The 72,089-nt window shown below is 44.1% G+C and overlaps 1 long non-coding RNA gene and 1 pseudogene across 1 annotated transcript; one reads left to right on the top strand and one right to left on the bottom strand.

Annotated features, from left to right (window-relative positions):
* Nucleotides 1–20,444: 20,444 nt before the first annotated feature.
* On the bottom strand, nt 20,445–20,876 carry LOC148477550 (Y-box-binding protein 1 pseudogene; annotated as a pseudogene).
* Nucleotides 20,877–39,768: 18,892 nt separating this feature from the next.
* Nucleotides 39,769–43,165, top strand: LOC148477549 (uncharacterized). Its single transcript, XR_015872498.1, has 2 exons — nt 39,769–39,964; nt 42,425–43,165. It is a non-coding gene; the product is annotated as an uncharacterized LOC148477549 (long non-coding RNA).
* The last annotated feature ends 28,924 nt before the right edge of the window (nt 43,166–72,089 follow it).

Genomic DNA, 72,089 nt, shown 5'->3' with positions numbered 1-72,089 from the left:
GTGATTTTGCTGGGGGGGTTCTCTGGTGGGTCCTTGTCTCTCTGCACAGCGACTAAGGGATTCCAGGAGTGGAGCGTGGTCCAAAAGCTGATGGAAGGTCGGGACCAATTACAAATACAGAAGGAAGTAGGTACGACACATACACCGCTCATCAATGCTCACCCCTTAGGCTGCTATTACAACTTGGCGTTCGCGAACAGGATCGAAGCAAACTACAATAGACAAGATGTCAGAACCCCAATCTCCTATATCAACGTCAGGCCGAAGATTGAAGCAAACTACACTCGACCAGATGTCAGGACCCCAATCTTCTATATCAACGTCAGGCCGAAGATTTTTACCTGCAATAATGCCTCACCCAACAGAAGGAGGTTACCAATGACAGAGACTTCACCTATTACCATGCCATATTATTTTGGGGCCCCATGGCTACCGATGTACTCAGGAGATGCACGTACACCAGGTACGAGTACTTTCAAAGAATTTAAAGACAAAATGCAGTCTATGTTTCGGCTATATCCACTGAGCGACATGCAAAAAGTAGAGGTCTTGCTTGGACAACTGAAAGGGCCTACACGACATGAGGTCAAAGCGTGGTCTGATGCACAACGTGAAACAGTGGAAGCCATATTTAAAAAATTAGCCAGCATCTTTGACTCATGCTCCCTTTCAGAACTTAAGGGCCGTCTTTATGCTAGAAAACAAAAACCTCAGGATTCATTAAGGGAGTTTGCCCTGGGCCTACAGGAAGCCATGCGTACTATTCAAGCCTTAGAACCACGAGAGGCAGAACAAGAAGATGAAACCCTCATCAACTTATTTATTGAAGGGTTGCAAGGAGAAGCGACACGTTACCAATTGAGAATGTGGAGACATCAGAATCCGGAATGCTCATTCTCTGAGTTTAAGGAGGAGGTGTTGCAGATCTTTGGTCTAAACCAGAATGCCGACCCTGAAGATCACAAATCTTTAGAACATTTAGAAAATGAGAACTTGGATGAGGTCAGTCAAATCCTGAGACCTGAGCTCCTAACGCCTAAGGGGACGGCCACACAACAAGTACAGTCCGGTCACGATCTGATCGGAGTACTTACAAGTAAAATCACAAAATATGTCAGAGCTGGGTCGAGAGGTGAAAGAGATCCAACAGGAACAAACTGGAGCCAGGCACAGAGAATGGCGCGAAGACCGTGGCGGGAGAAACCGATCAAACTGGCACATCCCACGAGATTCAGGTCGACGCTCAATGGATCAATTTGATTCCCAAGGAAGACCTATATGTAGGCGGTGTAAACAGAGCGGCCACATCGAAAGAAATTGCATCAGTGAAGCTTTAAACGACGAGATCCCAAGGCGAGGTACCGACCCTCGGGAGGAGTCACGTCAGTAGGTCCATCATCGCAGGAGTGGTGGCCTCGGTATGTTGGAGAGTGCCCCCACTTGAAGATCCTGATTAACGGCATAGAGGAGCCGGCTCTACTGGATACCGGCTCACAAGTTACCACTATCAGATTCACAGAGTTCCTACGGTATTGGGATGAACAAGAAATAGTGACCCCACCGACTACTTGGCTGCAGCTACTTGCTAGCAATGGGCAACAAATCAATTATCGTGGCTATTGGGAAGCTGACTTGAATATCGGCAAGGCTGAGCTCACGAGGCAAGGGTGTTTGGTCACTCAAAAATTGTCCCGACGAATTGGTGGAGGCTCTCAAGATGGAGATGCGTTCCGCCGCCTCAATGGAGCAAAAGACAATGCAGCAGATCGTGTGACTGCTTGAGGGGCAGAAGAAATTTGCTAATGCTCGTTGAGAAGTGGGAAAAGCCAGAATTGCTCACCGTTGGCCTATTCTGTTGAGACCCAATTTGGAACATGTTGTTTGGTGCAAGGCTAGGATTGGACCAGGTGATCAATATTACAAGGTCATACTCGAATCCTGCGACTCTGATGGACAATACCCCTTTGCCATAGCTAGGACCTTGGCGAAAGTAGAACGTGGAAGAGTACCAGTCCGGATAATGAATCCACACAGCTATCCAATAATGCTTTTTAAAAATTGCCCGGTGGCACGGCTTATCCAGGTTGACTTTCAAGATGTGTTTGGGGAGAGTGTGCCAGTGGCCCACCAAAGAATAGTGACTGGACAGCTGCTGACAGTGAGACTCCCTGGTGGAGTGAGATACAAATCGGGGATTCAGACACCCCAGAAAAGAGGCGTGAGGGAGTGCTCCAAGTGGTACAAGAAAACTTGGAGGCATTTAGTCAACATCTCTCCGAATTTGGGAAAGCAGAAGGTGTTCATCATCACATCCCCACAGGGACTAACCCACCGATCAAGGAAAGGCATAGGCCCCTACCACTGGCCATACATCAACCAGTGCAGAGTATGCTCGGCGAGATGAAAGAAGCTGGCATAATCCGGGAGAGCCACAGCCCATGGGCAGCACCACTTGTGATTTTGAGGAAGAAGGATGGCAGCTTTGATTCTGCGTAGATTATCGGAAGCTGAATGCAGTGACGCACAAGAATGCCTATCCGCTGCGTAGAATCGAGGAATCTTTAACAGCGCTGAAGACCGCAACATATTTCTCCACTGTAGACTTAACGAGTGGATATTGGCAGATCCCGATGGCCCCGGAGGACCGGGAGAAGACTGCCTTCACCACACCAATGGGTCTCTTCGAGTTCTAACGGATGCCGTTTGGACTCTGCAATGCCCCAGCCACCTTCCAAACAGTCATGGAACATTGCCTTGGACATTGCAATTTCGATATGATCCTTTTGTATTTAGACGACGTCATCATTTCTCCAAAACTTATGAAGAGCACCTGAAACACCTGGACGAGGTACTTAAACAGCTGATCAAGGGTGGTTTGAAGCTAAAGCCATCAAAGTGTCACTTGCTGAAACCGAAAGTACAGTACCTTGGACACATCGTCAGTGCTGAAGGGGTGAAGCCAGATCCTGAGAAGATTCAAGTGGTGCGAGACTGGCCTATACCCAGAACGGTGAACGATGTCCATAGCTTCCTAGGTTTTGTCGGCTACTACAGGCAATTTATTGAGAACTTTGCAAGGATGGCCGCACCATTACATGAGCTTCTGCGAGGCAAGTCTGGTCAAGAGAGGCAAAGCACTTCCCCGGTCGCATAGACCGAAGACCAACAAAACTCCTTTGAGCAACTAAAGTTGTCCCTGATCGAGGCCCCTCTACTGGCATACCCAGACTATGAGAAGCTCTTCTGAGTCTACACAGATGCTAGTCACTGCGGGTTGGGAGCCGTGTTGTCCCAGATGCAGGGTGGACGTGAAAGAGTCATCGTTTATGCCAGCCGAGGCCTGCGAAAGACCGAAAGAAACAGCGAGAATTATAGCACCTTCAAACTAGATCTTCTTGCCCTCATCTGGGCCATCACTGAAAAGTTTAAAAACTACCTGGCTGCCACACCATTTGTCATTGTGACTGACAACAACCCGCTAGCACACCTGTCTACCGCCCACCTGGGAGTCCTAGAGCAAAGGTGGATGTCACGCCTGGCCAACTTTCGTTATACCGTGACCTACCGAAGTGGGAAATCTAATGGCAACGCCGATGCTCTGTCCCACCTGCCTACTGCAGACGTCACAGAGGAAGATAGAGACTGGGCTGAAGATGTGGAGATGCCATTATTCAAGCCTCCAAAAACTAAGCAATGCATCGTAACCTCCGATCCTGTGTCTGCCACAACAGATCCGAGGCCAGATAACCCTCACACAGACACCCTTGGATTTGACTGGGAAAAGATTCAGAAAGAGAGCCCTATGCTATGAGAATTAATGGATATCATTTGTCGGAAGAGCCGTCTAACTAAGCTACAGAAGGCTGATGCTGACCCAGAGTTGATGAAACTGCTTAGACACAGAGATCGCATTAAGCCCAAACGGGCTAATCGTTCGAGCCAGCCTTGACCCCGGAACACATCAAAACATTGTTCAAATAGTTGTGCCCAGACAACAGGCAGAGTTCCTGCTCAAAGCTTATCATGACCAATCTGGACATTTTGGAACACAGAAGACAGAAGCTGTGCTAAGAAAGAGATTCTTTTGGGTAGGAATGAGAGAGGACGTTGAAAAGTGGTGTCGAAACTGCATAGCCTGTTGCCTCAAGAGGACCCCTGTGGCTAGTCAGAAAGACCCACTACATCCGATAAAGAGCCAGCATCTACTGGAAATCGTTGCCCTCGACCACGTTAAACTTGAGCCCAGTCCAAGCGGGTTTCAATATGCATTGACCATCACCGACCACTACAGCAAGTTCCTGGTAGTTGCCCCAGTACGTGATCTGACCACAAAGACTATCTCCGAACTCTTCCTCAAGAACTTTGCCCGGCCATATGGGTACCCCATCAGATCCTGACAGACCAAGGCCCGGCATTTGAATCACAGTTGTTTCAAGAGCTCTGTACCTTGTATGGATGTAAGAAGGTGCGGACAACTGCCTATCATCCTCAGTGTTAATGGTCTGTGTGAAAGGGCCACCCAGACTATCATTGGAATGTTAAGAAGTCTCTCTGCGGAAAAACGATCCCAGTGGCCTATCCTCTTGCCAGAGCTTGCATACTTGTATAATAACACTGAACACTGCTCCACAGGTTTCACACCTTTCTACCTGATGTTCGGAAGGCAGGGCAAGCTGCCCATTGACTTAGAGCTGACTCCTGAAGTGGCTGAACATGCGGCTACCAAACATGGTGTGGGTTCGCGAACACAAGCACCGGATAGAGACAGCCAGAGAAATTGTGATGAAGAAAATGGGGACTGCGCAACACCGTCAAGAGAGAAATTCTAATTCCGATGCCAGAGCCATGCCCTTACAAATAGGGGATAAAGTCTGGAAGAAGAAAAATCACCGTCCCAGCAAGTTGGATGCCATGTGGGAAAGTGTCCCCTACACAGTGGCTGGCATTCTGGGTGACGGCCTATATGCCTACCAGATCAGAAGGGAGAGAGATGGACAAGTCAGCACAGTGTCTAGAGAGCAGCTGAAGTTGTGCACTGTGGAAGTTCCAGCATTACCACCAGAGGATGTGTTCAGGGCAGAGAGACGGGGATCTCCTGGGGGCCCTCTTTTCAAAGATCCCATAGAATTGCTAATGTTTATGTGTGGCCCGGTTATGCTAAATACCGTAGGGGGTGTAACCCCAGAGCCATTGGCAATTCAGCCCATAGAAAGTGAAACTGATTCCTTTCCTGTCATTGACCAGGTTGAGAAGGATAGACCTGCCACAGAGGTCAGGAGGTCAGAGCATAGCACGGAAGGTGCTCGATCCATAGAAAGTGAAGCTGACCCCTTTCCTGCCACTGACCAGGTTGAGAATAATAGGCCTGCCACAGAGGTCAGGAGGTCAGAGCGTGGCATGAAAGGGGTTCGACCTTTGAGATACCGATTATAAGTGGTCAGAGGACATTTATATATATATATATATATACTTACTTTTTGTTGTAAAGTTAAATGACAAATTATTATCTGCCTGGAGTGTGAAGGAGTGTTGATAAGGACTTTTTGTGTTACTAATGAGATTGCGTGAGGGCACGCAAAGTTCTAGCAGGGGAGTATGTGATGCCCCAACACAGAGTGTCTGGCCCTAATGGACGGTCTTGTTTATGTGAAAGAACACTGGCATTGAGGGGTTAATCATTCCCCTCACATTGTGACATCAGTGGGTAGCAGGAGGGCTTTAGGACCCAGGGGACTCAAACAGAGTGAGTGAGGAGCAGGAAGAGCCCTGAGAGAAAAGAGCAGCCTGACCTGTGAACTGAGGAGGCGGAGCCTGTTAAGAGGGAAAACAGAGCTGTGAGGAGAGCTGGGCTGACAAGAGCAGGCACGGAGCTTGTCAGGATCCAGTGTAAGCTGCAAGAAACAGCAAAGAGCAGAGGCTGCAGGGGCTGCTGAGTGAGAGCCACGCTGCAGGTGTCAGTCGCTCAGATAAGGAGAGCGGGCAGCGAACGAACATACGACGGGCAGGAGCTGTGCCTGTGATACTGCCACGGGTCTGGGACTGACGGCAGGGGCCAGGACACCAGTTTTAACCAGGAGCCGCAGATATCCGAGACAGCTGATCCTCCAAGTAAGCCACAGGGGAGACCAGCTGAAACAGAGATAGCACAAATGGACAGGTCAAGAGCCCTCAGTGCTCATCACTAATTGTCAGCCCACTAGTTTGTTCCTCACTGAGGAGTGATCCAGCCAACCCTGCACCCAAGGAAAGGACTTTCAATAGCTAGGCAGCCAGTATTCAGCCTACCCACTATAAGGAAGTGAAAATTGAACTGATACTCACTACCATAATCTACAGGGAGATCTGTATAACCTGCTGCAGTAATTCTACAGGGAGATTGCCATAACTTGCTACCCTAATTCTACAAAGAGATTTGCATAACTTGCTATTCTAGTGCTACAAGGAAAACAGCAATAATTGCTACCACATACTTTGAGAACTGTGTTGTCTGCTACCAATACTAGCAGGGAGGACTGCTAATTTATAGTCACTGTCCAAACGAGTAGTGACTTTGCTGGGGGGTTCTCTGGTGGGTCCTTGTCTCTCTGCACACCGACTAAGGGATTCCAGTAGTGGAGCGTGGTCCAAAAGCTAATGGAAGGTCGGGACCAATTACAAATACAGAAGGAAGTAGGTACGACACATACATCGCTCATCAACGCTCACCCCTTAGGCTGCTATTACACATGGGCAGATTCAAAGGGGATAATTCAAATGTTTATTTGACAATGATATTTGCATATCGCCCGACACTTTAGACAGGGCAATATGCAAATGTTTGTTCCGGCGCCGGACTCTCATTTTTTGTGCTAATCAGTAAGGGGTGAGCAGAATTAATAGGCGTCCGTGGCATGCATGGCTGATTGGAGCAACAATTGCATTGCTGCGCAGGGCCTTCAAAAAACATTTGAATCATCCCAAACTCATTTACTGACTTTAGACTGTTATTTCAACAGCTTTGGTCTACCAGTGGGAACTCTGGCAACCCAAATAAGCATTACCCGAGAACATTAATTGACACAGAATACATTATTGTACACTATTGCTCTGTTCCTGGACATTGCACTCTACTCAGATACCAGTACTGCTAGCCTAACAACATCTCTGTAATACATATACTGCATATACAACCTAATATATATGTCACAGGAGCCCCATAAACACACAGACCTCTGATCTCCAAAACACAGTGAGACCATAAATGTATCCATGCAGTACATTGTGTCACGTAAAGTATAGACATTGCATTCATTTCCGCAAACGCCACACTAAAGGATCCCTCCCTTACCCACACAAACATATACATAACACACACATACATCACATACATAACACACACACACACATAACATATATACATAACACACACACCTATATACATAACATATATACATAACACACATATATATATATATTTATATACAAAACACACACATATACATAACACACACACATATATACATAACACACACATTTATACACAACACACACACATAACACATACTTACATAACACACACATACATAACATATATACATAACATACACACGTATATACATAACAAACATTTATACATAACACACACACACACATAACATATATACATAGCACATATACATAACACACACATAACACATACCTACATAACACACACATACATAACACACACACATAACATATATACATAACACATATATACATAACATATATATATATATATATATACACAAAACACACACATATATACACAACACGCACATTTATACATAACACACACACACCCATGCAAAAAAAACCTAAACTTATAGCAAAAACAGGAGCCTTTTATTTATTTTACCAACACCAATGGTATCTGAAATAAACATATTGAACTCCCCCTCCCTTGGATCAGCCACCGGATGGTCCTACCTGATGGCGGAGGGTCTGTAATGTGTACCACTCAGTCCCAGTCCTGTCAGCATGTCAGTTAAGTTTTTCTCCCTATCCACATGCTGGGTTGCTCCAGCGGCGGCCATCTTGGCAAAAGACGCAATGACTCATGGGATTTGTAGTTTATCTTTACTACTTAGAGTCTGAGCAGTACAAGAAAAAATTACAACTTCCATGTCACTCCACTTCTCTGGCTGGCTGGGTGCCGTCTCTCCACCCAATTGTATGTGCTCGGCATGTCCACTGTCCTTGCCCCGGCTGTCACTTGTAACTGGCCCCAGCCTCTGCTGCCTGCAGAATCAGTAGGTGGCTAGGGCTGTGTGTGGTGCGGGGGGCGATCGCCCTGATCGCCCCCCCCTTGGATCCGCCACTGCAAGGAGCCATGAGGAAGAAAAGACCACTTTTGCTGAAGAAACAGTGGTTTTTGCTCCAAGACAATGCCCGACCATATGCTTTTGCATTGGCAGCACTGACTGAAATTAATGGCACAGCACTGGAACACCCTCCATATAGCCCAGACTTAGCACCCTGTGATTTCTGGGCATTCCCAACCCTGAAAAAACAACTGCGCTGAAAGAAGTTTTCAACAGGTGATGGAGTGAAAAATGGCACAGCTGCAACACTAAAAATGATGTCACAAAACAGTCTACTGTATGCCTTTGAATCATTGTTGAAACACTGCAAAAAATTTATTGAATGTGAAGAACGCTACTTTGAAAAAGAAAAATGTTCAGATCCTGTGATGCCGTCTGATTCTGAATAAAAAAAATCAGTCTCATTACTTTTCAAGGACATGAATACATGCAAGTAACACAAAACTACCCTTGTTCAGTTGGTTGCTTGAGCTCTGGGGTACCCATAACCCCCCTTCTCTTTACCATCCTTTCTCCCCGTTCCAAAACTTGTTAAAAACCCAAGAACGCTGTCCCATGTCATTGTCCTCTATTGCCTAATTATTACTATTGTTGATCACTTTATGTATTTCTTTCGTGTTGTATATGTGCCTGCAATTTGTTATTCTTATTGCCTGTTTTCTCTGTTAGTGTTATAAATTAAGATCAGAGTACAAAAAAACCCAGGCCAAAATAACACACCACAAATCCAAGCAGCTTGATTATATCTAAACGGTAAAACAGATATCCTAGGATATTTTAAGCAATCATGAGAGTTTCCTAGAAATATATATAGTCATATAAAACTTGAAATTATGGGCCTGATTCAGACCCACTCGCGAGCGGCTGTCCGCTCGCAAGTGGGTCGATGTTATGCACTGAGCATGCGCACGACGGAGGGAGCTCCGTCGTGCGCATGCGCCAGACGCGACGAGCGAAGGAAAGTCCTTCGCTCGTTGTGTCCGATCAAAGGGGGCGTGCTGTCAATGTTGATTGACAGCACGCCCCCTTTGGTGGGCGTGCCGGGGGCGTGCCTCCCTGACGGGGGCGTTCCCACGGGAACGCCTCCCGTCAGAAGCCGGCCCACTGACATCACTAGTGATGTCAGTGGGAGTGATTTTGGCTCTGATAGAGCCAAAATCACTCCGGAGCTTGCGGTTGAAAACCTCAACCGCAGGCTCCGGCTCGCAATTTCGATGGTCGCGATGGTCTCGACCATCGCGGCCATCACAAAGCACGCTCGTATAGCCTGTGGGTGGTGACCCACAGCTATACGAGCGTCCAGGGGGACGCTCCATGAAAATGGAGCCCGGCCCTCATTCAGAGCGTGCGCTCTGCTCAGAGCGTACGGCTCTGAATGAGGGCCAATGTTTTAGTTAAACTACTGTAATTGGAATTTCAAGAAAATATGAAATTTTAAAATATTGATTGGATTGTGAATGACGTATGTTCACTTCTGCTGTCTGCCATGTACCACATAGGGCAATGTACTGCAGATGAGAGAGTTATATATACATATATAGCAGCCCTATTGAAAATAGAGGATAGTTTTCCTAATTAATAAACCACAACAGTTTAACATGAAATATAAATAGGGTTCGTATAAAAATGTGTTGTCGCTATCATAACAAATGGAATTAAAGATTTCCTGTTTACTACTATGGAGAACAGTGATCAAGTCAACATCATATAGAAAGGATTGCTCTTAGTCATTGCATGCGTGAGGCATCCATTCAGTGTAGAGAGAGAGCTGGGAATCAGCCCAGTTACTGATGTAGTGCTGGGCTTGCTCCCAGCCTGATGTTAAGTGGGAGGCGTGCCGTACGGACACACCCCCAGATAGCGTCATTTAGGGGGTAGGGCCTATGTTAATTAGGGCACGTCCCTTTCAGTCAAGTGCGGCTTTGCCACGCACAAGAGTTAGGGCGTAGGGGTCCCTCGCCGCACATGGCATGATGAGAGATGGAGCCGGCCCTGATATATACCAATTGATACAAATACACACGACACGGCCCTGATATATACCAATTGATACAAATACACACGACATCCAAGAAGAGCCAGAATCACCCATTTCTCCAATAAGTTGTCAACTGTCAAAGTCAGAAAACAATTAGGGGAAATTAGAAGTGAGTACTGGCCTTTGCATTCAGTGCACTATATATGTAGTGCTGGAAATGAAAACCTGACTAAGATGGTCCAATATGTTGTGTGATGGATGGAAGGAAGCATGTAAGCCAAGTGCAAGCAAACCTCTAAACAAGAAGGGTCATGAGAGTAGAGAAACAGAATGCCAGGTTGAGAGAGAGAATTTGAGACAAAATTATTTTTATCAGGTATTTGAGTAATTAAAGCATGTTTCCAAATTGATGGTAAGATATGAATATAGAGAAATACATGACAGATATGTGTTATGGCTGGGATGAGTGTAGGAGACAGCGAATTACTACTTTTGTAAGGCCACAGGGTCAAATGGTGTGGTGAGAGAAAAAAGGGGTAGATATTTTATATTCATTTGTAAATTCAAATGAAGAGAAGGTGACATCTAATTGTGGAAAGAATCTAAACAAGTTGTTCTACTTTGAGGAGCATTCTTTAAATTAAAGTTTTGCCTTGGTGTGCTACAGCTTTTGTAGTTGGCATTTTGGAAAAAAAATCTTGGAGCGATTGACCAGACGGTGTTACTAGGGTATATGATCAACAGAGGCCATAAGACCTCCATTGGTTTATTGCTGATTAATACCTTAAACATCCTTACTTGACTTAACACTTAACTTATCTAATAAATAAAGAGACAGACACAAATACAGCTTGTATAAAAGGTCACAGCTTTTACTTACCAATTAATTAATTCACCTAACCAAGGTGGCCAGGAGACGCGGCATACTCAGTTCTAGATTTGAAGTTGGAGACATACACGGGGAACGACTGAAATGCTCCCCCTAAAGACGCACTTACATTGCAAAGGACTCGCCTCCCTCCTGGGCATAGTCCGAGCGCTTCCGTACAAAAACGCTCGGGTCCCCTCTCACAGAGAAGGACAAACTTGCCATATACATCGAGGTCCAGCACCCTCACAACACTTTCTTGCACCACCATAAAGCCACTGAGATGAAACGTTCTCCCAACAAAGCCAGATTCAGAAGGAGACTGGCCCGCCACCAAGAGAAAAAATTAACTAATCTAAAGAGCAAGCAATTCCTTAAGAAAAAAACCTACACCTAAAGTGTTAAAATGCACCCCATCTGGACGAAAAATCTGTCCAAATCCGAGCCCCAAAAGCCATGCCTAACTACCAAGCCACCCAAAGACAAGACATGCTCATGCACAGCACTATTAACCTTGTGCCTCGTTCTATCCAAGGCCGAATGATCCCGTGCACCACGCCTCCTCCAGGCGTACAGCTGGAGGAGATTTAACAATCTGATTGCTAGTGGCACGCCAAGCCCAGGGAGTCACACCGGAAAACCCCCCCGCCGATTACTTAAACGACTGCTCCATAGGTCAAACATCACAAACAAACGAAACAATACCAACAACCAAAAAAGTTCCAATAAGGCATGTCGTTCCAGCGGCCAGGGTGCTACATATCAGAAACCATTGAAAAAGTCGCCAAATCCAACAAGCCTGCTGCCTTGTAAAAAGCTGTAACATAGTAATAGTGACCTTATATGAATGACAAGCGCGGTAGCTACTAAATTGAACTAGGGACCTGGACCAAGTGCGGAGGTCATCCTCAATCTCAGAAGACAAACCGCACGTGGTGATACGGCTTGCTCGCACCAAACGCAGCTCCTACCAACTGCATACCAACAACTTGCCCAGAGGGATGAAATGCCAAGCACAATAAATGAACCTAGTAACGACTGCACCATGCGCAGCTTAAACCTATACGCCTACAAACCACCGGCAAAAGATACAAAAAAATCAACCATATTTCCTGCGGCAAATGACAGCAACTAGCAATCACGTCTAACTAAGAGCCCAGATGTCTTATTATGCACTATTGGAACACCCGAAATCCGAAAAGAGTAGGTCAGCACAGACATAGCTCCCCCTGGCACTATAAAGAGAAATGTGGTATAAATAATGTGCAACACGGGCCGGGCAATGCCAGCGGAAATGCACAAGTGTAAAAGGGAGTGAATTTCTCAAAATAGGTGCAAGAGGCTGCAGAGCCCATGTATAAACAGTTAACAACAAATACACCACGTCCCAACGAACCCATAAAGTGCATGCCTACGGATGGAAAGGCAACAACCGGAAAATCGATACAATAACTAGGCTAGTAAAACAAAATACCTGAATCAAAACTACGAATCAGCCACAAGGCCTCAACAAACAGCTGATAAAAACCACTCTGCAGGCCGGCTCCGGTATAGCATCGTTGACAGAAAAACCGGTGGGACAAGCCAAATACTGAATAAGGTGATACCACCCCGGGGCCTAAAAAGGGAACCACCTACAAAGAAGAAATCACAGATCCTGCAGGGAGGGTCAAGGAAAACGGGCCCTGCAAACTACCCAACAAAACTCAGTGTCCACAGCAACCCTCAACAAACCCAGGGACCTGCCGACGGAACGTAAATTGCAGGGCATCCTAACATTAAGCAACCCAGAAAGGTAAGCCACAACCAACCAGGAAAACTTGCTAGAAAAAGGGAAGAATACACACACTTTTGGGGTACCAATACAATCATTTGGACAGCACATCTAAAGCCAATGTGTGACTAGCCTAACTAGCGCCATGGGACTATACCCATACCACACTTCTACGTAATGCACTCCTAGGGGCATAGTCAGCAATAAATACAAATTATACTCCCTACTTGCAAGCCCATTGTACCAGGTGAATATATCAGGAACCAAATATAAGTATATAAACAAGTTTGCATGTTCCTAAGTACGTCTCAAGATAGCAAGTCGCAAAGACAAAGATGCCATAAATTAAACTACATTATTCTTCCTCCCCTACCTCACCTGGTATCCTAGCTAGCACCAAACCCATGTAATTTAAACAGAAGGCAATAAAAAACCACATATATACCTATGCAAATATTCTCACGCACGCTCTTGCGCAACACCTAAAGGACCGCTGAATTGGAACAGTGTACAGAGTCCGCCCCCATCTCAGACTCCTCAGTCTGTGAAGCAGTTGCCCCACGACCCTAGCGCCTGACTTTCAGACAACCGTCGCGCAAACCACCTAATAAGCTTGCGCAGATGCTCGGGGGAACTAAACAAGTGAAAGCTGTAACAGAGACAGGGTAAAAAATAAATAAAAAATCAAGCAATCCATACTCACCACCACCAGCCGGCACAGGAACCGTGTCATCTGCAACTTCACGTGGAGGAGCCACCGGATCATAATCCACGGCCATCTCAACGCGCACTGGAACAGCAGCCGCACAAACCACTGCATCATCTTGAGGAACCACAGCTGAGTCCAGCAGACCTGTAACTAAAGGAGAAAGGTGAGCAGCCGAGACAGAAGCAAGAGTGCTAGGCAGAGGGGTGAGGAAAGGAACCAAAGGAAGGAGGAAGGGCTGCCAGAGAGTGGGGGGTGGGTGCTACAGAAAATTGGAGGTGGAGGGGGGGGGACATGACCTGACATGAGCCAAGGCTGGCACGGGGGGAGGGGGGGGAACCATGAAAAGGGGGTAAAAGTGAAAGAAGCACAGCGGGGGAAAGCAGGGGAAAGATCTGCCACAGGGGCAGGGGAAGGACATGGGGGGAAACACCAGGGCTGAAGGAAGCCTGGCCCGAGGGAGGGTATGTAAAAAGAGCCTGGCCAAGTGTGAAAAGTGATATGGGTGATGGCAAATGACCCCCAAGGGACTGGGTGCAGGGGGGCTAGGCCTAGCATAAGGGGGGGCTCTTAGTAATGCTAAAACACCGGATCCCACTATGGGAGTGGGATCCAAGTTGGCCACTGCAATCTGAAATGGACGCCGGACCTGCCGCGAGGCAGGGTCCAGCGTGCTAGTGGGGGTACCAAACGCTCCCTGCATGCAGAGAGACAAGGGGCCAAAAATACAGCCGGGTGGGGGACAGGCCACCCGCCGAGGACACGCGGCAGTGCCGGCAGAGTGTCCAGTTGGAGTCAGCCGCGACTGCTCCCACTGGTGCAGGGAAGGACATCGGGCTAGCAGGGCTCGGCATCAGCGCTGAGTCCTGCACAGGGGCAGGGCCATTGGGAGTGCTGGCAGGGTAGAGGGGAGCATGCTTACACGCCGCTGCGGCTCAGAGCGGGCGGGCAAAGTAAGCCAGCCTGCTGGGGGGGACCTGCGGGGATGGGGCATGCTGAAGGAGGAGGAGGAAAACAAAGGTGCAAAGAAAGGGAGAAAGAAAAGAGCAAGGGGGAGAGGAAGGAGGGAGGACAGGGAAAAGGAGAAAGATGAAGAGATAGAAAGTAATTAAGTTGCAAGCAGCAGGATACTCATCCAATCTTCCAGAAATGACAAAGAGGCTGATCACATGCACAACCACCTCTTTTATACATAATTCTCAAACACACTCGCAATTCATTTCATTGGTCAGATAACCAACCACCTGACCAATAACTCAGCTAATCTACCTAGTAACAAGGCTGTCAAGGCAGACAATCAGCAAAAAAACCAGGTCTCTTATCTATTCCCAAGCCTATACAGCTTTCGCCTACTATAATGGTAGAGACACATTTGTAAATTAAACAGATATCTCAGTCAGATGAGCTTGGGTTCTAGCAGTTAATGCATTAAATATCTGCAGAGACATACATTGAGATTGTGCAAAGTGAAGTTGTTAGATCTAATTGCAAGTAATATCTTAATATATATATATATATATATATATATATGTAAATGTATGTATTAAAGTTATAAAGTCATGATAAATGTAGTTCTGGCTATAACCTGAAGTCATAGAGATACTGTTTCAAGTCTGTTTGGTTATAATAAAAAATATACTTTTAGTAGGAAAGTTTTAATCCAAGTTTTTCAGCATCAAAAGGATATGTAAGACCTTTGACACTAAAAGACTGTCTAACTGTGAGTGACAAACATTTATGAAAGACTCATCACTCTCCAAAGTAAAAGCATCATCTGTATAGAGATAGGTCTGCACAGATATCCTCAATGGACTTTTTCACAGGCCCAAATATAAGTTGATAGCGTGGTGAAAACTGGTGCTCATGGTGGTTCCAAGAGTGTGTAAAACTGTATACAGTATATGTATATATTTTTATAGATTCATCAGTGTAGTAAGTACTGTAAGTAAATTGATTCATCAGTGTAGTAAGTATAGTAGTTCACTGCTCTATAGCCATTTGGCCCATATATTACTGTATATGTTCTCATGATCCAATATTACTGCCATTGTACATCTTTAAGTATGGTAAGCAAAACTGTATTGTCTTTAAATATGACGGCAGTATATTTTATATGCAAATGATTGAGTCAAAATATGCAGGAACATTTTTATTAAAGTCATAAAAGTTTTTATTATCTCTTTGACATATACATTTTCAATTGGATTAAACTGAATTGAGAAAGAACAAGAAACACAATCTATTAATGTCCATCTTTTTCTTTTAATATAGCAGAGTTCTGCAACTTACAGCATTCCAGCTGCTGTAGAACTACAACTGCCAGTATGCCCTGGCCCTAGCAGGATATCCTGGCACCTGTAAATTTACAGCTGGATATATTAAAATGTGTGTGATTTAAAATAATAGCAAAATTTCTGTTTATAGTGTGTGTTAACATTGATTTAGAATAATCCTTTCCTCATAATGTTAACAAAATAACATTTCTCAATAGTAGTAAACAGGACATCTGTGATTCCATTTGTGATAATAATCTATTGATGACTACACTCCTGTTTTAAAAATACTGCTTGGTGCAAAACCAGTCTTCTCCTGCAGGACCTTCCTGCGGATTTAGGTCCTGGAATTGATTAGACTTACTTGAACTATACATATCTGATTATTACTTTATGTCATATCCAGAATTGATTTCTACCTTTCATTTTGTCTAGGGCATTTTCTATGGGAGCAGAGTTGGGATATCAACCACACCAGAATTGGGAATGTGTCAAGTGGCATCTTTATCTAGATGTACTAAAGCCATTGATTCACAAAAGGGATACAGGGCCTAATTCAGCTTGGATCGCTGCCACTGGAGTCGCGAATACGAATGCAGCGGATGTGCAGTGGCACAGAGAAATGACTGACAGCAAATGCCGTTTGGGGGTGGAGAGGGGGCTGTCGAAGGAACGTTGGCGTGCCTGTGCGTTTGAACCCTGTTACAGGGGCGTGCATAATTAAGCCCTAGCGATGGCATACGCAGCTACATGGCGACAGGAAGCTTCGCAGGTAGCGAGTATTGTCATGCAACACACAACTCTGCGTATGGGTCCGATGTTACCGATGTTTTCGCTGACTTGCGAATGGTTGTATTGGGAAGTGGGCGGCTTTATAAGCTGGTGGGCGTCTTGGTATAGTACTGCGATCGCAAAGCGATCACATTCATTTGCATATTTTTGCAAGGTGCGGGTGTGTGCGATTGCAGACTTGCGATCCAAGCTGAATGATGCCCACAGTTCATCAGGGGAATAGGCACAGATAATTAATGGTAACAACTTTCATCTTCAGTGTTTCTAGTATTACAGACCACATGCAGCCATATTACTATATTGTAAATGTCACAGTTATGTTCCACAATGTAAAAATAAAATAATTTCAGTGCGTAATTTGTCTGCAATGTTCTGATAGGGGACGGTGTAGTTATTGCTGTTATTTTCTTACACAAAAGATATTAAAACATGCATAAACATTTATAAATAATATCGGCATTTTTGATAAGTACTGAAGTCTTCCTTCATCAGCAACATTTTGCACTTGCAGCAAAATTAAACCCACATGTTGTCAATAATATAGATAATAAATAAAAATAAAAAAATTGGCAAACCTTATTTAAAAAATGTACTAAGGGCCTGATGCACTACCAATCGCAACACCGATTGTTGCGTTCTGCGCATGCGTATGTATCGCAGTGCATGTGCATAAACTAGCAACTGCGATAGGGACTGCGATCCCAGTGACCATACAGACCCATCGCAGAGCAATTGATAGGAAGTGCCATTTGTTGGTGGTGATGGGTGGGTGGTCAGTGAAACAAAGGTGTGCCAGTGCGTTCGAACGTCGTTGCATGAGCGTCCATAAATGATCCATAAGAAGCTTGAGTACTCATAGCATGGGATGAGGTTAGCAATTTCTGAATAAGATCTGACCTTGTGCAAGTGTGCGTGAGGCTGCGATTATACTCAATGTTACCGATGGTTTTGCAGTTTTGCTAAACCTTATGGAAGTGTGTAAGGTAAGGTGGGCGTCCCTGTGTAGTGCTGCGATGGCATAGCGATCGCAATGGATTAGCAAACCTTCGCAGTCAGACTGCGTGCATAATCGCAGCTACGATCGCAGTTGCAATCTTTAATGAATCAGGACCTAAATCCCTTCTCAATAATTGTACTTTGATGGAGTTCACTCCCCGTTATGAAATACTTTCACATTGTTGGATCTCACCTGCTTTGGACAGAGCAAGGATGGGTTGGGTATGAGATCCCGGGTGTCAGAATACCGACAGCGGCAACCTAACAGTCAGAATCCCGATACCAATAAAGAAAGCAGGTAAGACTAACCCTTACCCCTAACCCTACCTATCCTTCCCCCGTGACTAACCCTAACCTTCCCCTCCCTGCACCCTAAACCTAACACTCCTTCCCTGGTGCCTAAACCTAACCTCCCCCTCCCCGCACCCTATACCTAACCCTCCCCTATTGCCTAACCCTAACCCCGCACCCTAACCCTCCCCCTAATGCCCGATACTTATCTTCGGGATGCCGGTGGTCTGCATTCTGTTGCTTGGATCCCGATGTTGTCGGGATTTCGGCAAGGGTATTTCACGCTTCGGAATCCCACACACCGGGATGCTGACTACATCCCAGCAAGGAAGAGTTGGAAATAATCAGTACAGGTCCCAGCTACTTTGAACACTGCAATACAGTATATGATGAAGGTTGGAGTCCCAGGGAAAGGACTCACACCAACAGTGGCGTATCTATAATGGGTGCAGTGTGTGCGGGGCACATGGGCCCCAGGTCCAGGGGGGCCCCGCACCACACACCCTGCACCCATATTATTTTAAACTTACCTGTCCGTGGTCCCGCGGTGGCTTTTAACGCTGCTTAGAACACTGGAAAAATGGCCGCCGCTGCCATTTTTCTGGTGTTCTGCGCATGCGCAGTAGACTCCGGGAACACTCTAGTGCCCAGAGTCTACTAATTGCTCCGGTGGCTGGCCAGCTGCATCAGTCGGCTTCCGGCCACTGGAGGGAGAGGAGGGGGCCCCGCACGGGGAGTGCACACGGGCCCCCTCCTCTCTTAGGACGCCCCTGCACACCAATGTATTATTATTGGGAAAGGCAGGGATATAAGAAAGTGAAATCTGCTTAAATATTTTGTCAAAAGAAGAAAAACACAGAATACATTTGCTACAATACAAACATTAATGTTTTGTACTTTGTTTAAATTTTCATAAAATTGCAAAAAAAGTGGCAACAACATTCAGTCATAGTTGCCTACCTTTCAGTAGCTCTTCGCGTGAGAAGCCCGGGTAAGAGAAGCAGCAGGGGGGTGACGGGGGCGGGGCCTGATGGTTCACATCATTAAGCCCTGCCCCCTCGAGGTAAAATTGCCGCGATTGGTTAGAATTTATATAGGGGGCGGGGCCAAATAATGTGATTCATTTAGAATCACGTCTTAAGCCCCGCCCCCTACACGGAGACCGGCGATCGCTGCTGGAATTCTCCTCATTCTGCCCACTTCACTAGGAAGTGGGCAATATGCGGGAGAAATGCCTACCCTTCCGGGGGTGCGGGGGGTTACCCGAAAAATCGGGAGCCTCCCGCGAAAACGGGAGGGTAGGCATGTATGCATTCAGTATAGATCAGTGGCTCCTAAAATCCGTAACAGTCCAGTTTCAATTATATCCATGCAAGAGTACAGATGGTTAAATCTAATTAAGCCACCTGTGCTTAAGCATGGATATCCTGAAAACCTGGACTGTTCAGGAGTCTTGAGGAACCACTAGTATAGATGCATGAACCAGCCTCTGCAATCGCAGTGGCTACACAGACCCATCGCAGAGTGATTGACAGGAAGTGCCCTTTGTGGGTGGTGACGGGGGGGTGGTCGGCGAAACACAGGCGGACCAGTGCATTTGACCGCCGCTGTGTGGGCGTGCATAAATTATCCACTACGATGCCCTACGCAGTCTGAGGCCTGATAGCGTTTGATGAAGTTAGTAATTTCTGAGTAAGGTCAGAGGTTGTGCAAGTGTGTATGAGGCTGCGATGGTACTCGATTGTACCAATGTTTTTGCAGTCTTGCTAAACATTATGGATGAGTGTAAGGTAAAGTGGGCGTCCTTTTGTAGTGCTGCAGCGTCACTGCAATCGCAATGAATTAGCATACTATCACAGTTGAACTGCATGCGTAATCGCTATTGCATTCGCAGTTGCAATCCATAATGAATCAGGCCCAATGTCATGAAAACATTTTGTGGGTGTACTTAAGGTTTATTTATGATCTTAAAATATTTAAAACATTTTTAGAATTTGATTTCAATAGAATTTTTGTTGTTTTCATTTTTGTTTTCATTCTAAAACTTGCCTACTTTTGAAAAAGCATTTCAGGGAGATTGTAAAAGCAACACCTCTGAGCGCGGCGGTAAAGTGGGCGTGTACTGCTCTGTCACACCCAGCTGAGGATGTACGGTACTAAGAGTGATGTGTTCTTCCCAAGTTTACCAATTTTATTGCTCTTTCGGCTGCTTCGGTTCAAGTACAGTAAGAATCAGACACTTAGGTTACCGACTAATGTTTGAAGAACATTGTGAACTTATTCATAATTTTTTTTCAAAAAAGAGTAATATTACACATTAAGTAACACATTAACAAAATACATTACAGTACATTACATACATGAGAATACAATAAATACACTCTGTTCCTAGCAAGATTTTATTAATCTGGAACACTTCTGTCTTTAGGCTAAAAAGAAGGTTATTAGATCATACATGTAATGCTGGTAATTATGGGGAGAACGTTTTTGATGTGAACGATGCCAATAATGCTTGCGATCCGCTGCATATCTACGGCCTTGAACTGGGACACCACCAGGGCCGGTCACATTGACGGCTTGCAGACCATTCGCTCCTTGGACCACATCAAACTCTGCATTCTCTCTATCTCCCAAACTGCGGAGGTACTTCCTGGGATTGTTCTTTTTGATGGCGGTGTAGTGGACGAACACGTCTTCCTTGGTGTGATCCCGGTTGATGAATCCATACCCGCGTTTCACATGGAACCAGATGACTTTTCCAGAAATTCTTCCTGCAGGTGGAGTGTTCACAAATTTTATTTGGTTCTGTGATATTGGGCCTTGATTCACATCTCCGGGTTGCCTATCTTCCAGCATTGGGCCTATTCCATCTGTCCCTCCTGAGGGCTGGCCCTCAACCTCAGGATTTCCATGTTTAATGACTCTCTCTGATCGCAATATCGTTCAATGTGGCCACTCTGGTTGCATCGTCGACAGATGGGTCGTCCTTGGGCATCATATCTATACGTGGCTCTTCTCTGATCCAGACCCCACCGCGTTCCTGATGAAGTGGCAGGCTTTTGCCGTGTTAGTTGACGCATTTCTTCACGCATTTCCATCAGCTCTGCTGTTAAGTCAGATAATTGTTCCTTTAATGTTTGAATTGGGTCTCTCGCTGGTACCTGGACACTCTGTCCAGCTGTCTCGTTCCCCTTATTGCCTTCATTTTCTGGTGATACAACTTCTTGGCTTGCATTACGGCCAATCACTTTAATGGCTGCCTCCTTGAAGTCGAGAAATGTGTAATCTTCTAATTGCATCCTTAGCATCCTCAACTGACTTCGGACACTTTCCCTGTTGGCCCCTTCAATGAACTGAGAAATAAGAGTCTCATTAGTCCTTCGAATTTCCTGATTATCCACAGCTTGTATAGCTTTCAATGCCTCTTGTAAACTCAAGGCGTAGTTTCTCAGCGTCTCTCCGGTCCGTTGTTGTCGGCCATAGAATTTCATCTTTAATTCAGAGACTGTTCTGATCTCGAAGATAGTGGTCAATCTTTGTAGGATTTGTTCTGCTTTTTGTCGTTCTTCTCGTGGCCATGACGAGACTTCTCTAAGAGCAGCTCCCTTGAGTTGACCTATGAGTATCTCAACTTGCTGCTGCTTACTCAGTGGATAGAGGCGGAACATCGATTTTATCCTCTTCTTAAATTCAGTTAATGTGTTTCCCTCTTCACCTTTACCGTCTCCGTTATAGGTTGGGAGCCAAGGGGCCCCGAAATAGTACGGCATCGTGATGGGCGACACTAGTGTAGATGGCATTGCTCCACTAGGTGATGCATTGGATGACGGTGAATATTTCTGACTTGGTGAGGCGGGTAATAGTCTCCTGCCTGGGGTGGATGTAGCATTCTGGGGTTCCGACATTTTTTCTTTGTTCGTCCTGTTCGTGTGCCGCCAAATGTGACACCCAGCTGAGGGTGTACGGTACTAAGAGTGATGTGTTCTTCCCAAGTTTACCAATTTTATTACTCTTTCGACTGCTTCGGTTCAAGTACAGTAAGAATCAGACACTTAGGTTACCGACTAGTGTTTGAAGAACATTGTGAATTTATTCACAATTTTTTTAAAAAAAAGAGTAATATTACACATTAAGTAACACATCAACAAAATACATTACAGTACATTACATACATGAGAATACAATAAATACACTCTGTTCCTAGCAAGATTTTATTAATCTGGAACACTTCTGTCTTTAGGCTGAAAAGAAGGTTATTAGATCATACATGTAGAATATCAACTAACAATCTACAAAACATCGGTGGCCAATGAAAATAATTATCTCAATCACTGACTCAGTTTCCCTTAAGGTCTGGACAATACCCCTTGCGTTGGTGCACGTTAGTGTAGTAGCTACTTTGTCACTTTTTCTCCCTGATTCCTGAAGGTAAGTATGTAGATTACACTAGCTCAGGTGCTGTTACTGATGTTGACGCTTGTACGTGGCAAGCCCGGGCCTGTTAATTCCTTTGGATACTGTAGGTGGTTGCGGTCACTGAGGCTGTCTGTCATTTACTATTAAGAATAGACTCCTGCAGTTAACACTAGAGATGGCTGACTCAGCCTAGCTTTGGTGTAAAATCCTGACCTGTCTCCCAGCTCTTGTCTTAGTACGTTGAAGCCTATCTGAACCTCAATTATTTATTTGCAACTTTAAATAATTCCATCCCTTTCAATAGCTGCATGAGGTGTTTAGTCTCACTAAGTCGGCTGGGTTTCCTCCCTGTACTGTCCTTAACTCCAAGCCCTGTTCAGTTAATGTCTATCCTCTGCTCTCTATTATTCCAGTTAACAATATCTCTGAGAAAGTTGCAACTTGGCTTGGTTGTCAGATATCTAGGTTAATTGTACATGCACTAAGTCTTTATTGGGTTCCTTGCAATGCGTAGATCAAGCTGTTCTATATGAAGGACACATTTGTTTTGTGCTTCCTTATTTATACTGCAGCTCCTAATATACAGTATGTTGTGCCCAACAGATTCAAGCATGCAAGTTGTGTACCTTACTAGCGGTTCCAAAGCCTGCTTTAGAAGTTTTCTCAAGGCATGCTGGGCCCTGGTGGAGCTGGGCTGGATATGCAGATGAGCAGCATCAGGGGTACCAAGCAGGTGTCTCTTGAGCAGTCAGTAGTAGTGGGCGGAGTCTCACAACTGAGCTGCCAGGGCTTCCTAACTGTGGCTGAGCTGGATCCTCTGACTGACAGGCAGCAATGATTACGTAGTGGCAGGGATGCAATTGGGGGAATAGTAGTCTTATAAAGTATAGAACCACTTAGGAAAACAAGAGGGAGTGGGCTGCTTTTACCTTTCAGCATTCACTACAAAGACTGCAGGGCAGACTGGGCTTTATTACTTTTATTAGCCAGTAACAGAAGGCTATACCTAGGGGCAAGACTTGTGGAGCAGTCACTTAACCAACAAGGACTTTGGGGCTGGGCTGACTGATAGGTGGGCAGAAGGGCAATGCGCGGTATTGGGAATCTTTCCTTACGCAGCTGTTGTCACTGAGATGCAGCTTCTCATACACAGGCACAGTCGCCAGCAGCACCGCAGCCAGTCCATTCAACGGGCACCTCAGAACTTCCTGGTGCTTCAGCTCTAGCAGCCGACAAGTCACTGCCCGCACTGCCACCTGACAGGCGGCACTCTGGTAGTGCAGCTCCTGCTGCTCAGGAGGTCACCTCAGCTCTTCTCTCAGGGTCAGTGAGAGCTGCCTATATCACCTCTGGCTAGGTGCCAGGATGTTTCCCGCCCACAGCACAAGCAGGTTCAAATTCTCTCTCAGCCCAACTGTCAATGGCTCCCTCTGCTGCAGTGTATCAGGGGAGAGGGGTGGGTGGGTACCACAGCTACATCTGAGGGACGTGTCATAAAATTGATATACATCCAAATGTAAATGAGTCCCAAAGGCAGTTAGTAAGATCTACTTGTTGATAATAACACACTGATACTTCCCAGAAAATTCATGTAGGGAGCTTGCTAGACTCTTCAGGGAGTCAGGGAGATTGCTACTATTTCAGGGAGTCAATCAGGAAGAGTTGGCAAGTATGATTATAAATATTTATTTTAATAGAAAGGAACAAGGTATTATGATATTTTTTACATCATCTTTATTTACCTGTTTAGGGAATGGTTCAATTTTCTTGAGTCATACTCATCTCAGTCAGTGGATGAAAGGGAGCAACTGGGTGGCAATGGGGAGTTTGCACTTAGACTAAGGTTATTGAATGCAATCCGTGAGCATGTTATTGGAGGATGAGTGATATGCAGGAGTGTACATATGCAGAGATCCATCTGATTTTTACACAAGGATAGGCGAGGTGCAACTGAATAAACATTTATTTATTTCCATGCGTGCAAATGTGGCCTCGCATGTTACTATGACTCAGGCCCAGTCTGAACATTTCATGAGTTTGTTTTTTTAATATGTTTACAGACATTCTAAAATTACCTAGTTTGGGATTTGAAATAAACCAAGATTATTAATCAATTAAATAAGTCACTAGTATAGTGCCATTGAGATTACAGTGGTATTACTTTCCCTATATTGCTAACAGAACAAGAAAGTCTGACGAGACATGTATATATAATTATAAACATATATAAAAGTATCAACAAATCAGCAAATTGCCTGACCTTTACATACACTGATTCAGTCTTGCTTTCTATTTTGGAAATACGCCTGAAGATGGTAGGAGGAATGTTAGTTTTAGAAGTTGATACAGTATATATAGAAATTGGAATAAACAACTGTATAATGAGCATAGGACGGAATTTATACAACAGTATATGACAATGTACAGTATATGACAAGGCAACAAGGTGGATATCAACATTATCAGAGAGGAAGACATGCAGACAATGCTAAAACCATTCTTATTAGAGATGTGCGGTTCGGTTCTCCAGAAATCCGAAACCACATGAATTTCGTGAATCCGAGTAAATCTGAGTCACGGTTCTGATCTCCTGAGAAGATCCGAGTAAATCCGGGACGCGGTTCTGATCTTTTTGCGGTTCGGAATTAGGATTTTAAATCCGAATTTCGGCTTTTGGATTGCATAAATTACATGATTTTAGCTGTTTTTAAAACTTTTTATCTATTTTTTTTAAAATCCAGATCCAAAACCAGAACGAAAACACTTGAGGGTGGTTTTGCAAAACCAAATCCATATCCAAAACCTTGAAGGAGATACAGATCCAAAACCAAAACACGGGGGTCGGCGCACATTCCTAATTGTTATGTAAAAATATTCCCAGGCTGACAGTCACAGAGTATCTGTGATCACCTCCACCAGGTGGAGAGGGCCTGAGTAATAAGCAAGCACAATACAAGTGGAGACTTTCTTGGGAATACGTACAGGATCCCGGTGGTCAGAATCCCGATGCCAGCATCCCAACAGGGTAAGAATCCCAACACTTTGTTGGTCGGTATCCTAACCCTACCATCTCCCTACCCTAGCCCTCACCCTCCCTCAACGGTGCATAAACCTAACCCCTCCCCTAGTACCTAAACCTAACCTCCCCCTAAAGTTAACCCTCCCCCCTTAGTGTCTAACTCTAACCATCCCCCCTTAGTACCTAACCCTCCCCTTAGTGCCTAATTCTACCCCTCCTCCTCATGCTGGAACTTACTTTTGGGATCCCGGCGGTCGGGATGCCGGTGCCTGTATTCTAATTAGTGTCTGGATTCCAGCATAACCATTCTGACCGCCGGAATCTCTACAGTCGGGATATTGACTGCAATCAACATTTACATTTTTCTTAAAGTATGTAGGTAAAGACACACTGAAACAAAAACATATTAACAAACATCTGTTCATCACCAGATGCACACAGCTTAATTAAGATTGTGCTATTTTTGTTGCACGTCATTCACATTTCATGGTCACATTAATCTCAGACACTTTATTCTTGGCAAAGGAATTCTGTCCATTACCCTTATGTATAAGGTTATGGGGCTTTAGATTATGGGCCATTTAAAAATATGCTAATTTACTTTTTTTTTTCCTGTTGTGTATGAAGGTCATCACTAGTAATATACGGGGAGCCGGCCAAGGGCTTTATTGGGTCAATCACTGTTAGACCTTGACTAGATCTGTAACCCTGAATAATGAACAGGACTCAGGTGGAGACACAGCACTTGTGAATTTTAGAAAATGTCAGATTACCCTAACTATAAAATTTATCACTCCTTCCCCACCAGGTAAACTGAAGTACCCGACTATGCAGGGTCTACATTTATAACATTTAATCTAATATGTATTAGTATGGACCAATCCCAGCAAAATGGTTGATGAACTTTCAATCATTTCTTGCACTTTATAGTTTTCAAACATAATTTCTACAATCCCATTAAATGGTGATTATATTTGTTGTTCTATGGGTCACTTAATGGCATATGTCACCAGCTGGTGGGGGCATGCTTTTCTAGCAAAGTGGGTCAGTTCTACAGTAGTTTCTATTTGTTATGCTTTTTTGTTTGGTTGTTTTTTTGACTGAGTAAGAGTTTGTAATAATAAATATAGAAAGCGCTTGTTCTTAAATATAGTGGTCTGTTCAAAGAAAAAATTCTAACAATAAATAATCATATAGAAAAGTAAACCAGACTGGACTGATAGTGTCCTTCATACAAAGTATTCAATAAATAGATCATAACAAAATGTTTATAGCCCCTTCTGTGAATGGTAGTGTTGGTTGATGTATTCACATTACTGAAAGCAATAGAAGACAGGCGCTGTAGCTTTCCCTACCCTTCTCTAGCAGCAGTCTCAGGCTTCTTCTCCCATTGTGTGGCTGCCCTGGGTTGCTGATCACTTTATAGGAGGCACTGGCTGTGCACCGCTTTAGCCGGTTTCTGTAATACACAGCTCATGTGACAGGCGCTGTAGGCGAGTCTCCTGACAAGTCTGTGCTGATGAGTGGTAATCACTAGCCACGCGTCCCTCTCACAGGTCTCTTCCTGGGTAGGATGTTCCTGTGCTTTGTGCTGTGACATCAGTAGTGGAGTGAATGACTAAAAGGACAGGTTCAGAACCAACGCGTTTCATCACTAGTACGTGACTTTTTTGAGGAAGAATTACCCAGATCCATCAATTTGTCTATCTGCATAATTTTCAGTATGGGCACCCTTTTGTAGTCCGCCTAAGTGCCCATTGAGCCTGATTCTGTGTTGGACAGATATCTTAGCATGTACGCAAATGGCGAGTTTTTGCAATAGCAAGTGCGCAATAGTGAATTTACGCACTTTTGCATACCTCCATCCTATTCTCATTTGGACTTGAAATAGGGCATTTCAGGGTGGGAACTAGGCGGTGACAATGCGAGCACACGTAACTGCCCTGAGTTGCGGGTAAATCATAGGCGTGTCTTTGGCATGTATGTAAAGCTCCATGTGATGAGCCATGTATACAGGAAAGGGAAGCCTGTTTCTGACAGATCTGTTGCACCTAGCATGGGACTGGTGCAAGTGCAGATACTAACGATAACGATTGCGGCCGGTGTAAAATCAATGGACGGCATATATGTGCGAACCATCGTATTAGTTGAGGGACACTTGCATTAGCATTAGGTAGTAAATCAGATTTGCAACTACAACCTCAAACAGCTATGGATCCATGACAGTGCCAGGACCTGTAATCTGAACTTTCCTCAAACCAATCTACTATGTGTGACATCCTTATTGTACAATTTGTATCAGAATAACACCAATTTTGCCAACCACATCTTGTTCATTCACTTACAGTAATCAGGATCTGCCATAACATTGGCTGTTAGTCTCCCAAAGCCCCAGATTCTGGTTGGTCTTTATGTGAGAATATCTCAGCAAATAGAAAAAGGTTTGGATGCTTTAATAGAACCAAGTACGCAATCCCTGACCATAGACACTTACAATAAAACATTTTCTTAATGCGCTTTTTATAGTCAGGGAGATGCTTACCGATGTACCGTAAACAACTTTTAAAAAGTCACGCAAAGTTGCTCATAGTAGTCTAATGAAGTCTCTGTCAGGACAACTGACAAAGTACTAGGAAACAACACAAATTTGACTTTGGGCCCAGAATGCTCCCTACGCGCAAATAATACTCATTTCGCACATTTATCAATTAGCATTGGAGAGCCTTGGGATCTGCACCTTTGTGTACTCAGAATTGTAAATTGCTAATCCAGGTACGTCAGTAATTGGAGCCTGCCTTGGTGTGAAACGCTGGTGTCATCACTTCAGTCTCCCACTACCTGTAAATCTGAGTTGGAATCGCACATCTCCTGACTGAAGTGACAGGCTTGACAAATCAATCCTCACGGGCTCTGTCTTCACACCAAACGAGTGTTGCAATATACGTCAATTAATATTGCTTCTTTATTTTCAGCATGGCGACAGCCCAGGCACAGTAGGAGAATGGCTGTCATGCAGGAAACCAGAGGAAGGGACAAAGACATTAATTGTTTTTTTATTTAAAATATTCCTGGAGTATATTCAGAGGTTGTGTGTCACAAAGATGTATTTTGGGAAAAGTAGTGAATGAGTTCCGAATGATAGCGTTACACTTGTAATACAGTTCCTTAATGTTTTCACTACAGGATGCATGTCATAATCCTTAGCATCAAAAGGAAAAAAAAATAATAAAAACTTTATTGGATGATGACCACAATCAATTGCATAAACCTTTGTCCTTTCATTTACCTGTAATCATTATATTTCTTGGTGTTTATTGCTTTTTTATGGAATGAAGAAGTGTAAATGAGCACATTTCCACATGAGATCCCTGATATTCTTTTTAGAAAAAATAAAGATAATTACATTTCCTATGGTTTGCTTTCTGGAAATTGAACCAATAGTTAAATTTCTGTCAAATTGATTTCCTCTTTTTATTTTTTTTATTTTTTAATAGACTGAAAATATAAAAAAAAATAAGGTTTTTAGAAAAATAAATCATAATGTCAATATGCTGTTTGTATTTTATAGAATATTTTATTCAAAATATAATTTCAAAATGAAATTTGTAAGTGAGTTCCTAAACCTATTTCTCCAGAAAAATATCCCTAAATATATGTATATCCAACCAACTTCCTTTTGTTCATATAATACAAAATGCAACTACACACGTAAATACTGCAACAACTCCCAGTGCTATACACACTAAAATGAGACAGCATGGCACACAGTACAGTAAAAAAATTATATGTAACACTCAAATAACACCTACATTAAAAAAATACATAGGTTATTGATGTAAATAGCTTTACTGAGCTTCACAATTTTTAAAAAAATTTTTGCAATAGTATAATTCAGTATGTTAGTATGTCTATATACACAAAAAAAATTTGGAAATTATTATCAACATTTATTGTACTTGCAATATATTTTCAATAAAAACATTTAAAAAAAAAGAATAACCTCCTCTTCCCACTGTAGAGCTACTGGGTGCCAAGGGATTTCTGTTAACTGAACTTGTGCCTCTCATGCCTCTCAGAATGTTTTTTGAAATGACAAAGTTTAAACTTGTAGGGTAAATCAATGCCAAAGTCTACCTAGATATCAATCTACAATTATACTACAAACACTAAATATACACATTAGCATAAATATTACGGCATGTGTAAAATAATTGTATGCAATTTCCTTGTTAATTCCATTGAAACCAATGCAAGCTCATCGTTGTTAAGTGGCGGCAAATTTGCAGCAAGTGGTACCTAAAGAATATATCACAGATACAGGTGTGAACTACTTTACTTTACACATTAACTAAACATTATCTGTTTTACTAACATAATTACACAAGGTGGACTTCAATCTGTACAGTATGAGGAATGCAATTCCTGTTTAAAATTAAAGCAATGTTTAGTTTGTTTGTTGTTTTATTTTGCCACAGGGGTTTCACACAGCATCATACAAACTACCATAGCACAATTTAGCAAGAAATATTATTATTCTTTTTAAGAATAATGTCCATTCACATGCAGTTCTCTTTAATTACCTTGGAAAATAATAAAACTAATCTTAACATTCCATTTAAAAGGCATCTGTAAATAAATGTGCAGGGAAGAATTCTGTGATGATGACCCCACCCATTCTACAATGGTCGCATTGTCCACTATCACTGTGTATATATTTTGCCTCTCCTCTGTGCCCGTCAGATCAGAGTTAGGGGGAGAATAATCAAAACTTGACGGATATGAGAAGGCAGCAGCGGGCGTCCCTATGCTCGGCTATGCTTTGGAAGACGTTAGCATATTTTAGCAACTGCGATCCGTGAGAGAATGCAGCTGCGATTACATTAGTGTAATATCTGAATGACGCCCTGTGTGTATACCCTTGTAACATTATGAATAAAACTATACTCTTTGGTGACTTCCTGTAACAAAGCAACTGATGGTAGCCTGGCGTTCTCAGGAGGGTTACATTGTCGGTGCAGGACTTTCCATACAGTCTACAAGGGCCCATGTCTGGGCTCCCAGACATAGAGATGGTGAGATAAGAGCAGGGGCATAGTAAGACAGGAGGGGGCCCGTCTGCAGACACCATCCAGACCCACCCTCCTCTCTAGCCGGCAGAGCATTAGTGAGCACTAGTAGACTCTGGCAATGTGCCAAAGTCTTCTGTGTATGCGCAGGTCTCCAGATAAATGGCGCAGTGGCCATTTTCCTGTGATTTTTCTCTACTGCGCATGTGCAAAATGCAGGGAATATGGCCGCCGCACCATGATGCTGGTGATTTGTACAGCACTGCCACTGCCAACGTGGGACTCCGGAGAGGGAAATATTGAAGAAATGGGTGCAGGGTGTGCAGTTTGGGCCACCCAACCCAGGGGCCCGTGTGCACCCAGGACCCATTATAGATATGCCACTGGATAAGATCTGTCACATCCTAGCTACCCTAACACCTATATTACAAGTAGTCTGTAAACAGAGACATCATTGTATGAGCAGAACCCTTGTCATGCATAACCCAGAAAAACTCCAAATCACATGTAGATTTTACTTACTGGGGGAAATATATAATAGAATACAGGACCCCTAGATTTGTGGACTACACATGTGGTACTGATAAATTATGACCAGCAGTGTCATAATAGGGCTGCACTGCACACTTTTCCAGCCAACCTCCTAAGTACATAACATGATGACATTGTGCTGAGGGGGTGGGGCCACCAGCACTGGGAAGTATGGCACTGCCTGGAGCATCCTGTACAGCAGGGATGGGGAACCTCAGGCCCGGCGGCCGTATAAGGCCCCCGGAATCATTTGGTCTGGCCCTCTGAGCTTTTTTCTGCTAGCCTCATCTGGCTAGCAGGGTGCCTAGAATGGCACCCTGCAGCCAGTAACTATGCAGCAGTGCCACCTGGAGCCTCCTTAGGTGCTTGAGACAGTCACACCACTGCCCTTCCAGCTCCCCGGAGCATCCTCAGGATGCTCCGGGTATTGCTGTAATCACCGACTATTGTGGCCCCGTCCCATGTGATGTCACACAGAGGGGTGTGGTCTGCACCGTGCCCGCGAATAATGTTATATATATCAAAATGGCCCTCGGCAGAAAAAGGTTCCCCACCCCTGCTGTACAGGCTGCAGGGTGTGTGCCCGGAGCATCCGCAGCAGTGATACTGGCTACAGGGTGTTGTTCCAGTCACCATGCTAGCCAAATGCAGGGGCTTTGGGGCAAATATAGTGCCGCCCCCAAGGCCTGCGCCCTGGGTGATGGCATTGCTTGCACACCTCTAATTACGGCCCTGATCTCGAGTTATACTATTTTCTATTATCAACAGAAACCACTAATTTAAAAAAGCATAAATTAAAAGATGAAAACGATGTACAGTCTTGTGAAACAGAAATGACACCCTCATTTACACCAAAACTTATCATTCACGCAGAACTGTGTGGTCAAAGCAAGTTCTCTAATAGGGTGAACAGCACAAGAAGTGAAATTCAGTAAATTTATTATGTTATACATCAAACAGTAATATAAGCATACATATAAAATAACAACATTTTATAAAATATACATATATTTCTTATAAACACATGAGTGAGAGCAGACTTTAATCTCAATATCTCTTTTGATAAATAAATTAATAAATAATATAAAATTAATATTAATAAATGTCCTTTAGACGGTTCTTGTATCCACAAGGACAGTTCAAACTGGCCAGTCATTCTTTAATATATAGGGCAAGCTCCAGGAAAAATATGTGCTACACAATGGGCTCAATCTAATTAGGTGCGAAGGGGGCAAGTTGCAGTTTCTTCAAAGTCTCTTCATAATGTAGGTACTTGCAATTGTGTAGCCAGGAGACCCAGTATCACAGGCCCCTATTCACCACTGTGGACAAGCCTGCCCAACGATCGAGGATCCCTGGGAGCAATCTCCTCCCCTAGCAGGGGTAGAAGTGTATTGCAGCCGAGAATCATGCAGAAAAAGCTCTGATTGTGATTTGAGTACATCAGAACAGACAGTCACCATCCTCTGGCTGCCCCTAATTAGCCCCTATGCTAATGTCTCGCCAGTATAGGGGTCTATGTACTAAGCCTGGGAGAGAAAGTGGACAAAGATAAAGGCCCTGATTCAGAGCCGCTTGCAAGCGCTGTGCACTCGCAAGCGGCCCTATGTTTATGATCTGCGCATGCGCCATGCCCGGCGTGCGCCAGCCTCGCCAAGCGACTGAAGTTCAGTTGCTACATGGCTCGCAACAAGACGGGGCGGGTGTCGATGGTGAGTGACAGCTTGCCCCGTTTTCTGGGCGGGTAGGGGCGGTGGCTGGACAAATGCAGGCGTTCCCTTAGGAACGCCTGGCGTTTGAAGGGAGGTCTTACTGACATCACTACTGAACCTCGCACATGGCCTGGTCTCCTGGCCACTCGCACATGCTGTGGGTGGTCTCCCACAGCTTTGCGAGTGGCCGGAGATAAAAAAAAAAAACGCCCATAATAACAGCGAGCGGCCGCGAGCGGGTCTGAATCAGGGCCAAAGTACCAACCAATCAGCTCCTGTCACTTTACAGACTGTGTTTAAAAAATGACAGGAGCTGATTGGTTGGTACTTTAGCTCCATGAAATCTCTCTCCAAGGATTAGTACATAGACCTAAGTCACAGAAGTACAGATTAATCCTAATCTTGTGATTCGCCCAATGTTGCATATTCCTGTAGTCATGCTTTTCTTGTGAATGCATTTAGAAATTATTTTTAAGGCAAATGCGATCAATGCTGCTTGAGACCCTATATCTATATCCTCTATATCTATATAGAAGATAGTATAAAGACACTACTATATTGCTGTAGTACACTAGCTTCATGCATACGTTTGACTATTTGATGGTACCATTCTGGTTTTATTGTTTGTTTGTTTGTCTGTTGTAATTAAAAAGGTGCCATCAACAGAAATGAAAGCAAACTAACAGCCGATATAGACGCTTCCCTCTCTATGCTGTGATTTAACTCACTCCACTCTTTCCCTTTTCTCACACTTTAGTAACGCAGGTTTCCATCAATCCTACATTTATTGTGTTGTGATTTATCTGACGGAACTTACAAAAACCAATGTATACTTCTGTCTACAGAGCACTGATATATCCAATTTTAGTCTTGTAGTGAAGAGGCTGCTATCACCACAGGTGTGAAGTAGGACACTGTCACCAACTTTCTTCAGATGACCCATCGAAAAGGAAGAGGAAAGACAAGCAGTAAGGTCTTTATAACTGCAGATTTAACCTCACTATGGAAAAATATAAATGTACAGTGTGAATTCCTGTAAAACATTTGTGAACAATGACCTTAACTTTGCCAACTTCGGCGCATTACTAATCATCCAGAGTAATAACACTTCCTAGACTACCCATGTCAGCCCTTACCACTGGGCACAGCTCCCATTTCCTCTGGTAGGACAGAAAAACCCTCCTGGATTAAATAATAAGCACATAATATTAATAAGCCCCCCTAGCCCTAGTCTTTTTCTGTGTTCTTTAGGGTATGATAGTTTTGCATTCATATATAGATTATAATTAATTGTTCCTGCCTATTTTAGTTTTAAAGGGAAGGATAGCATGGTAACATAGTGGTAAGCATTGTTGCTTTACAGGAATAGATTTGGAACAGGTCAAGTGCTCTGAGCACACTATGGAATTGTATGTGCTACCTTATGTAAATACTTCAATTTGGGGGAGCTGATAATTTCACATGCATAATTGATCATATAGATATAAATACTATAAATATAATATGAGGGTGGTTCAATAAATAAATAACAAGTCCTCTCATTGCGTACATGTATTCAATTCTTACATATATGTATACTCAAAAGTATGGCTTTGATAGAGATTATTCCTCCACATAGTCCCCATATTTGTCTAAGCATTTGTTCCAACGTTACACCAAGGCATCTATCATAGCATAAAAGAAATCAGTGCCTAAAGCGAGAAAATGACGGCTTGCTGAACTTCACCGTCATTTGCAAATCGCCTTCCACCTAGGTCAGGGGTGGGGAACCTTTTTTCTGCTGAGGGCCATTTTGATATATATTACATTATTTGCGGGTCCAGTGCAGGCCACGCCCCCTCCATGTGACGTCACCCAGGGCTGGGCCACATATGCCGGTGATTACAGCAGTGCCCGCAGCCAGAGCCGGCCCTAGCCAATTTGGTGTGTGTGCGTGTGGCCTGGCGATGGTCGCGATTATCGCGACCATCGGGCTTGTGAGGAGACCCTGTGGTAGGGTCTCAGGTCTCGCAAACCCAAGTGGACTTCCTGCTCTAATACAGCAGGAAGTCCACTACTGACATCACTAGTGATGTCAGTAGACCGCCCACAAATGGCTGGTGTTCCTTCGGGAACGCCTCCGTTTGTGCAGCCACCCCCCCTCACCACCTACAAAACGGGACGAGCTGTCGATCAACATCGACAGCCGCCCCATCTTGTAGCGAGCCCCGGAGCAAGTGGGTTCGTGCTTGCGCAATTGCCCATCATCAACCCGCTTGCGAGCGCTATGCGCTCGCGAGCAGGTCTAAATCAGGCCCATAGTAATGACCCGTAGTGCCCATATACAATAGTAATGCCCCCATAGTAATGCCCCTGTAGTGCCCATATACAGTAGTAATACCCATATAGTAATGCCCCTATAGTAGTGCCCATATACAGTAGTAATATCCCCATAGTAATGCCCCTGTAGTGCCCAAATAGTAATGCCCCTGTACTAGTGCACCCATAGTAATGCCCCTGTAGCAGTGCCCATATAACCACATAGTAATACCCCTGTAGTAGTGCCCATATACCCCCATAGTAATGCCCCTGTAGTAGTGCCCATATAACCCCATAGTAATGCCTCTGTAGTAGTTCCCATATACCCCCATAGTAATGCCCCTGTAGTAGTGCCCATATCCCCCCATAGTATTGCCCAGAGCCGTAGCTAGACATTTTGGTGCCCTGTGCGAGAAAGTTCATCGGTGCACCCCCCTCCAGATATATATATATATATTTTATACACACACACACCCTGGGAGGAAACCCACGCAAGAACTATTGTTAGTCAGCCGTGGGGTCTCACCCGCAGACCCCGGCTGGCTACAGCCCCCAGCTGGCTCCGGAACCTGACGCTGTGCGCATGCACAGTTACAGCCTCCCCTGGAGAAGACTTCTCCTAAATGCCGGGGATATAACTCGCGGGGCCATCTATGGAGAAACAAAGGAACCTGATCTATTCTGCCAGCATACAAAGGCAGACTTACCATAGCCAGCAATGCCCCCATGCCCTCCTGTGACTCTTGCACGTAATCTTATCCAGAACACAGAGAGGCAGAGATGGCCACAGCCGCCATTACTGCACCACATTACAGCAGGTACTTTGCTTACATGTGCTCATTATATACAGTATTTACATCACCACCCGATGTGTACCACCTACATCCATGTGTGCAGCAGTGCTCATGTGTCCTGTCTACACGTGGAGTACAATGGGGCAATCGCATCACATTCCCCCAACACACCGTGCTCGGAGCTCACCTTTGCCTTGCTCGTCCCTCTCTGCCTTCATTCTGCTGCTGGATCTCCTCCTCCGAGCTCTGATGGCCCAAGTACCATTTCAAATATGGCGCCCGCGGCGAGCCAATCACAGCTCGCGAGACAGCAGCCAATCAGAAGCGGATGCACCTGATTGGCTGCTGTTTTGCGAGCTGTGATTGGCTCGCACTCAGCATCAATCAAGGGATGCCACTGGCGCTGTTTCACAGTGCCCAGCGGCAGGCGGCCCAGCTAAAAATAGGATGGCACTGTCTGCTGCCTTCTTGTATATGACTGCTGTGCTGTGACTCTGTGCTGGGCGCCACGGACAAGCAGCAGCGGCCGCCCGGCGCTGGATTAAGAGTGAGAGAACACTTTTATAAGAGATGGTGGGCGGTCGGTGTTCCGCCCTCAGCAATGTTGCACTCTGTGTATTGCCCTTGTAGTAGTGCCCATATACCCCCATAGTAATGTCCCTGTAGTAGTGCCCATATACCCCCATAGTATTACTCCTGTAGTAGTGCCCATATAGCCCCATAGTAATGCCCCTGTAGTGTCGCTTATAAAAAATTTTTAAAAAACACTTACCTTAATCCCCGCTCCTGCATCCGCTGCCATCCTGTCCGCCCAGCAGCTCCTCGGAACTATGGGAGAGACGTTATGACGTCTCTCCCATAGTGCGCATGGGGAGAGCCGGAAGCTGGAGTTCAGGAGAGAACTCCAGCCTCCGGCTAATGCGGTGCTGCAGGGAAGGAGCCAGGCGTCTGCAGCTAATAACATCTCAGCGGGCGTCCGTCTTGGAGCCTCCCTGTGGCGCCAGGCTGGAGGACACTGGCGCCGGGTGCAGCGGCGCACCCGGTGCACGTGCACCTCTAGCCCTGCCAGAATGAGCTTCTGTACAGAAACTCTTTCAGACCTGGGTCCTGGCTAACATTGAGCTGCCGATCGGACCTGAGCTCCGATAGCAGCGCCGGGCATCTCCGATCGCGGCAACGTCGGAGGCAGCGGCAGGCTGGGGGAGCTGCACCTTGGGGAAACAGCAGAGCCGTCGGGTACCCCTGGGCATTCCATTCGCCCCTAGGCATTTGCTTATAATGCCTATGCCTTGGGCCGGCTCTGCCCGAAGCATCCTCAGGATGCTCTGGGGAGCTGTAAGGGCAGCAGTGTGACCATTTGAAGCGTCCTAAGGACGCTCCTGGCGGCACTGCTGCATAGATTCTGGCTGCAGGGTGCCATTCTAGGCACCCTGATAGCCAGATGAAGCTAGCATAAAAAAAGCTCAGAGAACAGACCAAATGATTCCGAGGGCGTTATATGGCCCCCGGGACTGAGGTTCCCCATCCCTGACCTAGGTGCTTCTTTTCAATGGTCCCAACAGATGGAAATTACTCGGTGCCAGGTCAGGGGTGTAGTCTATTACATCCCAATGGTAATCCTGTAACAATTTGCGTGTGCGGTTGGCTGAGTGTGGCCTGGTTTTATTGTGCAGCTCAATGATGTCTGTTCACAGCAACCAAGGACGTTTTAGTTGAATTGCCCTCTGCAACCTGCTCAATGTGTCACAATAGTAGGCAGCATTCACAATATCTCCCTTGGTGAGGAAATCAACATGAAGCATGCCCTTGTGGTTCCAAAACATGGTCACCATGACCATCTTTGAAGATAGAGTTGTTTTTATAATTTCTTTTAAGGTGAGTACAATGTGTCTTCCCATGTCATGGATGCTTGCTTTGTCTTTAGTGTCACATGATGCACCCACGTTTCATCGCCTGTAAGAATACGCTGCAGGAACTGCTCTCCCTCCTTCTGGTACCGTGGCAAGTGCACGAGAGACAATCCCATCCTATTGGTTTTGTGAACTTTTGTGAGCTGCTTCGGTAACCAGCGTGAACACTTTTTCCTGTACCCCAGTAGCTCATGAACAATGTTGTGCACAGTACCCACTGAGATGTTTAGTTTGTCAGTAATATCACTGACTCAAATACATCTCTCCTCCTGAGTCTGACCTTCAATGCAGCACAAAAATTAATTTGAGGTGGACATGCTTGGACGGCCGGATCACTGTTAGCAAAGGCAGGACACCAAACCCAAACCTGTTCCCAGATATGATATCACCATACACCTTGATAAGTAGGTAATGAATTTCAGTTGCTGATGTGCCCTTTAGATGCAGAAATCAGATCACACTACGAACCTCAATGTTTGTCCATGTTTCCCCCAGCCCCGCCATCTTACACCTGATGTTGGGACAGTATTACTGATATGAGTCTAATGGCCGTGAGGGAAAGCAGTGGTCTACCTGCCCTGGGCTGATGGGAAATCAGAATCAAATAGAGAACATTACACACGTGAGAGGTCTTCTTACCTTACTTATTGAACCACCCTCATATAAATATCATAGTCTTTTGATTTGTGAAAAAGAAAATTTCCACGGTATCCAACACAAGTAATATTATAAAAACAACCAGGGAAAGCACTCTCCCAAAAGTTAATCCGTATGTCCATTTGTCCATATTGTTCTGGGATGGAAGATGATTTTGATGAGCTATTAATGTCCAAAGTCCATACTTAAGAGAAGGGTAGCACAGTAACACAGTGGTAAGCACTATTGCTTCACAGGACTGGGATCATCATGAGTTTGATTCCAGACCATGGAGGTTTTTATGGACTCCCTGGCTTTGCATGAGGCTTCCTCCAGGCACTTCAGGTTTCTGCCACACTCCAAAAACGTACCTTTAGGTTAAGTGGTTGCCTACTATAATCTGCCGTAGTCTGTGTGTTAGGGAATTTAGGACGCAAGCTTGAATGGGGCAGGGACTGATGTAAATGACTGTACAGTGATACATTCACTATACAGCAAAGCGTAATTAATGGCGCTATATAAATAAATGATAGTAATAATCAAAAGGTCTGTTGTGAGCAGGTCTAAATAATAAAAATAACCTCATTGAAGATGTTCCAAAAGGGCAAAGGGGTGCAGTATTGTATTTCTTTTAAATTGTCCAAAGGCCAGCAGTTGGCAGAGGCATGTTGTGGAAGTGGCTGATAGGGTTACCAGCAACACAGAGTTTTTGTAACTGAAGTTAATTTCCCATGGTTATGCCACTCTCCAGGGTGGCAGTTGTAGCTCACATTCCCCCAGTGAGCATGTGCAGGGTGGCTCATGACATTCTGGAAGGCCACTGATTGACTGGGGAAGGTGCTTGGGGCTGCAAGCATTTCAAATCTTCAACTGAAATAAGTAATTCTGCTATACTGTTATGCAGCAGCATTTTCATGCTGTTGCATTATTATACTGATGCACTGTTGGTTTTCTTTGGTTGACATGAGATTATTCAGCAGATAGATAGTATATAAGCAATCCAAAAAGCAGACTTTTTAATGGTCAAACATTCAAGGGATTATAGGCACATTCTGCAAAGTAGGTGGTCACATTCTTGGCTGTGGAAGCTGGTGTTTCATCAGAGGTGATCTGGAAGATAGCAGCGTGGTCCTCAGCACAGGCTTCTTAAACATTATCTAATAAATGCATAGCTTCCTACCCTCCCGATTCCTGCGGGAGACTACCGGATCAGTGAGGAGTCTCCCGCTGATCCGGATAGTTAAATAAACCCCCCGGATTCTGCTTTGCCCTGTCAGGTGTCTAGACTGCGCATGCGCAAGTCCGGACGGGATGGGCGGGGCTTGGATGTAAAGACGTCACCACATGTGACATTGGGATTGTTTACTTTAGATAGAGTCCTCATCCTCCGGCCACCGCGCTACCCAATGCCGCCGCTGGACATTCTCTCCCAGCTCCTGCACTCACTAGCTACGGGATCTGTACTGTGCAGCGAGGGGAGCAGCAGAGACTGCTAGACTCTCGCAGCTGTTTGCCAGGAGGTACTGAATGGGCTGATGAGGACACATTGCAGTCCTGCTGGGGTAATAAGTAGGCAGCAGCTTGCGCTGACCTTAGCTACTAAGTGAATCAGCGTTTTTGCATAATGTACTGTTATATTAATGTCACATGGAATGTATAGATTGTTTCACACATTAGTACTATGCTCCAAGATTGCTATACAATCACATACTTCCTTCTCTCTACCCAGACCTACACACATCCCCTAAGACAACTTATCTCTCCTCTTCCAAGTCTCCTTTTGGACAGGCTCAATATAGTGCTGTTCCCATTTGGAGCTCATGTAACCCCAGTCCTACTGCTGCTATCACGCAGACTTCTCTCAGTATGGTTGTGTTGGGGCAGGTCAGCATTCACTGCACTGACCTACATACCCTGGGGACATCTGAGATTGTTCTTATGTTCTGTCACTTAACCAAGCACATGAACAAAAGCATCAAGCACAAGCTTAACCTGTACATTGGAGGCCATACTCTGACATACTCAGATTCTGCACCTAGCATAGGACCACTGCAGAACACACCCCTGAGTTTATATAGATACACCCATGGGTGAAGCTAGACATGCCCTTTGGGTGGAGCATAACACCCCTCAACAGCGTACTGCACTTCGCATGGCATATACCACGACCGACTATAATCTCCCTGAAACTAGTTTTGAAAAGTAGGCAAGTATGAATAAATGTCAAGGCATGTGAGTATGGGCAAGTTTGGACACATGGGCTGCTGTAACAAAAACAACAGTTCAGACATCTATTGTATATGGGCCTATTTATCATTAAATATGCAGCATAATGGGTGTTTTCAGGGATATCCAGAAATATTAATTATCCCTCAGATGTATTAAGGAGGGATCGCAACAGATACTTTTATTATCTGCTGCGGCCCCTCCATTTCCAGCTGCAGTTACAACTCCCATAGGTTTCTCTTGGGGTAGCAAAGCTGTCAGATTTACTAAACTCCGGAATGTTGTTTTGCTTTGACAAAGGGATATCTTTAACCTCCTCGCTGATTCTGCACTCATCCACCTGCACCCTGCTTTAGTGCAACCATCCCAAAGATGAGTTAGGCCACATTTCTATATCGGCGCAGGCTGCTATAGCTCAACGTTGTAAGTAACTGATTCCTCCCCCATTTCTCAAGGGGTTTCATAAAGTTAATTTCCACTTTGAGATGGATAGCCCTGGGCTATCAGACTAGGCCTGGGGAGCCCTGAAGAGGGGGACCCCTTTATTGGGGGTGGTCCACACCTCCCCAGGGATCCCCGGCCTGGGCTGCCTAGTGGTCAGGGGTAATGCACCCACCCTATTTTTAGAGTGGCACCATGGCATCCTCTTCACCACAGCTACAGTCAGAAACCCTCCTATCAAAACATACTTTTTTTGCTATTAGCTTGCCCCATATTCGGATCATTATCCTTGTGATCTCATGCTTGGATGACAGGGCAAGTAGTGAAGACAGACTCGAACGGCTACTTAGACAAAGATATGGATGGCTATTAATGAAGCTGTTTCCTCACCAGAGATTTAATTTGAGACTCGGCAAAGTGGGCAGGGAAGCATTATTTTACAAAGGAGGATTTAAGTGAAAATGTTTACGATTGTTATTATAATTATTATGTTTAGTCATCTTTGACAAAACTTTATCAAATTTGAAGTGGAAAGTCAGGATAGGACTGAGCAATGTATTGTAAGTTTGTGAATCAGACACACAAACTCACATTTTTGGGTTTGGTTGTCCATGAATGAAGTGAACATAATAATAATAATAATAATAATAATAATAATAATACCTAAACAACAAAAACAGCAGAAGACAATTCTATTAAAAAACTATATTACAGCATGATAAACTGTATGATAGAATATTATCTTAACACTCTCCAGGAACTACTGTATACAAAGAACAAAATCTTAAGACTGTTTATTTTCAACCTCAGCAAATATTCCCATTGCAGTGTTATTTATGTAGCTACACCAGTGAGTCAAAGGACAAAAGGAAGCATGCACCAATATTCTAAGGATCTTGTCATATTTAGCTGACTTTTTTTTAAATTTACAACTACTGTTTTATAACACAGACTGTATCCTGTTCATTTGAATTCAACTCATTTTACATTTACACATAAATGTATGTTTAGCCCACATTTATCTCACATATATATATATATATATATTTATATATATATATATATATATACATACATCTGTCCTTGTAGAAGCTCATTAAAACCGAAACATCGGACGCATCTACCTGTGACTGTGTGCTATGTTATACATATAGTGCCGCCTGTTTTTCCATTGCTGTGCATTACCTTTTATATATATATATATATATATATATATATATATTTATATGTGTTTTTAGTATGAATGGATACATCTCTACCTTTTTTTACATACAGTATGGTATATTTAATCGGTTTACAAAGGTCCCTATTTTCATATTTATATTGTTTATTCACAAAGTGTTTACTGTTTACAGAAGGAACTTTAACTCTGCGGCCCATGACAAAATAATGTATGCGGTCCAACAATAGGTAGAACCACATCGGAGCATTGATAGCGCAAGGACATGCGTCCCACACCAGGAACATGGTTGCGCTCCACCAGCAGGAACAGGAAGCCGCATCTCACGTGGCCCAGACATCGGTTGAAGGAAGACTGCTGTGTAAAACCGAGAATCAAAGGAACTCCAGTGCAGCGTTCCTGTGATCAATGCGGGACACTTGCGTTCCACTTCTAGGAAGTGAACGCCTTACTAGTAGAGAACATTGTAGATTACCCGATGTTTGGACATTGCCTCTATGGATAGTTAAGAAAAGGTTATTTATTATTTGAGATAAGAGGTCACTTTTTAATTAGATTTATAGTGTTAATATTGTTGATAGTGTTAATTTTAATGTAATGCACATTTACACTTTGACCTGGAAGGAATCGGCGGCCATACTATTTAAAGGACATCCTGGTTCTTTATGTCACATGCCCTGAGATAGAGTGTTTCTTGATGCGTCGGCTTGTGACAGAAGGACAGCCGTGACGGTGAGACAGTCGAGTCTGAGGTTCCGGAGCTTCCAACTCTAAAACCATCTACATGCTCCATTATCATGACTCTCTGGTAACATCCTCACCTATCACCTGCGTTTTGGTGTTTTAATAGAGTGTGATAGTTTTACATATACTGCAAACTTTGTTTTACCATAAAATTGTGTTTTATTACACAGTGTGGTGGTTTTACGGTTTATATCTTTCATGTATGGAATCCCATTTTTCATTATTGAGTATTTCCCAACATGTCAAGCAAAATATCACCATATGAAGGGAAGTGTTAACTCATTTCTTTCTTTACGCTTAAAGGTATATAGTGATATGTGCTGTAAATTGGATTAGCGCCAGAAATCTAGTCACCTTATATTTTTGCTATTTTGATTGACAGGGAGTACTGTTTGGGGATGGTGATGGGGGGGGTGGTCGATGAAACTAAGGCGTGCCAGTGTGTTTGAACGCTGTTACAGGGGCATGCATAAATTAGCAACTGCAATGCCATACGCAGCTTGGGCTTCCACTGCGTGCAATAAGGTTAGCAATTCCTGAGCAAGTGTGTGTGGGGCTGCGATGGTACTCGATGTTACCGATGTTTCGCAGCCAGTCTTGCTGAGTATTATGGATGTGTGTAAGGTAACGTGGGCGTCCTTATGTTAGGCTTCATATGGCATTGCGATTGCAATCATTAGCATATCTTTGCAGTGAGACTGTGTGGGTAATCGCTATTGCGATTGCAATAGTGATCCTTGCTGAATCAGGCTCTATGTACAGTATCTACTCCTTTCCCACCAGTAGTTGCAATTATTATACTGCTACTGTATGTGTTGCATGTTCCCGACGGCTATTAGACTGTAAGCTCCTTAGGAAAGTACTATCATTTATTTGTGTCATAATCCCAAAATGTACAACTCTGTGTAATATGACAGTGCTTTACAAATAAAGGATAATAATAATATTAATAATAATAATAATACCAATTTTCTGCAATAGATCACATTTAATTTTATACATGGACTCACCAGACACACAAAACAGCATGATAGATTCCCTGTAAGATGGTTATATATTTGCATTTAATATGCAGCTGAGAAAAAGCTATTGTTCTCATTCCAAACTCGGATCGACTCCTTACAAATGTGTCTTCAATACTCTTACAGTAAGAAGACGAAAAGATCATTGCATTATCTCAAATAACTTCAGGTCACATAATACCCTTCCATTTTTTCAATGTATTATTATTAGTAGTATTATCTCTCATTTATAGAGAGCTTACATATTACACGGCGCTTCATTGAGGGGATCATGACACAAACAGATGACATGAAACAGAAGGTAGAATGGCCCTGCCTTAATAAGGTTACAATCTCTGCTTATTCCACTACCTTATGTATTAGGGAAACACCTCATACACAAGATAGTGAAATAACCAGACATGGGAAGTTATTTAAAACATATTGCCCAAAACAAACCATGCAATGTACAGCCAAAACTGTAAAAATACGCAAAGGAAATGCCCAAAATCTGCAAAAATATAAGCCAAAAAATTGAAGCCAATTATTTACTACCGCTATTATTTTACCTTTTTTCTTATATTTACCGATATTTAAGGATCTCTTATTTCACTAACTGATTCAAACATATATTAATATCTATTAAACCGCTAACTATAATTTAATCAACACGTTTTAAAGTACTTAATTATACATAGACATTGGTTTCAGTTCATACATGCCGATTTTTTGTCTGCCAAGTGGGCGGAGCAGGGCCTCGTGGTGCTGTGATAACTTCATCGTGGCCCTGACCCCGTTATACAAAGCCATGGAACCCCCTCAGCATTGTAAAGCAGAAGGTTGGGCCACGATGATGCAATTCAGCACGGATAGCATCAAGTGGCCTGGACTGCTCTCTGCACTTGGGAAGTGGGCAGGGGTGGCCAGCAGGATTATGATTCCAGGAGAGGTATAAGCGATTCAAGAGCCTCCCAGATGTCCCGAGTGTAGGCAAGTATGTCAGACCCTCCAACATGACCCGTTCCATTAGGTACACAATACTCTGCTCCTGGACTTCCCTCTTAATTTATGATTGCAGCCACCTGTGGTGAAACAACTGACTCATCTATTACCTAGTTCAACACAGGTGATTGCAATCATACATTAGGTGAGAAGTCCAGGAACAGAGCATTTTGTACCTAATGGAACGGGTCATGTTGGAGGGTAGGGTATGTTTGTGTTTCAGGTGAAAGAGGAGGCTAAAGGGAAGAAAATAAAAAGTAAACATAATTAATGATGCAATTCCTCACACCTAGGTAAAAGCAGGGGCGTTACATTTCCAGGGTTATCCCTTAATTTTGTTTAACTTGCCCCTACGAGACGCAGCAGAGGAGTAGGCTGACTGATTCAATACCGTTTATTTAGCATGGAGTTCCACATAGATACCCAATCATAGAGTCTTGCAAAACGAACTTGTATCAGTACTTAGCTAAATGCCATCTACAGTCACACACTGATAATACACCACACTTACTGAAAATGACTTCAAAATTGCCACAAGGCTTGCATGCTTTCTCTGGGAAAACAGTCAGTGAAAGATAAAAATGGTGGCTTTTTTATTACATACATTTCTTTAACATGCAAAAACAAGTGAAAATAAGCAAAAATAAGAATGAATATGCAAAATATGCCATGGCATGTCAAAATCATCTGAAATATGGCTAATATGCAAATTGATCAAAAAGTATAGCACAAGTGGCTACATTAAGGTTATTTTAAGATGGCAATAACAAAGCATGTGTAAGAGGGGTGCAGTGCGGTGCCGGCTGCACCTGCCTCCTGCAGGTGTACTCCCGTATCTTACCACGTGTCGCACCCTCTCACCTTCAGGCCGTATGTTGAACAAATGGTCCTGGAACTCCAAGCTGGACACGCACACGATACCTAGGAGGAACGAGATGACGTGAGAACCATCCTTCCTCACGTCGACCGACATGCCCTACCGAACCGAGGAATAGATTTAGGTTTTAAGTGAAGATCTGAAGGAAGGAGGATAGGTAGCGACAAACAGACAGTGGGAGACAGTATGTACAGATATTGGTCACCATGTTCACTCTTGCTCTCTGTCTGCTCACTCGCCTACAGGTCCCTGTAAGAAGATAACAAAACACCACAGCCGTGCAGGGCCTAAACCTGTGTCCCGTTACTACACATGCTATGACAACATTGCCCTCAACCTACAGTGTGTGTAGTGCGGAAAGTCCAACGATAAACCACTAAACTTTTGCCCTGCACAGAACAACAATCACAGACGGTAATCACACGAAAACAAAACACGGTGCTGTCCCTTTAAAGGTTTGTTGCCTGCCTAACTAGAGCTGGCCAGCTCCTTTTCTTGGTGACTGGAAAATTACATTTTGGTGGGAGCCTGATAGCTCTCCACGGAGTACTTGGAGGGTGAGAATCGCACACCTGTTCACACCTTTATACATTTACACAGGGGTTACCTTCTTACTATACCAGTGGTCTGGGCCTCTTGCCCAGGGCTCAGGGTCCTGGGCCTAGCACCCAGGGTCTTACCAGCGGCTCAGGCTTTTAAGCCTGCCTAATGCAGGGCATAGGAGGGACTTGGGCCTACTGTCCAGAGTCCCCTTTCTATAATGATTTTGCAGGCCTATGGGCCTGCTTAATGGTGGTGCTCAGGTAGTGGCCTTGGCCTAATGGCCAGGGCCACTTTATACAGGACTCCTTCCTAAGGGCCTGCCTAACCAAGGGGCTTAATGATTTGGAACTTGTGCCCTCCTGTAGGTGTACAGGCCTAGGGCCTAGCTGATGGCCATGGTCCTAGTGCCCGCCTACTTATTCAGTTAGTGACCTGGGCCTAATACCCAGGTCACTCAATCCTAATAAGGACAGCTACCTTTTATTGGGCCTAATGCCCCCTATGTAGCCCGGGCCTTGTGCCCGCCTAAATGCTCACAGGCCTAATGCCTGACTGTGCTCCACGGGCCTAATGCCCGACAGCCTTGGTGGTCTAGGGAGGGGATATATGGTAGGCCTCATGGAGGGCCTACCTGCTACATTGGAAGAGGCTGCAGGGGGAAGCTGCGTTAGCTCTTTTACTTTCCACCCCCGCAGTCCTCTTCAGTCCTCAGCCGCATTCTTCTGCCGCTGTCCCGTCTTGGCCAGCAGCACCGCCTCTTTTCTTTCAGCCAGTGCCGCCTGTCTTCTTTCTTGATAGCGGCATCTTCTGGCCTCTTCCGTGGCCGCCGGAACTCTTGCCGCGCCTTCGGTCTTCTTTTCTTCGGGAGGTCTTCTCTCCTCCCACTCCTACGCTGGACTGAACTTTCCCGCTCAGCGGCGTCTAATTCAAGACACCGCGAGTGGGTCTGGGGCTATAATGCGATGAGCCATGATTGGCTAGTCGCATCTCTCTCCTGTTGGCTGTTGGACCGCGAGCCGCGTTTGGCTCGCAGCCAAAGCCAAACACCCGCCTCTGTAACCAGGCTACCGGGAGGCGTGCTTCAGTAAGCCCGCACCCAAGTACGGACCGCAGCGCCCAATGCTTGACTGGCGCTGGGAACAGATACTCTGTCCCAGCGCCGGCTACCCGCCGCCTCTGCTTAGCTGGCACTGGGAACAAACACACTGTCCCAGCGCTGGCTGCCGATGTGTGCCGCATACTTGATCCCAGCTTGGCTTTCCACACAGGCATAAGTGACTGGTATTTTTGTACAGCTACAGTTGGTGTGGTATGGTTGTCATGAGAAGTGACAGTGGGGGAGAATGATCAAATCTTGGAGGGATAAAGTGGAGCAGTTGCTCTTAGCAACCAATCAGCTTCTGTCATATTTGTAGCACATATATACACATAGAGAAGAGAGTATATATTGTCTTCTTTGGGCTATGGGAGCACCACCAACGAATTTTGAATGACACTATTGGAGTAATGATTACCTATGGTTGGTTCTTATTTATATCATTGAATTGAAAAAAACAAAGCTCTGTGCTGAATCTTTTCTCGTCCTTTGTATATTTGTAGCACAGCCTGTAAAATGACAGTTAGAAGCTGATTGGTTGGTACAGAAGTGTCCTTACACACTATTGCTGCAGTCGCACCAGTTCTTTTTGGAGCACCAGGTGCTACACCACTCGGCTTGAGCAAAGCCTCTTTTTTTGTGGCTTTTTCACCCAAATATGCCTCTGATTGACTTAATATGTGACACTACACCTAACAGTATGACCTGACCACTGTACATTACAAATTAATTAAATGCCCTAATGAAAGTTTTTGAGTGTGAAGTTTTGTGAACCTTGTACTCAAAACCTCCTACCTTCCTTAACCTTAAGCTATAAACATTTTTTTTTAAATATGTAAAATATCTTAAATAAAGAGCCAGGTGATTTGCCTTGAAATAAAAAGTCAAATTTATTTTGACAGAACAAAAATCAGGAAACGTTATGGGGAGGGAAAGAGAAGGTATGGTGGAAACTGGTGAGAAATGGCACTAAGCACACACACATTCAATCACCCAACATTCATTGGTGAACCACCCTCCCTTAGAAGCATCTAATGGTGCCGTGCTTGTCCAGGGTCATCAACATCACCAAACTAAGTTAGGGAGCACCCAACAAACCTTATAGCACTACTAAACTTAACATGATCTGTCCCACTCTGCAAAACCTAGACCACACCAGGACACATCCACCACCAAAGCCAGACAAACCGAAGCAGTCTAGGGAGGGAGAGATGGAAAACTTCAGGATGCAAAGATGCAGATACTGTACCAGGCAGGGCTGTACTTTATAAAGGCAAAACTCTCAAACTCCTCCTCAACCAAAACAGAACCAATCAACCTCATTACTAATAAAATGAACATGAAACTTTATTAACAATACAAATATTTTAACCCATTGTATCCCCAGGTTACACAGACAAGAAACGGCCTTGGGGTTTAATCTGCCTCATTCTTAATTATTGAGCTGTTCTTACACTCTAAGGGCTCTATTTATTAACATAATTTTTTCTAAAATAAAGTGAAAAAAGGTGTTTTCACACCCTTTTCACATTATTTTAGTTTCACCTAAATTTACTAAACGGCAATTGGAGTAGAATTCATAAAATGTTACTCCAAGCCCTAATTATCACATATTTTTAGTAAGCAGATCGCATTTCCCATAATTGTAATAGGAAATGCGATCTGCCTGAGACTTACTAAAAATAAAATGTGAAAAAATACCGGGGGAAGTCCTGTGATAATAACGCCACCTGGAGATGGCGCTATCCACGGTCTCCCCCGGTTCCCCAACTCTTTTTCTGCTCTAACAGGCAGAGCAGAGCCGGGAGCTGGGCTCCAGTGATCAGCTGTGTGGTCTAAACAGACCACAAGCTGATCACTGCTAAGAAAAACCTAACACTTACCTGCATCCAGGGTGATCGGTGTTCCGTGGCTGCAGTCAGCTGGACTCCCGACTACTGCACTCCTGTGTCAGCTGCTGCATAGAACAGCTGACCGGGTCACAGTGCAGGATGGGAGATCAGCTGACCGGAACCCCGGGGGAGGACATCACCGGAGCAGCGTTCACCGGAGGTAAATAAAATTAAGAGGGGAGGCCACGTGGGGATGGGGTGAGATCATGGAGGGGGTGTAGCAGCGGCCGATCGGCGCATGCGCAGCACCTTTTCACTGTATTTTTTCAGAAAAACACAGTGATAAGGCTGCAGAGACGATACGCAGGGACAGAGCTTTATAGCAGGCTCTGTCCATGCAAGGGATTTTTAACAAATCCTTGTGATATTTCCTAAATTCGCAATGCGAATTAGGTCGGAAATATAACACTACAATCTGCATTTTAATGCGGATTGTAGTAAATAGAGCCCTAAGTGTATAGAACAACATGAGCACTAGGAATGTCATGTTAGGTGTATTGTTGTATACTGTATAAAGTATAACTAAATTATAACACAATATTATTTTACTCTAAATAGAACAAAGACACCATATCTCCGAACAAGACACGGCCATTGTAACATTTACAAATAGTTGCAGTCTATATAGACGACTCTACGCCTACCCAACATGACCTGACCGCTGGATGTGATCTAAGGAGCTCATTCAGACCCGCTCGCTAGATGCGATCGCTCGGTCCGAGCATATGGAAATTCGGCTAAGTGGTGTCAAGGCAGCCACTCGCAGGGCAAGTCATAAGCACTCCCACTTTGTTTTGGCGAGCGATCACTTTTTCTTTGAAGACGCCCACCAGCCTGTCTAAAGATGCCCACTTGTGTACGTCATCTCCTGGAAGTGTATGAAACCATTGGTACATTGAGCACCATCGGTTGTGATCACAGCGCTTGAGGTTGACTATACCCTGTCGCAAGCACTGCGAGCACTTCAGTGTATATTTCTAGCAAGTGACGTGTCCTATGAAGCTGGCTGTTAATTATGCGCCTCTGAAACGGCGTTTAAAAACTTAAGCACGCCTGCGTCCGCAACTCCACTCCCCCATTACTACTGCCCTGCCCCTGTTGCCACCCACAAATGGCCTCTCCTGTCACTCATTCCTCTGGGCTGTCTTTGCAGGGCGAGCGAGCGTATCCCGATTGCTCGTACTAGTTTGCGCACGCACACTGCAAACTATATGCATGCGCACATTTGCAAACATCACCAGCAACGAGCGATCGCTTGCTAGCAAGCAGGTCTGAATCAGGTCCTAAATACTATTGTATTTTATTCACTCATCCTAAATAAACTATATAATATATTGAATAAGAACCATATTAAGCAAATAGGAAACAATCTAGGAACAACTATCCTAACACATTTCCATAATATTTTGTTAACATTCTAATGAGCATTCCTATGCAACAGATATGCAACAGAAATACTCATATATCTGATTGTTAAATATGTATCTGCAACATTTCCCAATTCAGTAAAAATGTAGTAGGATTATCAGACTGCTTATCTTTTTTATTTACCAAGATGATTTTCTTTTTTTTTTGCTACGAGACAATATTATCATTCCAATCTCTTGTTTATTCTGTTAAGTGGTAATCTAAATAACAGATTTTGTTGAACTTCTTTTCGCTGACTGTTTTTACACTTTTTTTTACCTCTACCCTCCAACATATTTGAGACTATCTTGTAAAAAAAGTCACTTCTGAAGTCTGAATTTTAAATGCAGCTCGACGATTGCTAGAACTACATTATACTGAGCACTAAATATATTATTTGCGAAGTAAAAAATTGCATCATAAGCCTTGTGCTTTTTCTAGGAGATATTAAAACAGGGATTACTTTTCTTTTACTATGTAATGCATCTACTCTGAAATGAAACAAATTGACCAGTTTACCATATGGAAAGAAAGAGAATGAAAATAGGAGCAAGCAATATGCAGTTATAGAGGCTAATGCAGATTTGGTATAAAATGGGTATAAATTAATTCAAATGTATCCGCTCATATGCAGCGCTGCGCCAATCTCAAGATGCGTATAAGTCTTCTGCAGCATATGCACCTAGGGCCTGATTCAGAGATGGTTATGGTAATGCAGCCGAGGTCTCAGGCGGTCTCATAGTAGTGGTTGCGGGAATATGCAAATGCTAATCTCATTTTTGCTTTTGTGCAGGTGGTGCGATGGAGTGTATGAGCAGTGGGACGCCCACTTTCAGGCTGCATGGTGTGTGCATTTGTGATGGAGATTGTAAACACACTAACATCAACGCAACATCGGTCACACCATCAACATTTGTGGTAGCTCAGGTTCTACTCTAGCTACCCTCCTCTAATACAACCAAACATGGGCTCTGACACTCCCATAACACGCCCATGAAATGAACCCTTTTTGTGATCACTTTAGGTCACCTCCGAGTCTCCACCCTGAAACACCCAGGGATCGCAAAACCGTTCTCAAGTGTTACTGATTCCATATGCAACAGCATCACTCACATTGGTTCACGCGTGTGCAGTAAGGGTATCCGAAACTTTTCACACATGCGCGATAATGTAAATATCGGCACTAAGTCCATCTCTTAATTAAGGGGCTGATTCACGATTGCAATAGCGATTACGCATGTAGTTCAACTGCGATAGTATGCTAAATCATTGCGATTGCTATGCCGTTGCAGCACTATACAAGGATGCCCACTTTACTTAGCACACATCTGTAATGTTTAGCAAGACTGCAAAACCATCGGTACAATCAAGTACAATCGCAGCCCCAAGCACACTTGCACAAGGTCAGACCTTACTCAGAAATTGCTAACTTCAGCGCACGCTATGAGACCTCACACTGCGTAGAGTATCACAGTGGATAATTTATGCACGCCCCTGCAACAGCGTTGAATCGCACTGGTACGCCTGCGTTTCGCTGACGCTCCTTTCATCACCATCCACAATGGCACTTCCTGGCAATCACTCTGCAAAGGGTCTGTGTAGTCACTGCAATTGCAGTCCCGATCGCAGTGGCCGGTTCGCGCAGACGTACGGTGGTGCATATGCATGCGCAGAAAGCAACAATCGGCCAATTGCATTCATATTAGCAACTGCGTTTCTTGCTGAATCAAGCCCTAAGTCCCTAGTTTGCAACAAGTCATCATCATTATCAATGTGTAGACATGCCCTATAGTAGGTGCAATAAATATAATTCCTAACAGACATATACACGCTTACTTGTTGCGCTATATCAGGCTCACTGAATTTTGTTTACATGAAATCATCTTTTTCCAACCCATTTCCGCCTTTTATTTTGTAAGGGTTTATTCATCCAAATTATGTACCAAACTGTGTAAGGACATTTGTGCGTGCTCTTTTTCTGAGACTGCGCAGTGAAACAACGCTATGTAAACCCGCGCACATTTATTTCTACATCAGCTTTATTGACTTCTCCATCAGCTCTCATATCAGCATTTTTCAGATGCGATAATCCTTGTAGTGCTCCATCAATACAATAAAGTGTGTTTGTGGCCTAACAGCAAAGAGTATACTGTATGTGACATTGGTATGGTCCAAAAATGAAAGGATTCATCATCGATGGTCTCCTTAATGGTGCCATCTGTAATTTCCATTGATGGCATGAAAACATTGAAGGAGCATCATTGATGGCATCCCTGCTGTTGGACAAGTGACAATGGTGTGTGAATCAGGGAAGAGAGAGTGACTAAGCAGCATGAAGTGGGTGAAGCTATGTGCCATAAGCAGTGCACCTTGGGGCAGGGGACACACAGCATCTCTGCCATCGATGACGGAGCACAATCAGACCTCATCCATTGATACCAAAACCACCGACCATTGGTGGCCATGTTCAGTCAGACATTCTGCTCCAGCCACAGGGCAGGTGCCATATCGGATGGTGTGACCAATGATGCGTCAATAGTGCGTCTTTGTATGCACATCGGCAGATTTGCATTAAATTAAAGATGCTGTAGGGGCTGCGACAATAGACGCAGCCATTACTGCAATAGCGTCCACCTCTGATCACTCCATTAATCCTCATTTTCGGAGGAATGTTAGGAAAGTAATGGAAGTGATTGTGCACATTGACCAGTGTCCATGCTCTCACAGCAGCAATAAAATGCAGTGTATTTGCCCTCTGATAAAACTTTCCCTTATGTCAAAATAATCCAATCAAGAAAACTCAATTTATACTGATTAACATTGTTCCATTGGCTGTAAATAATCGCTGATGGATGTGAGATGAATCACACAATCTGTAATTAACCTACAGCCAATGCCACTATATCCTGTGCATTACCAATTTGTGTACATATCACTGTTGCCCTGTCATTACCAGATTCACAACATTTCAATATATGGCTGACTATGAGAACAGAAAATGTGATACATTTCTCACAGCTATGTACTAATAATAAAGTGCAAGCATATGTTAAGAAATTAATATTGCATTATGCTGCAAAGAGTGTCGGCTCAGCCGCTTATTACAAAATACGGTGGAAAGTATGATAAGGGGACAGTACAAATTCTATGCCCTGTCATTTCTTCAATGGTACAGTAAAAATACATAATAGATATTAAATGCTTTACCGCTTTTGCTTGCAATTCAACACAGTTTGGAGATTGTACAACATGATCTGCTAAACACGTGTGTCCAAATTCTCATGTGGGAGACCCTGATAAGAATTGCATCAGTATCCATGTTGAAAGTACTGTATGATGTACATGACTGTTACTGGTCTTCAATTAAATATGGAGCTGATAAGATTATTCCATAATTAAAAAAAAAATGCACAAATCCAGTAATGTTCTAATAAAAATAGGATAAACTTAGTTTCAGCTCCTCCATAATGGGCTAAGCTACATGAAAGTAAAACTGAACTTTCTAGGAAGAGCTCATTGCACAGGCTTGCACTGTACAGGTGATTCTTAATGTCGACACAAACGGTTAAGAAAACGGGGCATTCACACATAAGAGAAGCCTCCCATGTGCGTGTTGTGGGTGCATAGCCACAGTTGCGAACCTTCCTGAGTTGTGTGTATGGAATGTGCACGCCATTTTCAGTTGCGTTTTCTTCACCAAGCATGGGCTAGGTGTAAGTGTGATTATTAGTGAAGACGGCCGATGTTTACAATTCAGAAAACGGGCGGAGAGTCACACAGGACTTATGATCACCGTGGGTGACCGCATTATGAGCCTGCTTCAGAGGTGTATGCACTGTTGATGCCGCACGCAAGCGGTCATTGTTTTCAGTCTGCGAATGCTTCTGCGTCGCACTGCACATGGTTACCGCTCTGTTCTGCAGAATGAATTTGGATGAGAGAGAGGCAATTTTGTTGGGCATTTCTTGGTGGTGATAGTGGAGCGGCTAGCCAGATGCAGGCATGTCGTGGTCAGCGACTGAGTCTTGAGACCCAATTGCACTGACACAGGCAGCCAAGTTCAGACAGATAATTTGCGCCTCCATATAGCTGGTGTATTGTTCAATGGTGGGACCGATGCATCCGATGGTGCACCTCAAAAGGCACAGCGACAAATTAGCGCCGCAGCCGGTGGATGCCTCTGTATGAATACCATCGCCTGGTCATTAGCATAAAGACGCAGTTGCACTGTAGGAAAAGACACAGTTACAGCTGCAATAGTGTGCAGCTCTGAATCAGGGCCTACGAGCAACTCAGAAGTTTAGTTTAGCCCATAGTTTGAAAGAGTGAGTTTGCTTGTATAAGTGTGTATTCAATTTAGAGTGATGTGCACAGCGGTGTCTGGCTGTGCACATTACCCTTTATTACTGTAAGCTATTTTTTTTCATTTTCCTGCGCACCGCTATGGGGTGACATGAAAAATAAGCGAAGATATTCGCCTGACCCTGCCAGAGGCATTGAGCTGAATGGAATTCCCCCTAAGAGTCCCTCTTTGTCTGTTTAAAATATTCAGAGATAAATGACATATATTTAATCTTTTATAGCATTACATAATTGTACTCATATTGCACTCCTTTTGTGTTTTTTTAATTGTACGAGTTTCTAAGCCATACTCTGCAGTGATTTGTCATTTTCCCATCAGAAAATCTGTATAGGAAAAGGTTAAGTGTTAGATATTAAACAAGACGCACTCACACATAAAAGCCACCTGAAGATGATGAAGCCCATTTTGAAAAGCACAAGGAGCAAGCTTTCGTGGGGCTTGTTTTTGCATATTGTCACATAAAATGTGTTATCTTGCTAGCTTCAAAACCTTTTTTTCCTCTTTACATTACCATCTGTTGCAGGAATCTAAACTTTGAAAACAAATTTAATTGATGGAGCAGTGGATTGTGGGTAAGCCTTGGCTGTGTGCCGAAAACTAGAATGGCATCAGCAAAGATATGGCTCAAGTGATAAATCCAAATATTTGCAAAGACAGCCATTTTGAACATTTTTTAATTAATACTATATGTAACTGAGCACAGTAGGACAGAACACAAAGTAATCCACACTGTGCACTAAATCTGTCTAAGATGACATAAAAAGGTTGTGAAAAGACACATATCCATCAAGTTCCCCATTTCAGAAAAACTACTGTAATTGTGCTATAGATATTACTATCATTTTTTTACAGATTTCCATGGTTAATGTGAGTTCACAATGTAAAGCCCAGATATCTTGAGACATCTGTGTGACATCACTGTGTATGTATAGTATATGCAGTGAATTTGAGTGACTGGAAGTGAAGGAGAAGTACACATTCAGTTAACAATTTAATTAGCCCACTGCTACCCCAAAGGAATAATGGCTGCCAGGACCACTAACCAGAATGGAATATCTGCCCCTCTAATAATTTTTCATTCTTTATTTTAAACGGTCAGTCATAGAAAAAAAACATTGATACACGCAATCAAATCCAATAAAAAAAGGGAACAGAAAATAAAAATAACATAAAAAATAGTAACATCGAACACATATAGGTGACCAAATTATCAATACAGATAAAAACTTAGAAGACAACAGTCGTAACACAGATTGTTATGAGGGGAATGAATGGAGGGAGGGAGAGGTGAATGGGAAAGGAAGTGGAAAATGACCACAGCAAGAAATGGAATAAGTACTTACAGACCAGTCTGTAACGATGTTGATAGTGTTGGAAGGAGTAGTTTGAGGCGAGGGAGGCAGCACATACCACCCATGGGTCTCCGCAGGTGTTCAGCACTCAGGGTTAGTGGGAGATGGAGGTCTATGTTCAGCAGAGAGCCAGGGAGCCCATACTTGGGCAAATATATAGCCTCTATCATGAAGATAAGAAGTTATCTCCTCCATGACGGCCACATGCCAGATCTGGCATTTAAGCACAGAAAGCAACGGAGGAATAGTTTTCAAATTGAGGGCTACCAGGGATTTGGCTGCCGACAGGATATGCAGTAATTTTTTTTTTTAATTTATCAAGATTTGGGGGTGGGCAGCAGATTTGGGATTCCAAAAGGGAGTTCAAAAGACAATGAGCCGAGTCCCAGAAGGGGTAATATTTGGGCATGTCCACCAGATGTATAGCATAGTACCCCTATGGCTGCAGCTCCGCCAACAGTCAGGCGATGAGGAGGGGAACATTTTATGGAGTCTCATGGGGGTATAGTACCATCGATAATACATTTTATATGAGGTTTCTTTAATTTTAGTAGAGATGGAACATTTAGCAATCCCTAGTCACACTTCCTCCAACGTCTCCTCATCTGGAGGGGGTGCAAGATCTTTCTCCCATTCAGCCTCATGAAATCTCGGGGAGGGTAGGGTTATATCAAGGAAAGTAGAATAAAGTTGGGAGATCAGGCCTTTAGTTAGGGGGCGATTTTTACAGAGGTATTCAATAGCCGTAAGGTCCCTAAGTACCGATGCAGAAGGTAGGGAGCTCAAAAAATGACTGATTTGAAAAAAATTTGAAAGGACTTAGTATTTGAGACGGGCATTCTTGTTGAAGTTTCCGACAAGGATAACCATTGGCCCTAAAAATCTAAAGGGAACTTAAGGCCTGCCTTAGACCACGAATATGCTCTCTTAGTGGAGGACCCAGGGGGAAACAATGGATTAAACCAAATAGGTTCGAGGGGAAATTAGGGAGGTAAGGTTCAATTTAAATGAATGCCGATCCCAAAGATAGATAGTCAATTTAAGGGAAGAAAGCTGTTTAGAGGTGGCAGGGCATTTTGCAGGGGATAAGCCCCATATGGGGGATAGGTCAGGAAGGGTAACGTAGACAACTTCTAGATCTAGCCAAGAAATGGACCCTGGGGGCGAAAAAGAGGTAACAATTTGTGAGAAGTGGGAAGCCAGGTAATAGAGTTTAATGTCCAGGAGACCCCTGCCACCAGCATCTACTGGTATTTTCAAAACAGTGGCCGAGATCCAGGGGGGTCTGTGGTTCCAAATAAAATGGACTAGAGCTTTTAGGCATGAAAGAAGATGGCGGGAACAGCCACAGGAAGTGTTTGAAACACTTGGCGATAATGTTCATTTTAACCAATATGATCCTGCCCAGCAAGGAAATAATGAGAAGTCAGGTCAGCCTGCATATTGGAAAAAAGAGGTGGTAAGTTCTCGCGATAAAGGAGGTCATAGCAAGAAGTGAGATAGATCCCCAAATATCGAATCCGTTTGGGTTGCCATTTAAAATCGGCCTTTAGAGTTTCAGTAATTTGAGGGGGCACATGGAGCAGCATGGCTTCTGATTTTGAATAGTTAATCTTAAAATTAGAGATGACACTGTAGGACCGCAGAACAGTGAAAAGGTTGGGAAGGGAAATCAGCAGCTGACTTAGGGAGAGCAGGATATCATCTGCAAAGAGAGAGATCCTGGAGTGAGTGCACCTCATCTGCACCCCCCATATATCCGGGTTGGATCTGATCTGAGAGGCAAGCGATTCTATCACAAGACCAAAAATCAGAGAGGACAGGGGGCAACCTTGCCGGGTACCATTGCTATTCAAAAATGGGTCAGACAGGGTACCATTTATAAGAACCTTAGCAGAAGGAGCAGAATACAATGCTAGGACCCTTGTGAGGAAGTCACCCATGAAGCCAAACGCTTCGAGTGCGACCTTCATGAAATCCCAGAAGATCCTATCAAATGCTTTTTCGGCATCGGGGGAGAGATACTGATAGTGTTGTCCCTAGCTTGATGAGCAGGGACAAAAATGACCTGGTTGTAGTGGATCAGGGAGGGAAGGAGGGTGTTCAGTCGGTTCTCCAGAATCTTAGCATAGATCTTTAATTCTAGGTTGAGGAGGGAATGGGTCTATAGCTTGCGCAATTAAGAGGGTCATTACCCTCCTTAGGGATCACAACGATTCTGGCTTCCAACATTTCAAGAGGGAAACGGGTACCTTGGAAAGCTTTATTAAAGAGGGTATGCAGGTAGAGGGCAAGCTGATCCAAGAATTTCTTATAATATGCAGCCGTAAACACATCCAAGCCGGGGGACTTTCTGGGTTCGAATAGCTTGTTCAAATTCATTGAGGTGCTTCAGAACACTATTGGATAAACGTGGGAGTTGGGACTTAGCAAGAAAGTCAGAAATCAGCAGGGAAGTTGCCATGGATAATGGCGTATCGGAGGGAGCTGTGAGGTTGTAGAGATTAGAATAGTAGGATTGAAAGACAGTCCTAATAGCTGCTGGGTTGTGAATCAGTTGGCCATAGGAATTACACATAGAAATAATATTTTTGTGGGTGCTAGCTGAATGATGGCGAGCTGCAAGAATTTTGTCTGCTTTGTCTCCCATCTCATAAAAGATTTGGCGAAGCCATCTACGGCACTTGGCCACTTGTTTAGCGAGAAGGAGATCAAGTTAGGATTTGGTCTCCTGGAGGCAGTCAAATTAACAGGAGTGGGAGCGGATTTGTGTATGGTTTCTAAGGTGTGAAGTTCAATAGAGAGTTCATTGATCTGAGTGAGGGATTCTTTTTTGTTTCCGGAAGCCATACTGATCAGGTGCCTCCGCATTACTGCTTTTTGTGCCATCCAAAGTATTGATACCTGATTTAAACCTCTATGCAATCCTACCTATACCTTCTAAAGTCCTGCCTATACCTTCTAAAATTGCCGCAATTTAGCGTATTGAGTCGCACTGTAAATAAATGCCTTCAGACTTTGAATGTGATTCCAAAGCACAAAAAGTTATTATTCAGTATAAAAAAAACAGATGGTTACATGCTGTGATCTAAAGATAATTAGCGCAAATAAATCATACAGACCCAAGGTACAGTTGTTATATACGCACGCGCTCCGGGCCCAGATACCGGCATCAGCATTAGTAACCTCCGTCAACAGCACAGCAAGAAGACTCAAGACTGGGGTCAGAGAGCGCACATGTATACTCTTTCAGGAATTGGCAATACAATAGGCAAGTTTGGCATGATTCCATTGGTTCTTCTTAAAGGTGTTTCTGTTACAGGATAGTTTATTGGACAATTTCAAATGGACACAAACACCCTCCAACTGCCCTTTGTGTCCTTCTTCCCGCTGCATGCTAATCTAAGCTGCAAACATTACAGAGTACATTTTAATGTTTTAACTCTCTATAGTCCATAGTTTGCAGACGCATGTTCCGATCTTCTCACAGATGATACCGGAAATCTGTGGAGACACAGTGGATCAGTACAACACCAGACACGGTCCGCTTACCATGTACTAAACCTTAGATATCAAATAACCTTTATTACACAACATTAATAATCACTGAATAAACCTTGAATATTACACTTTAATACTAGGGAACCTTTCATGTAAGTGTGCAGTGTGTAAGTATTGGGGAATTGGGAAAAGACACTAGTTAGCGTTGTGCGACTATGTGTTTTGTGGAGTATACTATGGTGCGTGTCTTGCAGGGATAATAAGTTTATATGTTTTAGCGACTGTCTGTATTTACTTATAGTGGCGAGTTTTACTAAAATGGCGCTGGGCGGCCAGTTGCAAAATGGTGTCTCATTGCCAATCGCAAAATGGCATTGCACAGTTCTGATTTTAAACCGATCCTGTCTCAGCCAATTATCCAGCTTTGACAGTCCACCCTTTGATAGCAAACAACATGCTATCATACTCTAACTTTTAAAATTAATTTTAGGCTTACATTATGACATATTATTTAATGTTATATTATGGGATGGCACAAGGTGGTTCTTAATCCATCAATAATGTGTCTCTAGGAGGGGACATAAAACTACCCTTATACGCACACCGCATATCTTGGGAGATCATGGGAAAGATGTGGGGATGCACCAATCCTATAAAGGAAGTCTTGAGGGGGAAGAGGGACTAACATTATTTGAAATGTTTTAAAATAACATTTTAATAATACATTTTATGCATGTCTAAATATAATACATTATACGATAGTATTTCCTAGTTCAGGGTTGTAATGCAGTTCAAGACCATCGCGACCATCTGGGCTTATGACCAGACCCTAGGGTTGGGTCTGTGCACTCGTAAGCCCCAGGGAGCTTCCTGCTCTGTTTGAGCAAGAAGTTCCCCACTGACATCAGCAATGATGTCAGTGGGGCTGCCCCCAAACAGCAAGCGTTCTGACTGGAACGCCTCCATTTGGCTGAGCACGCCCCCGGCCAGCCCAGCAAACGGGGCGAGCTGTCACTCCACATCGACAGCTTGCCCCGTCTGCTACGAGACCCCTAACGACGGAGCGCCCGTCATTAGCCGGGTCTTGCGCATGCGCACGACGGAGCCGGCTCCGTCGTGCACATGCGTTGTGGGGCAACATCGAGTTGGTTGTGAGCGCTCACGACCGACTCTGAATGAGCTCCTAAGTCCTGTAATGGCAAGGCCAAAATAGAAAAACCTGGGATCCACATTCTGCAGTATCCACACATTCCCAAGAAGGTACGAATTTGCTGTTGGTTCTGCAGCAGTGTCATGTTCTGTATGGCCTGGATTCTGTCGTTTGTGAGATGTCGTAACCCCTGAGTTAGGCAGTGTCCCAAATATTTAACTCTGCACTGGCATGGCTGTAGTTTGTCCTTGGCAACCTTGTGTCCTGTTTGCGAGAGATGAAGCAACAAAAGTTTAGTATCATTTAAACATGACATAAACGAATCAGAACATAACAATAAATCATCCACATATTGTATTAGACCAGATCCACTGGCAGTTTGAAAAGATAAGTAAACAGTCGTGTAAGGCCTGGGAAAAAATACTGGGGCTGTCTATGAAACCTTGGGGCAATTGTGTCCATGTGTATTGTACACCCCTCTATGTAAAGGCGAATAGGTACTGACAGTCAGGATGAAGAGGCACAGAGAAGAAAGCAGAATAGAGGTCAATGACAGTGAAATGGGTTGCATTTGGTGGGATCTGCATAAGAATGACAGCTGGATTTGGCACTACGGGATATTGGCTCTCTACCACCTTATTAACCCCTCTAAGGTCTTCTACCAGCCTATAACCCCTCCTGCCACTCTTCTTTACAGGAAAGATGGGACTGTTGGCTACACTAGCTGTACAAACTAAAATTCCCTGCTGTAACAATCGCTCAATTATGGGATAAACCCCTAATTCTACCTCCTGTTTTAATGGGTACTGGGGAATTTTTGTAGCTTGCCTAACGCTTTTTAAATTTACCATTATGGGACTTACGTTTGCCATTATTCCAGTGTCCTGTCCATCCTTGGTCCAAAGTGAATCTGGAATTTGGGATAACATTTGATCTACCTGAGATGGATTTTCACTTAAACCGGTACAGTGATACATTATCCTTTGGGGAGTGTCCAACATATCCCTCACCTCGTGCGCAACTCTCTCTGGGATATCTAAAAATACACCATCAGGGGTACAATATATGACACATCCCATCTTACATAACAAATCCCTTCCCAGTAGGTTAGTAGGAGCCGCTGCTGCCAGGAGGAAAGAATGCCTGGTATGCAATGGCCCGATAGTGACCTCTGTGGATTTTGTTAAAGGATAATGTTGCACTTTACCCGTTACACCCATTGGTGGTACTGTCTCGTTGGTTGCCTGTAAGTTAACGGGAGATTTTATCATTGACCTGGTCGCTCCTGTGTCTACAAAAAAAAGGATATTTAGTACCAGCTACATCAACCATCATTACCGGTTTTTCCCTAGTGCTTCCTTATAACCTGACTATCTGTAGACTACAGGTATGACCTGACCCCTAGCGTTGACTCCCACTCTCCAATACAGCATTTACGGCCACAATTGGAGCTGGTGTCTGTTGGACATTTACTGTTCTCTGTGTATATTCCTTATGAGGATATCCAGGTACTCCCTGGTTAGGGGGTCCTACCCTCTTCACCATACAGTTCCTACTTACATGTCCCAGTTGATTGCAATTAAAGCACTTTCGTGAGTGGGGTGGATGAAAGGATTGCTGTGTGGGTTGAGCGGGAGGGAAAGGTGGTGGGTATGGGTAAGGATATTGAGGGAAATATGGTGGTTGTGGATAGTATGGGTGTTGTGGTTGTGTGTGATAAGTGGGGTAGGGCTGTGTTTGAGGTGGTGCAGGATTGGTGAGGACGTGTAGCTGTGATGTTACAGTCATTCCTTCTAGAGCTTGAATACTAACAGACATTAGTTTCTAGCTCTGGGCCTCTCTCTTTTTAGAGATGTTCTTATCATGTTCAATAGCGGATTCTACAGTGACTCCCCTCCAGCCAGGCTGTGAGGTCTGAACTTGGGTCTTTAGGTTCTCTTTTAGACCATCCATAAGTACAGTGACAATCATTCCCCTGTGATGAGTGCTATCTTTAATATCTTCTAACCCAGTGTACTGGGTGATAGCCTGCAGAGCTCGGTTACAATAATCCTCTGCAGATTCACTTTCTTTTTGTTTTATGGTGAAAATTTTGCTCCAGTTAACTACTACTGGAAAATATACACCCAACTGAGTTACAATGCGGGAAATGTTACATTGGTTAACTTCGTCTGTTAAGGGAACATCTCCCTCCAATACACAATCCGAGATAAATTTTGTCACGTCGGTATTGCGTGGAAGACAAGCCCTTAACACCACTCGCCAATCTTTATTGGTTGGCTCGTGAGAACTACCCAAATTTTTCAAAAATCTTTGGCATTTGGCTAATTCTTTTTTAGGATCAGGGAAATCATTCAATATGGAATTTAGCTCCGCTCTTGTCCAAGGACAGTGCATTGCTACCTCCCTTGTGGGCACTACACTGTTCGTATCTGCATTCCCATTCGGAACAGTTATTGTCCGGATGGGATGCAGACCAACCGCACTGCTACTTTTGACCTTATTACCTGGCTGGGGATTTAGTCTATTACTGCTACGTATAGGGTTAACAACTTCCTCTATGGGTGCAGTGGAAGTTAACACTTCCTGTACTATCACTGATGAAGATGGCGGCACCACTTGTGCTTGTTGTGGTGGAGCATCTAACGTGTACAGCATGGGAAATGGCAGACATAACAATAGGCTCATCATCTGCATCATAAACATTTTCGTTATGATTAATTAAGAGAGGGTACAAATTACTTGTTACATTTTTATGGGTCTTTGCAACAACTGTACCTGCACCCCCATCCGCATAAGCAATACCTTCCACTGGCAATACCTTCCACAACGCTACCTTGCTGCACGTGCTCTCTATCTCGCGGCACGCACCGCCGTGTAGCGCTGCAGGTGCACTCTCCGGTAACGTGCTCGCAACGCTAGTTTGTGTCGCTTTAAGCCACGCAACTCCTTCATGCTGCCATAATTTTAAACACTCGTTATATTTTACCTTTTTCACTCGACAATGCACCATACTGATGCTATCTCGGACATTGTTCAATACATCCTTATCAAAGCTACCAATTCTAGGAAACGGTCTAACACTCTTCATCATCATCTTAAACCATACATCACAGTACCCAATTGCATAAGCACCGTACTTAGTATGCATAATACGGCGTGCCAACCCAAGCGGCGCCTCCCACAGCAGCACATCATCGTCTAACATCTCTACTGTTTGCGTGGCTCCCATCTTTGGAAAACCCCTATGTTTTTCAATAAAGATTTAAACCAGTGAAAGACACTCAAGACACTTTCACTTACCTGTGGACGTCTTGGAAACAGGGCGTATCCATAAACCCTATGGAAGAATATCTAGATGCTTCCACGCACCTATGGAAGAAGCTGCTTCCACACAGAATCCCTTTTTGACTACCTTTCAACTGCTAGGGGGTAATACTTACCCTTTTTTTTCCAGTTGATTTCGTCCACCCTCTCTTCAGTTCACAATCACAGTTTAGCCAAAACTATGCGGTTCAATTACAGTGCTCAAATAAGCCTAACTGATTACTGAATACTGTAATCACACTGAGAGCCGAGCCCTAACAAAAATAACAACCCATACACCTGCTATGTGTATAGTAAACGGTAAGCTGCTACCGAGTTACTAGGCCATCTCCTACGCCTAGCACATAAAGGTCCTACGATACCCTTAACATTTTAGGAACCATGTTACACCCTAAACCAACAAATGCTCACTGTTACACACTTTTTTCCTGCGCAGAAAAAGAATACACGTTCACCCAGCTATTGGCAACACTGATAATGCAATCTCAACGGCTTTGTTTAAAACACGTGGCAGCAATACAGGAAATACGTATACGCTATTGTGCAACTAGTCGCATACACAATGATGCGACTACTACACAACGCGTATTATGACTTTTACACTATAGTGCGACTTAGTCGCATACACAATGATGCGACTTCCCCTTTTTAACACACAAAACAAAACAAAAACTATCAATGAAGGAAAACAAACTTTTTCCTCCCTCGTCCCTGGATTCTCAATCAGCGCTCCTGAAGTCACAATAACAGGTAGCGCACTCTCAGCAACAACAGTGGTAACAGATTTCAAAGGCACAATGCGTTCTCCTGTTAGGCGCCTCCACCCTTTTGCTGAGAGATCGCTACCGAGTGTTACCGAGTGACCGGTGGCGTGATTAACACTGCGAGCCCCCAACTATTGATACCTGATTTAAACCTCTATGCAATCCTACCTATATCTTCTAAAATCCTGCCTATACCTTCTAAAATTGTCGCAATTTAGCGTATTGAGTCGCGTAGTAAATAAATGCCTTCAGACTTTGAATGTGGTTCCAAAGCACAAAAAGTTATTATTCAGTATAAAAAAACAGATGGTTACACGCTGTGATCTAAAGATAATTAGCGCAAATAAATCATACAGACCCAAGGTACAGTTGTTATATATGAACGCGCTCCGGGCCCAGATACCGACATCAGCATTAGAAACCTCCGTCAACAACACAGCAAGAAGACTCAAGACTGGGGTCAGAGAGCGCACATATATACTCTTTCAGGAATTGGCAATACAATAGGCAAGTTTGGCATGATTCCATTGGTTATTCTTAAAGGTGTTTCTGTTACAGGATAGTTTATTGGACAATTTCAAATGGACACAAACAGCCTCCAACCGCCCTTTGTGTCCTTCTTCCCGTTGCATGCTAATCTAAGATGCAAACATTACAGAGTACATTTTAATGTTTTAACTCTCTATAGTCCATAGTTTGCAGACGCATGTTCTGATCTTCTCACCGATGATACCGGAAATCTGTGGAGACACAGTGGATCAGTACAACACCAGACACGGTCTGCTTACCATGTACTAAACCTTAGATACCAAATAACCTTTATTACACAACATTAATAATCACTGAATAAACCTTGAATATTACACTTTAATACTAGGGAACCTTTCATGTAAGTGTGCAGTGTGTAAGTATTGGGGAATTGGGAAAAGACACTAGTTAGCATTGTGCGACTATGTGTTTTGTGGAGCATACTATGGTGCGTGTCTTGCAGGGATAATAAGTTTATATGTTTTAGCGACTGTCTGTATTTATGTGGTGAGGACTTTTAACTTCTTTCTATTGTGTGGGAATCGCACAACACTAAATAATAACATCGCCTTATGTACTTATAGTGGCGAGTTTCACTAAAATGGCGCTGGGCGGCCAGTCGAAAAATGGTGTCTCATTGTCATTCGCAAAATGGCGTTGAGCAGATCTGATTTTAAACCGATCCTGTCTCAGCCAATTATCCGGCTTCGACACAAAGAGTAGCTCTAGAAATATCCGGGTGATCATTAAGGTCAAAATAATCTTTCAGATTTTATGAGGAGAGTACTTCTGGGTTATGGAGTAGAGAGTCATTAAGACGTCAAGTCATGGGAAGACGGCGGGTAAGTAAGCTAGAGATATCAATAGAGATGGGAACGTGGTCAGACCAAATGAGAGGGTGAACTTGGGCTGAATGAAGATGTAGAGTAGGGTTGAGACTGAGCAGGATCCTATCAATGCAAGAATAGGAATTGTGTGGGTGGTAGTAGAATGTATACTCACGAGCGGATGGTTCCTTGATCCTCCAGGAATCATAAAGGAGCTGGGATTTCATGTATCGTGACCAGGGCTGTGATGGGTCGGTGTCAGCGGCACTTACCTGTCCGGACGCTCTAGCGGGGTCCTTCTGGCGGGGGTGCAGGCACATGGAGGTCCATGCTGCATGTTACAGGGGTCTGGAAGCATAGTGTCATGGCTGCTAGTGTGAGTATTGCACACTTTGGCAGCACTGCAGCACGACATGGGCGCCGCCATCTTGGATGTGGTCAGGTGACTCCTTTCAACCAATCCAGGCAGAGCATTCCCTTCACATTAAAAGATAAGTCGCGAAGACTCATGGGCAGCAAACTGGAGTGTGAAAGCTAGTAAAAATGCAGGGAAGAATGCAGAAAAGGTTAAAAGGTGTAACGAGAGGTCATCAAAATAATGGGAGAGAAGGCGGGTGAAAGATATATTTTGAGTATGTAGAGGAGCGCTTGTAGAAAATGCTGTAGTAAGTGTGATGAAGTGGAAATAAAATGTGAGTAATGGTATATAAAATGAAAAATACATTTAAAGGTAAAATAAAATAAAATGGGTAAAATAAAATTAAAAGGGTAAAATAAATTTAAATGGTATGGCAATGCTGCAAGAAAAAAGGTTAGTAGTTGTGGTAATACCACTAGATGTTTATAGCTCTTAATTGCATATTTGTGGAGCCGAGGATTGGGGGTTGGAGATGGAAAGTGTTCTGCGGGCAGTCTGGCTTGCTCGATGTAGGGAGACACTCTGATAGTCTAACTGCCTTGCCCTAATTCTACCTCTGTTTCCTGGCAGCAGTTACCTCTTCCTCGCACTGATACGGTTATATCCCACATCCCTGTCAACGTTCTACGCTCACCAGAAGTGGCCAAAATCTCACTTCTGGTTCGGCATCTGTCGGCGTTCCTGCTGTCCAATGCGTTTCATGTGATAACGCACTTTGTCAAGGATAATTCAACTTTGTAGTTATATATGAGAGAGAACACACCGTGGTCAGTGGAGGAGAGGGATGGGGATGGAGGGAAGACCAGGAGGGGGGGACAGGGTAAATGGTCACTCGGCAAGGTATGCCGAGACCAACAGTGCTGACAATGGGAATGGATACTATGTGACAACAAAGCACATAGGTCAGCTGAAGGGCTAAGAATCCTAAGGCAGCAGGAAAGTGCAAGATGTGGATGGTATGTGTGTAGGAGGGAGAGGGGTCCCTCTTGAGGGACCTGAGAAAACAAACTGGAAACAGAGATAAGAACATGAGATGTACGGAACAGGTGGAGAGGGGAAGGGGGGGTAATAAGAAAAAAAAGGGGTAAGGTGAGAAGGTACATAAATGTCAGGTAGAAACATAGGGGGCAATACTAAGAGACTGAAATAAATGGCAAGACAATACAATTATACAGTAACATAATTAACACAATGATAATACAAAGAAAGAAAGAAAAAAAGGTGGATAATACAGTGGGTTTCTCACATAGAACATATTCAGAAAAATACTAGGAGAGGTCAGGAAATGTAGGGAGGCCGGGGGAAGCCGGGAAGACAAATCAAGGGTCCATTATAACAATAAAATAACATATCAAACCACCTAAAATATCAAAAAGGCTACAGTGTAATGAATTAAAGAACCAAAAGTGATTCCTCAGTAGAGGGAGGAAGACCTCAGTGGGTCAATTGCAAAAAGGTGAAGAAACAGTAAGCAAACCTGGTGCAGAGAGTCAAGTCCCAGAAGGTGGAGCCAGAGGTGAGGATGAGATGGGGATGGTCGACCATTCAGAATGTGGGGTCTCGGTCCGAGGTGAGACCCAAAGTAGAGAGTAGAGATTGAGCTTCAGGAAGCGACTTGGCTGTGAGCAGTTTTCCCTGGTGCCAGGCCATTAAACGAAAGGGAAATCCCCAGCAATATTTAATATCCTTTTGACGAAGCATAGTAGTGATAGATTTGAAGTCCCTGCATTTAGCCAGGTTGATCAGGGAAAGGTCATGGAAAAGCTGTAGGGAAGAATTATCGTAGGGTATCGTATGAAGTTTACAGACTTCTTTCATGATGGCTTCCTCAGTGGTGAAATAATGCATTCTGAGGATGACGTCCCTAGGTTGGGATTGGTCTTGTGAGCGAGGATGTAGTGCACGGTGAGCCTGGTCAAGAAGAAGATGGTCTTCAGGGGTACCAGGGGAGAGCTGGGTGAAGAGATTTTTGAGATGAAGTTCAAGATGACTAGGCTCAATCTCTTCAGGGATTCCCCAAATGCTCAGGTTGTTTCTCCATGCTCTATTATCCTAATCCTCTTGAACGTCTTGTAATTGAGTAATATCCTGACATATATGACGAAAGTCAGTTTTTCATGGATTGTTGGAACGACACCACTTCTTCCATGCGATGTTCCAGCTGATCAGACTTCTTCCCACCTTTAGGCATGTTAGGTAGAAAATGTGGAAGGAGTAGGGGAAACACAGAAGAGAGGGATCAATGTTCCACAGGCTTATCTCAGGGTCAAGAGGGGTAGGTATGCAGAATTAGAGGAGAGACATCGGAGCAATGATGTCAGCTGTCAGGGAGACCAAGAACACTGAAATTAGGTATCTTCAGCAGGGGGAGCACCAAACACACCAGTCCAGAGGTGCAGGGGGGGAGTAGAGGGGGTCCAGGGACACAGGCAGAGCTGGGGTGTATTCAGTCTAAGCTGTCACATGAACTGCTGCTCCACAGCAGGGCAAGTGTGGAGGAGAGGACAGCTTGAGAAGGTAGGCATGTATGGTATGTGTTCAGCTTTGGAGAGCACAGCAGGTAGCCAGGGGAAGAACAGCTGGAGGATACCTCTAATGTCCAGGGAGAGCAGCTAGTGGGGAGCCTGAAGAGATCCCAAGATGACAGCCACCTTGGACAGATACAACAGCAAGAGGCCCCATGTCAGGGAGTTGCAGCAGTGCTCAGAGGAGGCTGTGGGGGCAAGGCAGAGCTGTGGCTGGCTCACCTGGATTACTGTGGAGTGTCTAGGTCATGGCCAGCGGTGGATGAGGAGGCGCTGGGCACTTGCGAGTGGCGCTCTGGACAGAAATTTAGTACGCGGCTGCAGAACAGGAAGTAGCGGCGCCATGGCCACTGCAGACCAGGCTCCAGGGGTAGGGAAGAGGCTAAAGGGGTAGTTGGGGAACTAAAAGGTCAGGGATGGGTGCTCCTAATGTCTCAAATTCAGCACTGGAAGAGATAACCCAGAGAGATACGTCTCATCTGGAGCTCAGTCAGGCCACGCCCCCTCTAATCATTTTAATACTACATAGAGGGGTGAGAGGACTATGCCATAGAACTTCTTTGAGTCCTGCAGCATATAATAACAGAACTGAATAACAGTGTGAATTCAGCCTTGCAGATGTGAGGGATACAGGCATATTATAATTAGAGATTAGCGGTTCGGTTTTGCTGAAACCGAACACACCTGAACTTTGGGGTTCCCAGTCAAACCGACCTCCGTCTCGAATCTCTTTGGCTCTTTGGGGTTCCGAGTAGAATTGGGTCTTCTCGCCAAGCTTGGAACTCGGATGTAAAAAACGGATCTTGCGTATTTTGGGTTGCATTTAAATCCCTCCCTTGCAATTTCTGGTGCTGTGAGGTGGTCAAAATTGACAGGAAATGACTGGAAATTAATGCTATGAATGTTAATAATACTATAGGAACAAAAACAGGTCCAAGTTAGGGGCGGTTTAAAAGAAGTGGGGGCCCATGTGCAGACTACTCTGTATGGGCCCCCTCCTCTCTGTGGTGCAGTAGGCTCTGCACATGCACGTGCACAGACGCCATTGTCAGAGAGGGTTCCAGAGGAACCCTCCGCCGGCTAACTATGTGCGGTGTAGCCCATAGGCTACAGCGGCTAACAGCATCTTTAGATGGCGTTAGCTGCGGGGGCCAATATCCGGAATGCATCGAATTCCGGATGTTGGTAAATCTGGCGGCATCGCATCCAACATAGAAACCTATGGGGGATGCGGCTGCCTCCGGGAATGGAGGGATCGCTGCAGTTATCATAGATACCTGCTGTGGTCCCTCCTTGATACATCTGGGGGAAACGTAATATTTGAGGTAAACCTCAAACGGGTGTTCATTGATAAATGGGCCCCTCGGAGAGAGATAAAGTGCCAACTAATCAGCTCCTGTCATTTTTCAAACACAGCCTTTAAAATAGTGGTGGGCAATAAGCGGCCTTCCAGATGTTGTTGAACTACAAATCCCAGCATGTATTGCAACATTTTTAGCATGGCCAACTAGCAAAATGGTGGCAGGGTATGCTGGGATGTGTAGTTTTACGACATTTGGTGGCTGCTTATTGCCCACCCCTATTCTAAAGTGAGTTAGATGCTGATTGGTTGGTACTGTGACTAGAGGGAGCAGTACAGGTTGGGGCACAATAGACTCTAGTAAAGAGGTTGGGGAGAGTCTGATAAATAGAAGTTTAGTTACTGCTGGCCTGTCAGCCACAGACTCGGATCAGTGATAAATTCATTATGGAAAATGGTCAAATTCTTAATAGTCTTTGCCTTGCAGAAACCCTTGAAGGTGTGGAAGTATCACAGCTTTAAACATTCAGAAAAGGGGATCTTTATATAAATAAATAAATGCAGCAATGGGAAAATGTGCTATTGCCCATAGCAACCAATTACATTCTGATGGGCATTTTCAAGTGTACATTACATAGTAAAAGCAAATGTGTGATTGCTGGTTGCTATGGTCAACACCAATTTTTACATTACTACCAGATTTCATAAATATCACCATTAGGGCGGGATGTACTACAGGGGAAAATGCGGTAAAACCTCAGAAAAATTACCCCGAATGTACTAAGCACCAGAATGGGATGCAGCATCGCAAAGGACAGCTCTTATCGGGAGAGCTGTACTTTATTAAAGTCTTGGTACATACCGCGGTAATGAACTGCGGTATGTACCCGAAGTCAGGGGGGATGTAATGTTTTAGTATAGTGTTCTTACCATCTTTGTGTTCATTTCCGTGCATATGTACAGTATGACTGTCACACAAAAATGCAGAAAAACCACCTTACACGTACAGCATAGAAGCTGTGACTGGCACTGCCATTTAGTTACACTTAAAGAGTTCAGGCCCCCAGAGGAATCTACCTCTGCAAAAATCCTTACACACTTGTTTTAGTAGCCCCAAGCAGTGATTGAAATGGAAAGACCTACAGAGGGGGAAGCAGAAGGAGCAGCTTTTAATCTCTAAATGTAATCGTCCTCAAGGTGTTGATTCTCAAGTGCTTTTTGCT

Source organism: Taudactylus pleione, unplaced genomic scaffold (genome assembly GCF_031769625.1).
Source record: "Taudactylus pleione unplaced genomic scaffold, aTauple2 ptg000707l, whole genome shotgun sequence".
Lineage (NCBI taxonomy): Eukaryota > Metazoa > Chordata > Amphibia > Anura > Myobatrachidae > Taudactylus > Taudactylus pleione.
The sequence above is the reverse complement of the archived record's forward strand: the minus strand, read 5'-3'. Positions and strand labels throughout refer to the sequence as shown.